The sequence below is a fragment of the Amblyraja radiata genome, chromosome 30 (genome assembly GCF_010909765.2).
Source record: "Amblyraja radiata isolate CabotCenter1 chromosome 30, sAmbRad1.1.pri, whole genome shotgun sequence".
NCBI classification, from domain to species: domain Eukaryota; kingdom Metazoa; phylum Chordata; class Chondrichthyes; order Rajiformes; family Rajidae; genus Amblyraja; species Amblyraja radiata.
This window is the reverse complement of record NC_045985.1, coordinates 23,144,572-23,216,660: the sequence shown is the minus strand read 5'-3', so window position 1 is coordinate 23,216,660 and position 72,089 is coordinate 23,144,572. Positions and strand designations below refer to the sequence as shown.

At 46.1% G+C, this 72,089-nt stretch overlaps 2 protein-coding genes and 2 long non-coding RNA genes across 4 annotated transcripts; all 4 read right to left on the bottom strand.

Annotated features, from left to right (window-relative positions):
• Positions 1-22,875: 22,875 nt before the first annotated feature.
• Positions 22,876-26,494, bottom strand: LOC116990194. Its single transcript, XR_004416463.1, has 3 exons — positions 26,470-26,494; positions 26,262-26,380; positions 22,876-22,929 (listed from the first exon to the last, which is right to left on the bottom strand). It is a non-coding gene; the product is annotated as an uncharacterized LOC116990194 (long non-coding RNA).
• A 23,494-nt stretch (positions 26,495-49,988) lies between these two features.
• LOC116990039 (E3 ubiquitin-protein ligase TRIM39-like) lies at positions 49,989-55,387 on the bottom strand. The gene is made up of 5 exons (XM_033047564.1): positions 55,244-55,387; positions 54,663-54,685; positions 54,449-54,564; positions 50,734-51,243; positions 49,989-50,128 (listed from the first exon to the last, which is right to left on the bottom strand). The coding sequence occupies exons 1-5, from the start codon at positions 55,385-55,387 to the stop codon at positions 49,989-49,991; spliced, it is 933 nt and encodes a 310-aa protein (XP_032903455.1).
• Positions 55,388-55,453: 66 nt separating this feature from the next.
• On the bottom strand, positions 55,454-55,856 carry LOC116990193. Its single transcript, XR_004416462.1, has 3 exons — positions 55,843-55,856; positions 55,658-55,751; positions 55,454-55,478 (listed from the first exon to the last, which is right to left on the bottom strand). It is a non-coding gene; the product is annotated as an uncharacterized LOC116990193 (long non-coding RNA).
• A 7,195-nt stretch (positions 55,857-63,051) lies between these two features.
• LOC116990192 (E3 ubiquitin-protein ligase TRIM39-like) lies at positions 63,052-63,635 on the bottom strand (the record flags this gene model as incomplete). The annotated part of the gene is made up of 1 exon (XM_033047744.1): positions 63,052-63,635. A coding segment is annotated over one exon (540 nt), but the record flags the coding sequence as incomplete, so codon positions are not given.
• Between the last annotated feature and the right edge of the window lie 8,454 nt (positions 63,636-72,089).

The window sequence follows — 72,089 nt, the reverse complement described above, 5'->3', positions numbered from 1 at the left end:
TCATCAGATATGAAGGGCTGGGTTATAAGGAGACGTAGGCAGGGACATTTTTCTTTGGAACCAATCAGAATGCTTTTAAAAATGTTTATAAGATGTATATAATGTGCACAAAGGTGAATAGGAGCAGTATTTTATCCAAGGCAGGAGAGTCTAAACCTCTGACTTTATGATGCTTCCAGCTGATGAGTTTAGTGGTAGATCAAATCTCCAATTTCCCTTCAGTCCACAATAGAATTAATCTTTGCATCTATGTATTGCTTAAAGGTGTATAGGAATGAACTGCAGATGCTGGTTTAAACTCAAGATAGACTCAAAGAGCAGGAGGAACTCTGCGGGACAATCAGCATCTCTGGAGAGAAGGAATGGGTAACGTTTCGATTCGAGACCCTTCTTCAGACTGGTTATGGATAAGGGAAACAAGAGATATAGGCGATGATGTAAAGAGAGGGACTCAAATAGAGAAAGCTATTAGACGGTGTGTGAGGCAGGAGGCAGAGAAGGAAAGCATTCAGACCCAACATGTAGGGGGGAAAGAAGAAAACAATAATAAACCGAGAATAAGAGGTGATGGGGTTCTTAAATGGGTGAGCAAAGAAACAGAGGGGTGTAAACTGCTGGCGGAAGCAATAGGTAGCAAGGTGAAAAGTAAAAGTGGCAGGCAGACAAATCCAGGGCAAAAATCAAAAAGGGCCACTTTTCAACATAATTGTATAAGGGGTAAGAGCATTGTAAAAACAAGCCTGAAGGCTTTGTGTCTCAATGCAAGGAGCATTCGTAATAAGGTGGATGAGTTGAACGTGCAGATAGCTATTAATGATTATGATATAGTCGGGATCTCGGAGACATGGCTCCAGGGTGACCAAGGCTGGGAGCTGAACATCCAGGGATATTCAATATTCAGGAGGGATAGAGAGAAAGGAAAAGGCGGTGGAGTAGCGTTGCTGGTTAGAGAGGAGATTAACGCAGTGGAAAGGAAGGACATTAGCTTGGAGGATGTGGAGTCGGTATGGGTAGAGCTGCGAAACACTAAGGGGCAGAAAACGCTGGTGGGTGTTGTGTACAGGCCACCTAGCAGTAGTAGTGAAGTTGGGGATGGCATCAAACAGGAAATTAGAAATGCGTGCAACAAAGGCAAAACAGTTATAATGGGTGACTTCAATCTACATATAGATTGGGTGAATCAAATTGGCAGGGGTGCTGAGGAAGAGGATTTCTTGGAATGTATGCGGGATAGTTATCTAAACCAACATGTAGAGGAAACAACGACAGAGCAGGCTATTCTAGACTGGGTATTGAGTAATGAGGAAGGGTTAGTTAGCAGTCTTATTGTGCGTGCCCCCTTGGGAAAGAGTGACCATAATATGGTTGAGTTCTTCATTAGGATGGAGAGTGACATTGTTAATTCAGAAACAACGGTTCTGAACTTAAAGAAAGGTAACTTTGAGGGTATGAGACGTGAACTGGCCAAGATTGACTGGCAATTAGTTCTAAAAGGGTTGACGGTGGATATGCAATGGAAGGCATTTAAAGACTGCATGGATGAACTACAAAGATTGTTCATCCCAGTTTGGCAAAAGAATAAATCAGGGAAGGTAGTGCATCCGTGGATAACAAGGGAAATCAGGGATGGTATCAAAGCAAAAGATGATGCGTACAAATTAGCCAGAAAAAGCAGCATACCGGAGGACTGGGAGAAATTCAGAGACCAGCAGAGGAGGACAAAGGGCTTAATTAGGAAAGGAAAAATAGATTATGAAAGAAAACTGGCAGGGAACATAAAAACTGACTGCAAAAGTTTTTATAGATATGTGAAAAGAAAGAGATTAGTTAAAACAAATGTAGGTCCCTTGCAGTCAGAAACGGGTGAGTTGATCATGGGGAACAAGGATATGGCGGACCAATTGAATAACTACTTTGGTTCCGTCTTCACTAAGGAAGACATAAATAATCTGCCGGAAATAGCAGGGGACCGCGGGTCAAAGGAGTTGGAGGAATTGAGTGAAATCCAGGTTAGCCGGGAAGTGGTGTTGGGTAAATTGAATGGATTAAAGGCCGATAAATCCCCAGGGCCAGATAGGCTGCTACCCAGAGTACTTAAGGAAGTAGCTCCAGAAATAGTGGATGCATTAGTAATAATCTTTCAAAACTCTTTAGATTCTGGAGTAGTTCCTGAGGATTGGCGGGTAGCAAACGTAACCCCACTTTTTAAGAAGGGAGGGAGAGAGAAAACGGGGAATTACAGACCAGTTAGTCTAACATCGGTAGTGGGGAAACTGCTAGAGTCAGTTATTAAAGATGGGATAGCAGCACATTTGGAAAGTGGTGAAATCATTGGACAAAGTCAGCATGGATTTACAAAAGGTAAATCATGTCTGACGAATCTTATAGAATTTTTCGAGGATGTAACTAGTAGCGTGGATAGGGGAGAACCAGTGGATGTGGTGTATCTGGACTTCCAGAAGGCTTTCGACAAGGTCCCACATAAGAGATTAGTTTACAAACTTAAAGCACACGGCATTGGGGGTTCAGTATTGATGTGGATAGAGAACTGGCTGGCAAACAGGAAGCAAAGAGTAGGAGTAAACGGGTCCTTTTCACAATGGCAGGCAGTGACTAGTGGGGTACCGCAAGGCTCAGTGCTGGGACCCCAGCTATTTACCATATATATTAATGATCTGGATGAGGGAATTGAAGGCAATATCTCCAAGTTTGCGGATGACACTAAGCTGGGGGGCAGTGTTAGCTGTGAGGTGGATGCTAGGAGACTGCAAGGTGACTTGGATAGGCTGGGTGAGTGGGCAAATGTTTGGCAGATGCAGTATAATGTGGATAAATGTGAGGTTATCCATTTTGGTGGCAAAAACGGGAAAGCAGACTATTATCTAAATGGTGGCCGACTAGGAAAAGGGGAGATGCAGCGAGACCTGGGTGTCATGGTACACCAGTCATTGAAAGTGGGCATGCAGGTGCAGCAGGCAGTGAAGAAAGCGAATGGTATGTTAGCTTTCATAGCAAAAGGATTTGAGTATTTCATAAATCCATGCTGACTTTGTCCAATGAACTCACCACTTTCCAATGTGCTGCTATCCCATCTTTAATAACTGACTCCAGAATTTTCCCCACCACCGATGTTAGACTAACTGGTCTGCAATTCCCCGTTTTCTCTCTCCCTCCCTTTTTAAAAAGTGGGGTTACATTAGCTACCCTCCAGTTCTCAGGAACTACTCCAGAATCTAAAGAGTTTTGAAAAATTATCACTAATGCATCCACTATTTCTGCGGCTACTTCCTTAAGTACTCTGGGATGCAACTTATCCGGCCTTTAATCCATTCAATTTACCTAACACCACTTCCCGGCTAACCTGGATTTCACTCAGTTCCTCCATCTCATTTAACCCCCGGTCCCTTGCTATTTCCGGCAGATTATTTATGTCTTCCTTAGTGAAGACAGAACCAAAGTAATAATTCAATTGGTCTGCCATGTCCTTGTTCCCCATGATCAATTCGCCTGTTTCTGACTGCAAGGGACCTACATTTGTTTTAACTAATCTTTTCCTCTTGACATATCTATAAAAACATTTGCAGTCAGTTTTTATGTTCCCTGCCAGTTTTCTTTCATAATCTATTTTCCCTTTCCTAATTAAGCCTTTTGTCCTCCTCTGCTGGACTGAATTTCTCCCAGTCCTCTGGTAGGCTGCTTGTTCTGGCTAATTTGTAGGCTTCCTCTTTTGTTTTGATACTATCCCTGATTTCCCTTGTTATCCACGGATGCACTACCTTCCCTGATTTATTCTTTTGCCAAACTGGGATGAACACTTGTTGTAGTTCAACCATGCAGCTTTTAAATGCCTTCCATTGCATATCCACCGCCAACCCTTTAAGAATCATTGGCCAGTCTATCTTGGCCAATTCACATCTCATACCCTCAAAGTCACCTTTCTTTAAGTTCAGGACCCTTGTTTCTGAATTAACAATGTCACTATCCATCCTAATGAAGAACTCAACCATATTATGGTCACTCTTGCCCAACATGCAGGTAGATTGGGAAAATCAGGTTGGTGCTGGACCCCACGAAAGGGAGTTGTGGAGTACCTTCGTCATGGATTCCTAAAGCATCTTGTACTGGAGCCTGCTAGGGAGAAGGCAATTCTGGATTTAGTGTTGTGTAATGAACCGGATTTGATAAGGGAACTCGATGTAAAGGAGCCATTAGGAGATAATGACCATAATATGATAAGTTTTAATCTACAATTTGAGAGTGAGAAGGGAATATCGGAAGTGTCAGTATTACAGTTGAACAAAGGGGACCATGGAGCCATGAGGAAGGAGCTGGCCAAAGTTGACTGGCAAGATACCCCAGCAGGGATGACAGTGGAACAACAATGGCAGGTATTTCTGGGAATAATACAGAAGGTGCAGGATCAGTTCATTCCAAAGAGGAAGAAAGATTCCAAGGGGAGTAAGGGGCGACCATGGCTGACAAGGGAAGACCAGGACAGTATAAAAATAAAAGAGAAGTATAACGTAACAAAGATGAGCGGGAAGCCTGAGTGAGGATTGGGAAACTTTTAAAGGGCAACAAAAGATAACTGAAAAGGTAATACAGGGGGGGGGGGGGGGAGATAAGGTACAAAGGTAAGCTAGCCAAGAATGCAGACTGTAACAGGTGAATTTATTATAGGGAACAAGGAAATGGCAGACGGGTTGAACAGGTACTTTGGATCTGTCTTCAAGTTCAAGTTCAAGTGAGTTTATTGTCATGTGTCCCTGTATAAGACAATGAAATTCTTGCTTTGCTTCAGCACACAGAACACAGTAGGCATTTACTACAAAACAGATAAGTGTGTCCATATACCATAATATAAATATATACACACATGAATAAATAAACTGATAAAGTGCAAATAACAGAAAGTGGTTACTAATAATCAGAGTTTTGTCCGAGCCAGGTTTAATAGCCTGATGGCTGTGGGGAAGTAGCTATTCCTGAACCTGGTTGTTGCAGTCTTCAGGCTCCTGTACCTTCTACCTGAAGGAAGACACATACAATCTCCCTGATGCACTAGTGGTCAGAGGACCTAGGGTGACCGAGGAACTGAAGGAAATTCACATTGGGCAGGAAATGGTGTTGGGTAGACTGATGGGACTGAAGGCTGATAAATCACCAGGGCCTGATGGTCTGCATCCCAGGGTACTTAAGGAAGTGGCTCTAGAAATCATGGATGCATTGGTGACCATTTCCCAATGTTCTATACATTCAGGATCAGTTTCTGTGGATTGGCGGGTCGCGAATGTTACCCCATATTTTAAGAAAGACGGGAGAAAGAAATCAGGGAATTATAGACAAGTTAGCCTGACATCAGTGGTGGGGAAGCTGCTGGAGTCAATTATAACAGGTGAAATAGCAGCACATTTGGATAGCAGTAACAGGATCGGTCCGATTCAGCATGGATTTTCCAAGGGGAATTCATGCTTGACTAATCTGGAATTTTATGAGGGTGTAACTAGGAAAATGGACAAGGGAGAGTCAGTAGATGTAGTCTACCTGGACTTTCATAAGCATTTGATAAGGTCCCACATAGGAGATTAGTGGGAAAAATTACAGCACATCATATTGGGGGTAGGGTACTGACATGGATAGAGAAGTGGTTGGCAGACAGGAAACAAAGAGGAGGGATTAACGGGTCCCTTTCAGAATGGCAGACAGTGACTAATGGGGTACCGCAAAGCTCGGTGCTGGGACTGCAGCTATTTACAATATACATTAATGATTAAGATGAAGGGATTCAAAGTAACATGAGCAAATTTGCAGATGACGCAAAGCTGGGTGACAGTGTGAACTGTGAGGAGGATGCCATGAGGATGCAGAGGGACTTGGACAGGTTGGGTTAGTGGGCAGATGCATGGCAGATGCAGTTTAATGTGGATAAATGTGAGGTTATCCACCTTGGTGACAAGAACAGGAAGGCAGATTGTCTGAATGGTATCATTGGGGAAAGATGAAGTACAAAGAGATCTGGGGGTCCTTGTTCATCAGTCACTGAAAGTAAGCACACAGATTCAGCAGGCAGTGAAGTAAGCTAATGGCATGTTGGGCTTCAAAACTAGAGGAGTTGAGTACAGGAGCAAAGAGGTCCTTCTGCAGTTGTACTAGACTGAAGTGAGACCAAACCTGGAGTATTGTGTGCAGTTTTGGTCTCCAAATTTGAGGAAGGACATTCTTGCTATTGAGGGAGTGCAGCTTAGGTTCACAAGGTTAATTCCCGGGATGGCGGGACTGTCATATATTGATAGAATGGAGCAGCTGGGCTTGTATAGTCTGGAATTTAGGATGGAAGGGGATCTTATTGAAACATATAGGATTATTAAGGAATTTGACACACTAGAGGCAGGAAACACGTTCCTGATGTTCGGGGAATCCAGAACCAAGGGCCACAGTTCAAGAATAAGGCATAGGCCATTTAGAGATGAGGAAAAACTTTTTCACCCAGAGTTGTGAATCTGTGGAATGATCTACCTCAGAAGGCAGTGGAGGCTAATTCTCTGGATGCTTTCAAGAGAGGGTTTGATAGAGCTATTAATGATAGCGGAGTCAGGGGATATGGGGAGAAGGCAGGAACGGGGTACTGATTGTGGATGATCAGACATGATCATATTGAATGGCTCGAAGGGCCTACTCCTGCACCATTTGTCTATTATTGTAACATGTCAGAGATAATGGGATGGAACATTTTAAGATCAGCGGCAGATTTAAATGTGTGGGGGTTGGAAATATTGTCTCTACTGTGGGGAGAAGAAAAATAAAACCTGAAATGTATGATGGCCTTTAATAAATTCTACAAGAATAGCAGTAAAAAGAATGTGGAACTCACAGGGTGGCCTGAAGACAATATTGCAGATATATTTAAGTTGAAGTAGGATATATACATGAGGTTTCCTGGAATTTGGGTCATTATTGTCGGATGTGGTGAGTAGATGGAACATTGACCCAGTACTGAATTACTGGTAAATGCAGCATTTATTTCAGAAATTTAACGCACCATTTTGTGACTGTGCACTTTCACTTCGCCAAACTGTAGTGTAACCCCTCACCTTCAGAAATATCACACCGTCCTTGTGGTCTATCTGTCCCTGTAATTTTGATAGGTCCTCCTGAATGGAATTTAAATTCTCTTGAATCTCTTGAAGATTTTTCTCCATTGTTTTTACAATCTTCGCCTCTTCTTCTCGGACATCTCCGAGTAACCGCTGCTCTTTCTCAGTGAGAATCTGGTGCAGTTCAGCAAACTGGGATGTGATCAGTGACTGAAGGTTGTGTGACTCTTCCTGTCAGATGAAAGATGCAAATCAATATAAACCACGTCAAAGCAAAACTGGCAAAGTCTATAGCAATATTGGAAAAATCAAGACACATTCTGGACCACAAATCATTACATACTTTGTATAATACACTCATATTGCCATATCTGAGTTACTGTGTGGAGATATGGGGTAACACCTACAAAACCAACCTACAGCCGTTATACACATTACAAAAAACAGCAATAAGAATTATCAATAACGTTGGATATCTTGAACATACCAATTTATTATTCTTAAAGTCACATACACTGAAGTTCAACGATATGGTTAAATTTAAGACTGCGCAAATCATGTACAAAGCAAGAAATAATTTACTTGCACGAAATATACAAAAACTGTTTATGGAAAGGCAGGGTGGGTATAATTTGAGAGGGGAACATAATTTAAAAAAACTCTTAAACAGAACAACTTTTAAAGGTATGTGCATAGCAATCTGTGGTGTGAATTTGTGGAATGGTCTGGAACAGGAGATAAAACTTAGCACAAGCAGAATTCAGTTTAAAAAGATGTATAAAAACACTTGTTTAAAGGGATATTGGGATGAGGATAGGTGAGTGGGATATTTGTTATACTGATTGTATAGGGAAGGGTGATTATAGAGTGATGGGTTGTATATATGACTAAGATACTGTATAGTATATACGGGATTTCTATTTTTTTATTTTTTGTATGGCTTTGTAAATATTTGATTAGTGTTCAAATGTAACTAATTTGGTGTACATATAGTGGCTGGTGTACATATGGTGTACATATAGCTGCTAAATTTGTATAAGATAATTACAAGCAGTTGAATAAGGGGTGGGAATTAATAAGCTTTGGCTTCTTCCTGCTCCTTTTCGGACACATATGATTTCATTTATTTATTTATAGATATTGTTTATGACGCTATAAATATTCTTGTTTTGTTTTTTTATGCTGTTACTCTGCCGTGTTTCCTCATGACATGGAATGTGACAATCGGCTAATCAATGTCGAGTTCTGGATTGCAGAAATATGCCATTCGGCCCAACATGTCCATGCTGGGCTCTGTACGTATCTACACTAATCCCATTTACATTATTAAATCCATAGCTTTCATTACCTTGGCAATTTAAGTACTCGTCTTGATAATTATGAAATATTATATGAAAGTAACGCACAATCAAATAATTCCCATTTCCCCAGTATAATTCCCTGCAGCCTATTCCATTTCATGTGTCCATTAACCCTCAGTGGACAGAACCAGGTCATCAGCAGTAGCAGACACCAGCACCACTTAGAATGACAGACTTCATAGAGTCATACAGCAAGGTTGATTAGTAGGACTGGGTGTTACAATCCCTAAGATTTTCACTACAATTGACATTCTTGGGTATGACCACCAAGTGAATTTGCTAACAATCAGACACATCTTCAGTTGTGGACCTCAACGTCACTGGGTGTTTCGGCCTTTTATCACAAGACACCCTCAGTCAAGGCAGGCCCACCGCAGGGAGATCAGACCTCACCCCCCCCCCCCCCCCCCCCCCCCACACACAGCCCCCTCTCCCTGCTCCTGACGCCGGTCCCGGGACCCGACCCTTATACACACCCGTAGTGGAACCGGAGCAGATTGTCAGCCAGTTTACATTTTGAGTCTGGAAGAAAGGATAAAGTTTCTCCGTGAATTTGTTCCCAGTGAAGGTGTGGAGATGGGTCTTGGAGTCCGCGTCGCAAAATGAAACTGTCCCGGACTCGTAACTGAAATAAACTCCCACCCTCCCGGGGATGGGACGGGCGGGGAGAGGGGATGGAGGGGAGGTGAATGCTTGAAACCCTTCACCCAGGCACCACCCGATGCTCCAGACTCCAGTCTCCGCGGTCGGTGTGACCCCTCTCTTCCTCTCCACAGACTCTGCGGCAACTCCCACACTCCACCACATATTCCCCGCCACCTCCACCTCCCAGTAATGTCTCCCCGATGTGAATCCCTCTGATCCCAGCACACACAGACTGTATGTAAACCTCTTCCCCGTGTCAGGGAGACTCCTCCAGGTCTGGGTCGATCTCACCCTCTTCCGATCCTCAGACACCTCGAGCCGCGCATGAGCTGTTTCCACATCCAGGGTGACGGAGACTGGGGGGAGAAGCAGAGAATCAGAGAGTCCCCGGGGGTCGGGGGGAGACTCGGGAACAGGCGGGCGGACAACAGAAACCTTGCCTGGGGTTTCACCCACAACCACATCAGGTGGACAATAGACGTATTTCCTGGAGATTTTATCCAGGGAAGGAGAGGGGAATTTTGTGAGGTGGGGGGGGAAATGAAGTGGGCTTTTCAAATATGGAGGCAGATCGGAGCAAGAGGATATTGAGGTGAGTGGTAGTTTGAGGTTGTTAAAGAGGAGGTAGAGGTGTGGGGTGGAGTCACCATGATCATAGTGAATGGGAGGGGGAGACATGAGGGGCCAGACGACCTGCCCCTGTTTCTTTGAGTGGAGGGTGAGAGAGAGGGACGGGTGGCTTGGACCATGGAAAGAAGCAGAGGTTGAATGATCAGGTGTTAGACAGAATAGGTGGAGACTTGTGGTTGTAGGGTCGCTGAAAGAGAGGATTCACGGGTGGATTTGATGGGCGTGTACAACCAAGAACACGCTGATCTCATTGTGAACCAATATATGAACTTCACTCAGGGACTTGACAATGTTGCGCATGTATTCCCTAGGACATTGAGGGAAGTTAGTGTAGAAATAGCAGGGGCTATGGCAGAAATATTTCAAATGTCATTAGAAACGGGAATAGTGCCGGAGGATTGGCGTACTGCGCATGTTGTTCCATTGTTTAAAAAGGGGTCTAAGAGTAAACCTAGCAATTGTTGACGTCAGTGGTGGGCAAATTAATGGAAATAATACTTAGAGATAATATATATAAGCATCTGGATAAACAGGGTCTGATTAGGAACAGTCAACATGGATTTGTGCCTGGAAGGTCATGTTTAACTAATCTTCTTGAATTTTTTGAAGATGTTACTCGGGAAATTGATGAGGGTAAAGCAGTGGATGTTGTGTATATGGACTTCAGTAAGGCCTTTGACAAGGTTCCTCATGGAAGGTTGGTTAAGAAGGTTCAATGGTTGGGTATTATTGGTGGAGTAGCAAGATGGATTCAACAGTGGCTGAATGGGAGATGCCAGAGAGTAATGGTGGATGGTTGTTTGTCAGGTTGGAGGCCAGTGACGAGTGGGGTGCCACAGGGATCTGTGTTGGGTCCACTGTTGTTTGTCATGTACATCAATGATCTGGACGATGGTGTGGTAAATTGGATTAGTAAGTATGCAGATGATACTAAGATAGGTGGGGTTGTGGATAATGAAGTAGAGTTTCAAAGTCTACAGAGAGATTTATGCCAGTTGGAAGAGTGGGCTGAAAGATGGCAGATGGAGTTTAATGCTGATAAGTGTGAGGTGCTACATCTTGGCAGGACAAATCAAAATAGGACGTACATGGTAAATGGTAGGGAATTGAAGAATGTAGGTGAACAGAGGGATCTGGGAATAACTGTGCACAGTTCCCTGAAAGTGGAATCTCATGTAGATAGGGTGGTAAAGAAAGCTTTTGGTGTGCTGGCCTTTATAAATCAGAGCATTGAGTATAGAAGTTGGGATGTAATGTTAAAATTGTACAAGGCATTGGTGAGGCCAATTATGGAGTATGGTGTACAATTTTGGTCGCCTAATTATAGGAAGGATGTCAACAAAATAGAGAGAGTACAGAGGAGATTTACTAGAATGTTGCCTGGGTTTCAGCAACTAAGTTACAGAGAAAGGTTGAACAAGTTAGGGCTTTATTCTTTGGAGCGCAGAAGGTTAAGGGGGGACGATAGAGGTTTTTAAAATGATGAGAGGGATAGACAGAGTTGACGTGGAAAAGCTTTTCCCACTGAGAGTAGGGAAGATTCAAACAAGGGGACATGACTTGAGAATTAAGGGACAGAAGTTTAGGGGTAACATGAGGGGGAACTTCTTTACTCAGAGAGTGGTAGCTGTGTGGAATGAGCTTCTAGTGAAGGTGGTGGAGGCAGGTTCGTTTTTATCATTTAAAAATAAATTGGATAGTTATATGGATGGGAAAGGAATGGAGGGTTATGGTCTGAGCGCAGGTATATGGGACTAGGGGAGATTATGTGTTCGGCACGGACTAGAAGGGTCGAGATGGCCTGTTTCCGTGCTGTAATTGTTATATGGTTATATGGTTATATGTAAGGCTGGTCCAGAAAGTGAAGGCAGGTGGGATCCAAGGCGAGCTGGTGAAATGGATCACAATTGGCTTGGTGGTTGGAGGTAGAAGGTAGCGGTAGAAGGATGATTTTTCTGCTTGGAGGTCTGTGACTGGTGGAGTGCAGCAGAGATCGGTGCTGCAGCAGGGATATCAAATCAAGAGTGCAGGTTTATCTTGAGAACAAGGAATTTTAAAGTGGATCTGAGTAGTAAGTTTTCTTTACACTGAGAATTGTTGATATCTGGAAAATGCTACAGAGGAGGCGGTGGTGAGATCTAATCATTATATTTGAGGCACTTATCTAGGTGAGGTGCAGAAGAATACCAATGTAATGTCGGCAAATCGATTAGTAAAGCTGGGAAATAGGTGAACATGGACATGATAGGCCAAAGGGCCTGACGCCGTAATGTACAACCATGGCTCTCAGCTCCAAGAGCACTGAATGACTGAGTCACCACACCACTGGTGCAGGGAATTCCAAAGGTTCCCCAGTCTCTGCGTGCAGTAATGTCTCCTTATCTCTGTTCTACATGGTGCAGCCCACATTCTGAGAGGGTGCCCGTTCTCCAGACCCCTCAGACAGGGGAAACATCCTCCCTGCATCCAGCCCACTGAGCCCTGTAAGAACTTTGTGTTTCACTGAGATCTTCTCCTATACACCCGAATTCTCAAGTACACAGGCCCAGTCTACTCAATCTCACCCCGCACATCAAACTCATTGTCCCAGGAACAAGTATTGTTAATCTTTGCTGCATTTCCTCTGTGTCAAGTCTGTCTATTTATCGGTCCACAAGAGCATAGGAACACAAAAAAACAGGAGCAGGATTAGGATCCACTCCTCAGGCTTACCCCTCCATTCAATGTGATCATGGCTGATCTAAGCTGCCACCAATTCCTCTTCTGTGTGAGTTCACCATAATCTTAATTTTTAGATCAATCAATTAATTATTTGTAGCCAAGTTGCACATATCCAATAACTCAGCCTTTCACCACCACCTTGGGCACAACATTCCAGATATTCACTGCCCTCTGAGAGATGCAACTTCTACACACCGCATGAGTGGACTCTGTCTCCAGTCTGAAAAACAACCCTCTTCCAACATCCTCTGTCTGCGACCTTCAGGTAAATGTTGTATTCCATCGGCTAGTTCACCCCGGATTCCATGAGATCCAACTTTCCAGAGCGGCCTCTCATGCAGTGTGTAGAAGTTGCATCTCTCAGAGGGCAGTGAATATCTGGAATGTTGTGCCCAAGATGGTGGTGAAAGGCTGAGTGATTGGATATGTGCATAAATAATTGATTGATCGAATATGTAAGACCTCAGTGAAACACAAAGTTCTTACAGGGCTCAGTGGGCTGGATGCAGGGAGGATGTTTTCCCTGTCTGAGGGGTCTGGAGAATGGGCACCCTCTCAGAATGTGGGCTGCACCATGTAGGACAAAGATAAGGAGACATTACTGCACGCAGAGACTGGGGAACCTTTGGAATTCCCTGCACCAGTGGTGTGGTGACTCAGTCATTCAGTGCTCTTGGAGCTGAGAGCCATGGTTGTACATTACAGCGTCAGGCCCTTCGGCCCATCACGTCCATGTTCACCTATTTCCCAGCTTTACTAATCGATGTGCACACATTGCATTGGTATTCTTCTGCACCTCACCTAGATAAATGCCTCAAATATAATGATTAGATCTCACCACCACCTCCTCTGTAGCATGTTCCAGACATCAACCATTCTCAGTGTAAAGAAAACTTACTACTCAGATCCACTTTAAAATTCCTTGTTCTCAAGATAAACCTGCATTCTTGATTTGATATCCCTGCTGCAGCACCGATCTCTGCTGCACTCCACCAGTCACAGACCTCCAAGCAGAAAAATCATCCTTCTACCGCTACCTTCTACCTCCAACCACCAAGCCAATTTTGGATCCATTTCACCAGCTCGCCTTGGATCCCACCTGCCTTCACTTTCTGGACCAGCCTTACATGCGCAACATTGTTAAGTCCCTCAGTGAAGTTCATATATTGGTTCACAATGAGATCAGTGTGTTCTTGGTTGTACACACCCATCAAATCCACCCGTGAATCTGTGGAATTCTCTGCCACAGAAGGTAGTTGAGGCCAGTTCATTGGCTATATTTAAGAGGGAGTTAGATGTGGCCCTTGTGGCTTAAGGGATCAGGGGGTATGGAGAGAAGGCAGGGATGGGATACTGAGTTGGATGATCAGCCATGATCATATCGAATGGCGGTGCAGGATCGAAGGGCCAAATGGCCTACTCCTGCACCTATTTTCTATGTTTCTATGTCATAATTGAGAGGATGGAACTTAATGAAAAGACTGGGCAGGTCGTGGGATTTCATCTGTAGAAGTTTTCAGGAATGATGAGAGGGAATTTAATATTATCGGTGGATTTAAATGTGTGTGGATGAAATAATATCTCAAATTGAAGGGGAGACCAATAATCAAAGTTGAAATGTAACGTGGTCTTCAATAAATACCTAAAGGAATGCAGTCATGAGAACATGGACCTCACTTGCATTGGAGGGACTGAAGCCAACAGCAGAGATAAATTTAAATGCAAGTGGTGATAATTGCTCGGTTCTAAGCTTCCCCCCAGTCTAGTTTCAGTAAAAACACTGAATCAAGCACTTGAATCAATTAATTGTATTCTACCAAAAGCACGTCACAGATCACACACTGTACCTATCCCACCGTGGGTTCGATCCCTGCGTCTATCTGTTCAAGCCCTCTAGGCCTCGCACAGACAGAGGCACTCCAGGATGGTACCTGGTCCTGAGCGCTCTTCCAGAAGATCGGCCCTGAGCCTCGTGACCAGGGACTTTTATATGCCCCGCAAACTCGAGGGGCCGAACCACACGGGGGTTGTCTCTTAATCACCCAATTACAAATATCGATTAACCCCATACATAACAGGCATTTCCCTAACCCAATGATACAACAATTCAATACATTGTATTCACAACGGACTTCAAGATGAAGTCAACTTGGAAACATTTACCCTGATGAACAGAACTCTCAGACAAGGCTCAACACCCCATCCAATCAACACTTAGCAGAGTCAGACTCTGCAACATTATTTACAAGCTATTTACATGGTATATGTCTGGTTTGCAGCCATCCAATCCATTCTATGCATTTAGTACCAGATTGACAGGATTTGCAAGGCTTCCCATTCTTTGCTTGCAAATTGTAGCAAAGTTCCAGACTTCCTGACATCTCTTGCAGCCTGTCCCAGAGAGCAATTCCAATTTGACCAAATCTCCCAGCAAACCCTGAAACTTAACCCCATTTTGAAGTCCTGACTGGTCCAATTTAGCCAGGATTAACAGTGGGGTAAACACATTAGGGCTCATGGAATTTGGGATATAGTTACCGTGTGTGGAGAATAGATAGGAGGGATGATGAGTGGAACAGAAATCTTGACTGGTGTAGAATGGGATGTCATTCTATGGTGAAACAAGGTGCAGAAGCAAGGTGCAGAGCAAATTCACCCAAGGTGACCACCCACTGCTGCTGGGAACCGGATATAAATGATCAATCTGATGTGTGTGCCACAATTTCTAGATTTAAATGTTAATCCCCACAATGTGGTCATGGCTGATCTAGCCCAGGACTGAACTCCTCCTCTTTGCCCGATTTACGTCTATTACAATTACCAGATTTTTCAAAAATGTATCCTCTGTTTTAAAATATGTCTAACATGTAAAACCTCTCAGAGTCTCTAGTTTGGAGAATCCTAGATATTCACTGCCCTCTGTCCATTCGTGGTCCTTGGGATCAGATATAGGATCACCTGTCATTGTTCTAAACTCCACATAATATAAACATCTCTCTACATTCCGGCCAGAGGGTCCTGAGATCCCACAGATTCAGCGGGAGGCCAATTAGTTTCTGAACAACAACAGCTGGAACAGAGGGAACATTTACCAAGTTCCGAATTACTGGTAAATGCAGCATTTATTTCTGAAATGTCACCCACCATTTTGTGACTGCACTTTCACTTCATCAAACTGTAGTGTAACCCCTCACCTTCAGAAACACCACACTGTCTTTTTGATCCATCTGTTGCTGCAACTTTAAAAGTTCCTCCTGAATAGATTTTAAATTCTCTTGAATCTTTCCAAGATTTGTCTCCATTGTATTTAGAATCTTCTTCTCTTCCTCCCGGACATCTGCCAGTGTGCGCTGCTCTTTCTCAGTGAGAATCTGGTGCAGTTCAGCGTACTGGGATGTGATCTTGGACTGAAGGCTGTGTGACTGTTCCTGTGAAATAAGAGGTGAAGAACAATATATAATGTCACTGGTTGTGTTTCCTCACGACTTTAACGGTTACATTTGGCCTGTGCATTTTTTATTTACTTTGGCAATTCAATAGTTTGTCCAAGGTAGACAAAAATGCTGGAGGAACTCAGCATCTATTGAGAGAAGGAATAGGTGACGTTTCGTGTCGAGACCCTTCTTCAGACTTCCAAGGCATATAGACAGTTTGTCTAAAAGCTTCTGATATGTCGTGAGGGTAATGTTATAACCCATCAATCCTCTACCCCAATACAATTCCCTGCTGCCTATTCCTTTTCACGTGCCCATTAATTCCCATTTATCCGTCCACCACCCACTTTCCCAGGGATTATAACAGTCACCGATTGGCCATTGAACCAGCATGTATTGGGGACGTGGAAGGAATCCGACGCGGTCACAGGGAGAAGGCGTGAACCACACGGGCAGCACCCGAGGTCAGGATCGAACTCGCTCACCAGAACTCGGAGACAGCAGCACTACTTGTGTCACTGCGCTGCCCTACTATTACACGCATCACAGGGATCAAATCTACACAAGATCAGGAAATCAAAACTTAAAAGCCTCACCAGAACTCCAGAAATGTTCTGTTTCTGTTGCTGCTCCATTCGCTGGATCTCTGATTGCTTTTTTGTAAGAGACTGGATGGAAGATTTCGTCTGATCCTGGGATTGTGATTGAAAATCAGAGAATAAAAGTGTTAGATTATAAAGATGGAATTAAACAATGATGCGATCAAATTCGGTTTGCATTTACCTTGTATATTTGAACAGCTTCTTTAACCGGCATGAAGCGGTGATCTCTGTGTTCCCGCGCATCTCGACAAATCACACAGATCAGCTTCTTGTCAGTTTCACAAAACAGCTTCAGTTCTTCCTGATGTTCCTCGCACTGAAGTTTACTTTCCTTCTCTGTCCGATTCAGGCTCAGTGTTCGAGCTTTCTCAGACAGTCTCGCCAAGGCCCGATTCACCCTGAGGGTGCGGTCTGTAAACACCTCTCTACATTCCGGGCAGGAGTTTCTCACCCCCCTGTCCCAACTCTGTGTGATGCAGGAGCGGCAGAAGTTGTGCCCACACTCCAATATAACCGGATCGGTGAAGAAATCCAGGCAGATGGGACAAACTGCCTCCTCGGTTAAACTCTCGACCGGGTCTTTCGCAGCCATTTTAACCTCCACTTCCTGGTTCAAAACGCATTCCCATTCGCTGAAACTGCTGACGCCCTGCAGTAATTAATTGGAGCGCCGGAGGCTGAAGTGCATGGGATCAAGAGGTGAATGGATAGGGTGAATGCACAGTCTTTTACCCGGAGTAGTGGAGTCGGGAACTAGAGGACACAGGTTTGTGGTGAGAGGTGCAAGATTTAATCGGAACCTGAGGAACAATATTTTCACACAGAAGGTCGTGGGGAAATGGAACAAGCTGCCAGAGGAGGTAAGTGAGGCTGGACAGCGGCTGCTGCTGAACCCGCGGTCAATGGGGTTTTGGGCGCGAAATGGCCGCGGAACCATCAATGAAAGGGGCGGGGCCCGGCTGAGGGGAGGCGGAGCTCAGCCCCGTCAATCACAGCCCTGACCAGAAAGGCGATGTCATTTGTAATCAGCTTCGGGTAAATTTCATTCCCTTAAACTAAATACATCCGTGTTTCCTATCGTGAATTGTTCATTATATTAGGCTGCACAATAATATTCGTTCTATAGCAAACTCTGTTATTTTATTTAACAATCTCATGTGCAAACTTGAATTCAACTCAATGATTCAATTATACTCTATTGTCACATGTATCAAGGGACGGTGAAATTCTTTGTTTTTGCATGTAATCCGGTAAAATACAGACCTCACCCAGGCAGTACAGAGAGAGTCGCCACGTTTCTGGCGAGGACAAAGTTGCGATAAGTTCAGTGAATTCAACGTTATTTTCCCATCTTGGATTATTTTTTCCAATTTCATTCCCTGCTCCCATTTACACATCCTCAGTAAGACCTATACTGTCCTCGTCCGATCAACATCAACACCAATTCATTCACTCTGGCACAGCGGACTCGTAATTCTTCTAAGTTTGAGACATGCCAAACTTCCTCGGTCTTCTGAGGAAGTAGAGGCGTTTAGATGTAAAGGAGGCCACATCGACAGAACCGAGTGCCATAGACGAGGATAGAGGAGATGCAAGTGAATCTCTGCCTCCCATGAAAGGGCTGTTTGTGTTCCTGAATGGTGGTGAGGGTCGAGGTGTAGGGACAGAGTGGCGCCTCCCCTGGTGGGTTGTAGGGGAAAGCGCCTGGGGATGGGATGATGGGGTGAAAGATGAAGACCAGGGATCTCTACGCTTATTCTCTCTGGAGGGGAGGGAGGTGAGATCTGATGTGCGGATAGTGGTGGAGATACAAGTGAGGGCACCATCAATTGCAGTAGAGTTGAAGCCCTGTTTCCTGAAGAAAGAGGACACCTCCGATGTCTTGGAGTAGAAGACCTCTCGCTGTTCCCCCTCTGTGATCCCGAACCAGTCTGAAGAAAGGTCTCGACCTGAAACGTCACCCATTCCTTCTCTCCAGAGATGCTGCCTGTCCCACTGAGTTACTCCAGCTTTTTGTGTCTATCCCCGGTTTAAACCAGCATCTGCATTTCCTTCCTACACACCTCATCTAGAGCACTGATGCGGCGGAGACGGAGGAACTGAGAGAAGGGGATGGCATCCTCACAGGAGGCTGGGCTGGAGGAGGCACAGACTGGGTAGCTGTTGGAGTCAGTGCGTTTGTGGTCAATGTCCCGATGTCCAAGGAGAAATGGAGCCCACAATGATCCATTGTTGACTGTGGAAGAGATGATAATTATGGGACACGAATAGTAAAACTAGCGGGACGCCTATGGTGGGTAGGGGGAGAAGGAGGGAGAGGGAATGAAAGGGTTACTTGAATTTAGAGAAATCAATATGAATACCGCTGGGTTGCAAGCTGCCCAAGCGAAATATGAGGTGCTGTTCCTCAAATTTGCATGTGGCCTCACTCTGACAGTGGAGGAGGCCCAGGGCAGAAATGTCAGTATGGGAATGGGAATGGGAGTAAAAACGTTTGTAACCGTGAGATTGCGTAGGCCAAGGCGGATGCCCCACGCCAATTATCTCCCACAGACCCCGGTGCTGCCTCCCACCATCACCGACCAGGAGCGGCTCTGGGAACTCGAACGTGACCGGCTGCAGTTCACCCAAGGCAAGTTCACCGTGTGGTGGCTGCACCGTGGTGAGGGAGGGGGGGGTGGTACAGGGAGGGGACTGGAGGGGGGGGGAGGGAGAAGGGGGGGGGAGGGGCGGAGGGGAGACGAGACGGGAGGGGGGGGTGAGGGGAGACGGATGGTGAGAGGGAGTGGGGAGGGGATGGGGATGGGGAGAGAAGGGACGGGCAGAAAGCAGCCTCGAGATCTCACGGTCGAGTTTAGGGTGATCTCCCCCTTCTCATTGTACCCCTCATTACTTCCCCCCACCCACTTCACTCCCCCCCCCCCTCTCTCCCCCCACAGGTGTGCTGTACAACCAGTTCCTGTCGCAGGTGGACTTTGAGTTGCTGCGTGACTATGCGTGGGACCTGGGGGTGCTGGTGTGGGAGAATCCCCCCAAGCGGCTGATGGTGGTCACCCCCACCTGCCACCCCGACGTCAAACGCTTCTGGAAACGGCAGAAACACAACTGACCACCCGGGGAATCTCCCCACATTCACGCCCCTCCCCTCTCCCCCATTCCTGCCCCCCACCCCCACCCCCAAAGCCCAGACTAGAGTAACCCTCCCAGCTTTGTCTCCCCCTCCCGCACATTCAGTCTGAAGAAGGGTCTCAACCCAAACCGTCAGCTGTTCCTTTCTCTTCAGAGACGCTCACAAGTTATAGTAGTAGAATTAGGACATTCGGCCCATCGAGTCCACTCCACCATTCAATCATGGCTGATCTCTGCCTCCTAATCCCATTTTCCTGCCTTCTCCCCATAACCCTTGACACGCGTTCAGGTTGCCTGACCCGCTGAGTTACTCCGGCACTCTGTGTCCTCTCCATGTTCCCCAGAGATGCTGCCTGACCCGCTGAGTTACTCCGGCACTCTGTGTCCTCTCCATGTTCCCCAGAGATGCTGCCTGACCTGCTGAGTTACTCCGGCACACTGTGTCCTCTCCATGTTCCCTAGAGATGCTGCCTGACCCGCTGAGTTTATCGGGCACTTTGTCTCCATCTCCCACCCATATTCCACAAAGATAGACACAAAAAGCTGGAGTAATCAGCGGGACGGGCAGCATCTCTGGAAAGAAGGAATGGGTGACGTTTCGGGTCGAGACCATTCTTCAGACCTGCCTCTCCCGCTGAGTTACTCCGGCACTCTTTGCCCTGTCCATGTTCCCCAGAGATGCTGCCTGGATCCTCCCCTACCCCACACCCAGGTCGCGGGGAGGATTGCTGGGGGTGGGGGGGGGGGGGGGGGTCCACTGGGTCCAGTTCCCAGCACCCCCTCCCCAAGTTGGGCTGGGCAGCGGGAACCGTCCCACCCTCCCGACCACCCGTGATCCTGGGACCGGCGAAGATTCACCACCGACAGACGCGGCCGCTGTTTCTGTGTGTTTTTGCATTTTCTTAATAAAAGGTGGATGAAGGGAAGTCTGTCTCAGTGCACGTTGCCAACGCCAGCCCAGAGAACAGAGAACACGTTGTAAAATAAAACTTCATTCACAGAAGTATTCACGTGTACACACCAGCGCCCAGCGTTCAACACATTCATATTATGCAGGAAGGAACCGCAGATGCTGGTTTAAACCGCAGATACACACACACACACAAAATGCTGGAGTAACTCAGTGGGACAGGCAGTATCGTTTAGTTTAGACATACAGCACGGAAACAGGCCCTTCGGCCCATCGGATCCACACCGACCAGCGATCCCCGCACACTAACACCATCCTACACCCACTAGGGACAATTTGTACATTCATCAAGCCAATTAATCTACAAACCTGCACGACTGTGGAGTGTGGGGGGAAACAGAAGATCTCGGAGAAAACCCACGCAGGTCACGGGGAGAACGTGCAAACCCCGGACAGACAGCGCCCATAGTCGGGATCAAACCCGGGTCTCCGGAGCTGCATTCGCTGTAAGGCAGCAACTCTACCGCTGCGCCACCGTGACCGATTTGTGAAATTCTCTGCCTCAGGCCGATTCACTGGATGCGTTCAAAAGGGAGTTAGATGGAGCCCTTAGTGCTGGTGGAATCAAGGGATATGGGGAGAAGGCAGGAACGGGGAACTGATTGTGGATGAACAGCCATGATCACATTGAATGGCGGTCCTGGCTCGAAGGGCCGAATGGCCTCCACCTGCACTTATTGTCTATTTAGCGATGTATCCCATCTTGTCCCCCTCCCCTAAACCTCTCCTCTTCTCCCTCCCCTCCTTTCTCACCTCTCTTGCCCCCCACACCTCATGCCCTCTCCGCTTCCCCACCCTCCTCCCTTCCCACCCCTCAGCCACCCCCCCCTCACCAGGGAAAGGTTTTGAGGGATAGACACAAAGTGCTGGAGTAACTCAGCGGGTCAGGCAGCATCTCTGGAGAGAAGGAGTGGGTGACGTTTCGGGTGGAGATCCTTCTTCGGACTGAGAGTCGGGGGGAGAGTGAAACGAGAGATATAGACGGTGATGTAGAGAGATATAGAACAATGAATGAAGGATACGCACAAATAGTTTGCATGATACGGTGTTGTGCAATGTGTTGGGAGAATTGAGTAACGGACGAGGTGACGCCAGGTGGCAGCCTGTTTCAACTTCCTCATTCGGGAGGAAGTGGATGTACTTGTGGATACAAGGTGCTGGAGTAACTCAACGCTTTGGGTATCATTCTTGGGGGAAACCAGCTGAGTTACTCACTTTGCACTTTGCGAAATTGCTCGCAATTTGTTTAATTTGACGACACAGAGTGGAAACGAGCCCCTCGGTCCACCAAGTCTACGCCGACCAACAGTCTCCGCACAATAACACCATCCTACACGCACTTCGCGTAACTCAATTCAATCTCCCTCATATATACCAATTTCTAAAACACCTCTATCCATCTATCCGCTATAAATATTATGTCGGATCTTATTTGTAAATACATTTTAGTTGATATCTAATTCAAAAGTAAGATCTTGACCACTGCCGATGTTATTCCGCCCTTCTATCTCCACCTATCCCCAAACTCGCCTTTACGCCGCTGTTGAATTCCGCACCAACACCGCTTGTGTCACGTTGTTACTCGGGGGGAGTTTAGACCAGGGGGAGCCCGGAGCTCAGGACCCGCCGCCCACCCGCGGCGGCTGCTGAACCCGCGGGAAGGGAGATTGTTTCAATCTTTATATTTTCACTAAAGTAATTTCTGTTCCGTTGCCGGACGCGGTTAACGTGTTAAAATGAACGGATCGACAGACAGACAGCTCTGATTTCAGTCGCTGTTTATTTCACTCTTCCCACATTTACATTTTTTTTACACACCCGGAGCGGAACCGGAGCAGATTCTCAGCCAGTTTCCATCCCAAGTCCCGAAGAAAGGATAAAGTTTCTCCGTGAATTTATTCCCAGTGAAGGTGTGGAGATGGGACTTGGTGTCCGCGTCGTAAAATGAAACTGTCCCGGAATCGTAACTAAGATAAACTCCCAGCCTCCCGGGGATGGGAGGGGCGGGGAGACGGGATGGAGGGGAGGTGAGTGCATCAAACTCGTCATCCCAACCTTGCCCGATGCTCCAGACTCCAGTCTCCGGGGTCAGTGTGACGTCTCCCTTCCTCTCCACAGACTCTGCGGCGACTCCCAGACTCCACCACTCACTTCCCGCCACCTCCACCTCCCAGTAATGTCTCCCCGATGTGAATCCCTCCGATCCCAGCACACACAGACTGTCTGTAAACCTCTTCCCGGTGTCAGGGAGACTCCTCCGGGTATCGGTACATCTCACCCTCTTCCGATCCTCAGACACCTCGAGCTCCGCATGTGCTGTTTCCACATCCAGGGTGACGGAGACTGGGGGGAGAAGCAGAGAATCAGAGAGTCCCCGGGGGTCGGGGGGAGGCTCGGGCAGCGCGGCCCCGGGACCGGGGGAGAAGCCGCTCGGCCTCAGGCACAGGCGGGCGGACAACTGAAATCTTGCCAGGGATTTCACCCCAACCACATCCGGTGGACAACAGACATATTTCCCATTGTTTTTATCCAGGGATGGAGAGGTGGAATTTCGTGCGGTGGGGGAGGGCGGACGGGGAGGACGAGTGCGGAGAGTGAGGAGGATTGCGAGATTGCAGTGGGGATGGAGAAATGAAGTGGGCTATTCAGATATGGAGGCAGATTGGAGCAAGAGGATATTGAGGTGAGTGGTAGTTTGAGGTTAGAAACATAGAAAATAGGTGCAGGAGTAGGCCATTCGGCCATTCGAATCTGCACCGCCACTCAAAATGATCATGGCTGATCGTCCAACTCAGTATCCTGTACCTGCCTTCTCTCCATACCCTCTGATCCCGTTAGCCACAAGGGCCACATCTAACTCCCTCTTAAATATAGCCAATGAACTGGCCTCAACTACCTTCTGCGGGAGAGAATTCCAGAGATTCACCACTCTCTGTGTGAAAAAGGTTTTCCTCATCTCGGTCCTAAAAGATTTCCCCCTTATCCTTAAACTGTGACCCCTTGTTCTGGACTTCCCCAACATCGGGAACAATCTTCCTGCATCTAGCCTATCGAACCCCCTAAGCATTTTGTAAGTTTCTGTAAGATCCCCCCTCAATGTTCTAAATTCTAGCGAGTACAAACCGAGTCTATCCAGTCTTTCTTCATATGAAAGTCCTGACATCCCAGGAATTAGGTTGTTAAAGATGAGGTAGAGGTGTGGCGTGGAGTCACCATGATCATAATGAATTGGGGGAGACATGAGGGGCCAGATGACCTGCCCCTGTTTCTATGAGTGGAGGGTTAGGGGCAGGGAGGGGTGGCTTGGACCATGGAAGGAAGCAGAGGTTGAATGATCGGGTGTCAGACAGAATGGGTGGAGACTTGTGGTTGTGGCGTCGCTGAAAGAGGGGATTCACGGGTGGATTTGATGGGTGTGTACAACCAAGAACACACTGATCTCATTGTGAACCAATATATGAACTTCACTGAGGGACTTGACAATGTTCCGCATGTAAGGCTGGTCCAGAAAGTGAAGGCAGGTGGGATCCAAGGCGAGCTGGTGAAATGGATCCAAAATTGGCTTGGTGGTTGGAGGTAGCGGTGGAAGGATGAGTTTTCTGCTTGGAGGTCTGTGACTGGTGGAGTGCACTAGAGATCGGTGCTGCAGCATGGATATCAAATCAAGAGTGCAGGTTTATCTTGAGAGCGAGGAATTTTAAAGTGGATCTGAGTAGTAAGTTTTCTTTACACTGAGAGTCGGTGATATCTGGAACATGCTGGCGAGATCTAATCATTATATTTTAGGCACTTATCTAGGTGAGGTGCAGAAGAATACCAATGTAATTTGGGCAAATCGATTAGTAAAGCTGGGAAATAGGTGGACATGGACATGGACATGATGGGCCGAAGGGCCTGATTCTGTAATGTACAACCATGGCTCTCAGCTCCAAGACAAATGAATGACAGTCTCCACAGCCACCTGTGCAGGGAATACCAAAGGCTCCCCAGTCTCTGCGTGCAGTAATGTCTCCTTATCTCTGTCCTACAAGGTGCATCCCACATTCTGAGAGGGTGCCCGTTCTCCAGGCCCCTCAGACAGGGGAAACATCCTCCCCACATCCAGCCCACTGAGCCCTGTAAGAACTTTGTGTTTCACTGAGATCTCCTCCTATACACCTGAATTCTCGAGTACACAAGCCTAGTCCACACAATCTCACCGCGCACAACTAAATCATTGTCCCAGGAACAAGTATTGTTAATCTTTGCTGCATTTCCTCTGTGTCAAGTCTGTCAATTTATTGTTACACAGGAGCATAGAAACACAAGAAAACAGGAGCAGGATTAGGATCCGCTCCTCCGGCTTGCCCCTCCATTCAATGTGATCATGGCTGATCTAAGCTGGCAGCAATTCCTCTTCTGTGTGAGTTCCCCATAATCTAAAATATTGGATCTATCAAATATTTATTTGTAGCCAAGTTGCACATATCCAATAACTCAGCCTTTCACCACCACCTTGGACCCAACATCCCAGATATTCACTGCGCTCTGAGAGATGCAACTTCTACACACCGCATGAGAGGCCGTTCTGGAAGGTTGGATTTCATAGAATCCGGGGTGAACTAGCCGATGGAATACAACATTTACCTGAAGGTCGCAGACAGAGGATGTTGGTAGAGGGTTGTTTTTCAGACTGGAGACCACTGTTGTTCCTTATTTATATACATGATTGGGTGTGTATGTAGGTTGCACGGTTGGTCAGTTTGCAGCTGGAACTAAAATTGGTGACATTGTGGAGAGTGAAGAAGGTTATCTGAGAGTAAATGGGATCCCTGTGAACTGGGCCAATGGGCTCAGGAACGGCAGGTGGGATTTATTCATGTGAAGGTGAGGTGATGCACTTTGCTGAGACAAACCAGGGCAGGACATACACAGTAAACGGGGAACTTTATAGAACTGAGAGATCTCGGGCTGTAGGCACACAGTGCCATGGAAGATGCAACAGTGACAGGCAGGGTGGTGAAGAATGTGTTTGTCACTCATGCTTTCATAGGTCAGGATATTAAATACAGCGTTTGACACAATACGGTTTTTAGCAAATTAGAGAGGGTGCAAATGGTTTACAATAATTTCATCAGGTCTGAAGGGCTGGGTTATAAGGAGACGTTGGACAGACAGGGACATTTGTCTTTGGAGCCCATCCGGCTATTTTTATAGATGTTTTCACAGATAGGATGAATAGCCTAGTATTTTACCCAAGGTAGGAGAGTCTAAACCCAGAGTGCATCAGTTTAAGGTGAGAGTGGAAACAGTAAAAAGGAGCAGCTTTTTCAGTCAATGCGTAGTGTATGTATGGAACAAACTGACAGAGGAAGTGGACAAGGCAGCGACAATGACGACATTTTACAGTCAGTTGGTCAGAGACATGAATAAGAAAGACTTGCAAGAATATGTGTCAGACTCAGGCAAGTGGGACTAGCTTGGTTGGGCAACTTGGTTGGCATAGTCATGTTGAGTTAAAGGGCCTGTTTCTGTGCGATATCTCTCTCTGATTCTGTGATGCTTTTCTGCAGCTGTGTTTGGTGGAAGATCAAATCTTCAATTTCCCTTGAGTCCAAAATACCATTAATGTTTGCATCTACACATTAACTTAAAGATTCCAGAAACAAGAACAATGCAAAATGTATAAGCTTTACCTTGCTTGATGCCATCAGGTGTTTCTGCCAATACCGTGTTGTACAAAAAAGGATTATCAAATTTTTCAATCAGCAAGTTATCATCTACCACTGACAGTGGTTTGGCTTCATCACGAACCCTGCAAATATTTAACAGCAGGATATCATCTGAGCATTAGAAATATATTCAGCAAAACCTTACAATGCTTCAGTCAAGACAATGTCCTACCTTTGCTTGCGACCAGCTTCCTCCTGAAATAAATAAAACACAAATCTCAATTGACTGAGGGACCAAATTTCTACAACCCTCTGATAATTCCCATTTCCCAACTCTTATTGCCGCTGCCATGCAGACAGAAAGCGGATATTGCCGCAGAGATGTAGAACGATGGGGGAAAGCACAAGGAATGTTCATGGGAATGACGTCATAACTGAGAGGATGGAACTCAATGCAAAGATAGACACAAAAAGCTGGAGTAACTCAGCGGGACAGGAAGCATCTCTGGAGAGAAGGAAGGGGTGACGTTTCGGGTCGACCCTTCTTCAGGCTTCAGACCTCGACCCAAAATGTCACCCATTCTTTTTATCCGGAGATGCTGCCTGTCCCGCTGAATAACTCCAGCTTTTTGTGTCTATTTTCAGCATTTGCAGTTGCTTCTTACACAGAACTGAATGCAAAGACTGGGCAGGTTGTATGATTTTATGTGGAGAAAATGTCAGGAATGATAGGATAGGATTTAAGGTTATCAGTGGATTTAAATGGGTGGGGGTGAAATAATATCTCTACTTGTGGGGAGACCAAAAATCAAAGCTGGAATGTAACATGGTATTCAACAAGTACTGAAAATAATGCAGTTGGAAACATGGACCTCACTTGCATTGGAGGGACTGAAGCCAACAGCTGAGATACATTTAAGGACAAGCGGGATAAACACGTGACGTCCTGGAATTTGGGGTATTGTTACCGGGTGTGGGGAGTAGATGGGAGGGATGATGAGTGGAGCAGAAAACTTGACTGGATAGGATGGGCCAAATGGCCTGTCTATGGTGTAGAATGGGATGTCATTCTATGGTGAAACAAGATGGACAAAACAAAAAGAGCGAATTCCCCCAAGGTGACCACCCACTGCTGATGGGAACCGGATATAGATGATCAATCTGATGTGTGCGCCACATTCTAGATTTCAATGTTAATCCCCATGGCTGATCTAGCCCAGGACTAAACTCCTCCTCTTAGCCCCATTCTCTTCAATTACAATCCCCCGAATTTTCAAAAATGTATCTTCCTCTGGTTTAAATACGTATCACAGGTTAAACCTCTCAGAGTCTCTTGGTTGGAGAATTCCCGATATTCACTGCCCTCTGCCCATTCCTGGTCCCTGGGATCAGATATAGGATCACCTGTCATTGTTCTGAACACTACAGAATACAAACAACTCTCTACATTCCCGCCAGACAGTCCTGGGATCCCATAGATACAGCGGGAGGCCAATTAGTTTGGGGAAAAACAACAGCTGGAATAGATTAAACATTTACTCAGTTCTCAATTACTGGTAAATGCAGCATTTATTTCTGAAATTTCACCCACCATTTTGTGACTGTGCACTTTCACTTCACCAAACTGTAGTGTATCCCCTCACCTTCAGAAACACCACACTGTCTTTTTGATCCATCTGTTGCTGCAACTTTAAGAGTTCCTCCTGAATGGATTTTAAATTATCTTGAATCTTTCCAAGATTTGTCTCCATTGGATTTAGAATCTTCTTCTCTTCCTCCCGGATATCTGCCAGTGTGCGCTGCTCTTTCTCAGTGAGAATCTGGTACAGTTCAGCAAACTGGGATGTGATCTTTGACTGAAGGTTGTGTGATTGTTCCTGTGAAATAAAAGATGAAGATCAATATATAATGTCACTGGTTGTGTTTCCGCGCGACTTTAACGGTGACATTTGGCCAGTGCATTTTTTATTTGCTTTGGCAATTCAAGTTTGTCAAAGGTTGACAAAAATGCTGGAGGAACTCGGCGGGTGAGTCAGCATCTATTAAGAGAAGGAATAGGCGAGGTTTCGGCTCGAGACCCTTCTTCAGACTTCAGAAATGTCGTGAGGGTAATGTTATAGGGAGGTTTCACGGCAGTCGGGTCACGACCCATGACCCATATTGTTGCTACGCTACGCCAAGTGGAGTACACGCGATGAACTGCAGTTGGCACTTACCATTGTTTCCAGCGTAGCGGGCCGGTTAAAACCCGCTGAAATTGTCAATTTTTGCGCTGTAAATAATTATGGAAATCGGGATAAGCGTGAGAGACATTTAGCCTACTTCAGAATTCCAAAAGTGAGGAGAAATGACGGTAGATAGAAGCGAGAGCTGAAGGGACAACAACAGCCAGAGTGATTGGCGAACATTGACCGTTTGCTCACTGCATTTCATCAACTAAGGCATTATTTGTGTTTTTTCTTGAATCCTTTTGCACCTAAAAAGTTTCAGAAGTGATAAATCTGGCTGTAAAATTTTAAAATCGCCCATGTTTCTCAAGTGGGTTTTTACATACACAAAGGAAACGCCCCCGAAGCAAAATTTACAGCCAGATTTATCACTTCTGAGACTTTTTAGATAACAAAGGAATCAAGAAAAAACACAAGTAATGCCTTACTGTTGATGAAATGCAGTGAGCAAACGCGATAATTCCCAATATTTTCAATTCCGATATCTGCACGGCCAATGTTCACCAAGCACTTTAGCTGTTGTTGTCCCTTCAGTTCTCGCTTCTTCTTACTTTCATTTCGCTTCACTTTTGGAATTCTGAAGTTGGGTACGTGTCTCTCACACTTACCCCGACTTCCACTTTTTTACAGCGCAAACATTCAACATTTTGGCGGTTTTAACAGGTAAGAAAGTACGCGTTTCTTGCATTAATAACATATACCGTAAGTTACGGATGTCCTCCAGATGGATTGAGCGGCTCCGTGCGTCAAGCCCTATGACCCAGTGACCTTACGTGCAACCCCCCCTATAACATATCAATCCTCTACCCCAATACAATTCCCTGCTGCCTATTCCTTTTCACGTGCCCATTAATGCCCATTTATCCGTCCACCACCCACTTTCCCAGGGATTATAACACTCACCGATTGACCATTGAACCAGCGTGTATTGGGGACGTGGAAGGAATCCGACGTGGTCACAGGGAGAAGGCGTGAACCACACGGGCAGCACCCGAGGTCAGGATCGAACCCGCTCACCAGAACTAGGAGACAGCAGCACTACTTGTGTCACTGCGCTGTCCTATTATTACACGCATCACAGGGATCAAATCTACACAAGATCAGGAAATCGAAACTGGAAACTCTCACCAGAACTCCAGAAATCTTCTGTTTCTGTTGCTGCTCCATTCGCTGGATCCCTGATTGCTTTTTTGTGAGAGACTGGATGGAAGATTTCGTCTGATCCTGGGATTGTGATTGAAAATCAGAGAATAAAAGTGTTAGATTATAAAGATGGAATTCAACAATGATGCGATCAAAATCGGTTTGCTTTTACCTTGTAGGTTTCAACAGCTTCTTTAACCGGCATGAAGTTGTGAGACTTGTGTTCCCGCCCAGCTGCACAAATCACACAGATCAGCTTCTTGTCAGTTTCACAAAACAGCTTCAGTTCTTCCTGATGTTCCTCGCACTGAAGTTTACTTTCCTTCTCTGTCCGATTCAGGCTCAGTGTTCGAGCTTTCTCAGACAGTCTCGCCAAGGCCCGACTAACCCTGAGGGTGCGGTCTGTAAACTGCTCTCTACATTCCCGGCAAGATTTTCTCCCCTCCCTGTCCCAACTCTGGGTGATACAGGAGCGGCAGAAGTTGTGCCCGCACTCCAGTGACACCGGATCGGTGAAGAAATCCAGGCAGATGGGACAAACTGCCTCCTCGGTCCAACCTTCGACCTGCTCTTTCGAAGCCATTTTAACATTTGATTTTAACCATCCACTTCCTGGTTTAAAACGCATTCCCATTCGCTGAAACTGCTGACACTGCGCACGCAGCCGTCTCGGGGAATGAATGTAATTCTGCTGCAAGTGTTCAGTGTGAAGATGCAGAAACATGGAACTGCAGATGCTGCTTCACAACAAAAAGGCACAAAGTGCTGGATTAACTCAGCGGGTCAAGTAGCACCTCTGGAGAACATGGACAGGTGATGTTTCGGGTCTGGACCCTTCTTCAGACTGATTGTAGGGGCGGTGGGTGGGAGATGGAAGAACGATGGAAGGAACGGGGCAGGACAAAGCCTGGCTGGTAATAGGTTGACACAGTTGAGGTGGAGAGGGGGGAGTTGATCGGCAGACGGTTGGACAAAGTCCAGAGATGAAAGACAGAAAGTGTGTGACAAAATGATCAGGACTTGCGAATTGTGTCCTGATCTTCAAACACTCTTCTCCTCAGACGGCCAAAGGTTGTGCAGGTGCACTGAAGGCGCTGGTGAATTTCACCATCAATGTCTGCCTTCCTCTGGGAAGAGGAGCGCCGGCCACAGGACCCGAGGGTCACCATCGTTACGACCATTTTAAAGGAAGGAGACAAATCCACCCGCGGAAACTATGGAGGGTTCTTCTCCCGCTCTCGACCGCAGGGAGGGGTCAGTTACACATTAAACTGTCCTGAATATAGATGAAAGCGGAGAGTAGCGATTGGGACAATATAAGGCAGGATAAAGAGCTGGGAAAACTGCAGAGTATATTCACGAAGATGGTGCCAGGATTTGAGGGCCAGAGCGAAAGGGAGAGGTTGGGCAGGGAATATTTATTAATTGGAGCGCCGGAGGCTGAAGTGCATGGGATCAAGAGGTGAATGGATAGAGTGAATGAACAGTCTTTTACCCGGAGTAGTGGAGTCGAGAAGTAGAGGACACAGGTTTGTGGTGACAGGTGCAAGATTTAATCGGAACCTGAGGAACAATATTTTCACACAGAAGGTCGTGGGGAAATGGAACAAACTGCCAGAGGAGGTAAGTCAGGCTGGACAGCAACGTGTGGGTGGGATTTAAGACCCGGGGGAGCCCGGAGCTGTGGAACAAACAATGAAAGGGGAGGGGCCCGGCTGAGGGGAGGCGGAGCTCAGCCCCGTGAATCACAGCCCTGACCAGAAAGCCGATGTCATTTGTAATCAGCTTCGGGTAAATTTCATTTCCTTAAACTAAATAAATCCGTGTTTCCTATCGTGAATTGTTCATTATATTAGGCTGCACAATAACATCACTTCTGCAGCAAACACTGTAATGAAGAAGTACCGAAACGTCACCCATTCCTTCTCTCCAGAGATGCTGCCTGTCCCGCTGAGTTATTCCAGCATTGTGTGTTTATGTCTGTCTTCGGTTTAAACCAGCATCTGCAATTCCTTTCTACACACTATAATTCTATTTAACAGTCTCATGGTCAAACTTGAATTCACTCAACGACTCAATTATACTCTATTGTCACATGTACCTAGGCGCGGTGAAATGCTTTGTTTTTGCATGCAATCCGGTAAAATACAGACCTCACCTGGGCGGTACAGAGAGAGTGGCCACGTTTCTGGCGCCGACTAGCTTGCGAGAAGTTCATGGAACAGTCTATATTTCCCCGCAGCGGTGAACCAGGCCCCGCCGCACCAGGCAACAGGCGCCCCCGCGCCGGGTCCCCCTTCGTTCTCGGCTGCCCCTCGCCGGATTGCTCTCGGCTTGGAATGATTCAGGGCTATTTTCCCAGCGTGGAAAAGTCAATGACGGGACGACATATATTTTAACACAGTAGGGGGATCTTTCAAGGAGATGTGCGGGGCATGTTTTATTACGCAGGGTGGTGGGTGCCTGGAACGCGCTGCTGGAGTGGTGGCCGATGCACATACGGAGGAGACATTGCAGTCTGATGTGGGCTGAAGGAAATGTCCTGGTTCTATGTGGCCGTCAACAAAACCGACAGGTTCATTAGAGCTCCTATTCTCAGCTCCTTACCCACAACCATTAGATTCTTGAACCGACCTGCACTGCCCGCGTTTGGCCCATATCCCTCTAACCTGTCCTATGCAAGTACCTGTCTAAATGCTTCTAAAACGTTGCAATAGAACCGGCCTCAACTACCTCCTCCTGGGAAAAACTGCAGAGTAGATTTACGAAGATGGTGCCAGGATTTGGGGGCCAGAGCGAAAGGGAGAGGTTGGGCAGGGAAGGATTTATTAAATTAATCTATTGAACATTGGAAAATGATCACCAATGCGTCCACTATTTCTAGAGCCACCTCCACGAGGACCCTAGGATGCAGACCATCAAGCCCAGGGGATTTATCATCCTTCAGTCCCACTACTATTTCTCGCCTAATGAAAATGTCTTTCAGTTCCTCTACCCCCTTAGATCCTCTGTCCTCCAGTACATCTGGGAGATTGTTTGTGTCTTCCTTAGTGAACACAGATCCGAAGTACCTATTGCGGACGATGCATCATGTGCGGACGACTCAACCATCATAGGATTCATCACCAACAACCAAGAAACTGAATACCGTGCACAGGTCAACCAAGCAGTGACCTGGTGCACAGACCATGATCTCTTACTCAACTCATCAAAAACAAAATAACTCATCATCGACCCAAGACGCCAGCCATCCCCCAAAACTCCTGTGCTCATTAAAGGTGAATCCATCTCCATCACTGATACATTCAGACTCCTTGGAACCCACATCAGCAACAACCTCAAATGGAGGACATACGCAGACCACATCTATGGAAAAGCCCAGCAAAGACTTTTCCATCTCCGACAGCTCAGGAAATTCAGAGTAAGGTCTCATCTCATGCTCCGCTTCTATACAGCCATCATCGAAAGCATCCTCACTTCATCCATCACAGTCTGGTTCGGCAGTCTCGACTCACTCTCGCGGAAGAAATTACAGCGCATCATCAACAGAGCATCCAAAATTATTGGCTTACCCCTACCATCCCTTGAATCACTTTACGACAAACGGACACTACACAGAGCCCGCAAGATCATCTCTGATCCTACTCACCCTGCACACTATGCCTTTCAGCTACTGCCCTCTGGGAGGCGTTACAGAACAATTGCCTCCAAAACAAACCGCTTCAAAAACAGTTTCATTCCCACTGCAATTAACATTTTAAACTCTGTACGGTGAGGAATAAGAATAAGCATGACCCTTATGTATCATGTAATGTGTCTGTCTGTATGTATATCTATGTTATATGTTTAATGTTTGATGAAATGTTGGAACCTGTACCGAGCTGTACTGATAACAAATTCCACCAGCCTGGCTGTGTGGTCATTAGAATACAATAGAATACAATACAATACAACTCTTCTGCCATTTCTTTGTTGCCCATAATAATTTCACCCGTGTCTGCCTTCAAGGGACCCACATTTGACTTTGCTACTATTTTTCCCTTAACATATCTAAAGACGCTTTTACTGTCCTTCTTTATATTCCGGGCCAGCTTCCCTTCGTACTTCATCTTTACAGCCCGTATTGCCCGTTTTGTTTCCTTCTGTTGTCCTATGAAAGTTTCCCAATCCTCTGGCTTCCGGCTACTCTTTGCTGTGTTATACATCTTTTCTTTTAGTTTTATTCTATCCCTAACTCCTCTTGTCAGCCACGGTTGCCTCCTACTCCCCTTAGATTCTTTCTTCCTTTTTGGAATGAAACGATCCTGCGTTTTCCGGATTATGCCCAGAAATTCCTGCCATTGCTGTTCCACCATCATTCCTGCTAGGATCCCTTTCCAGACTACCTTGGCCAGCTCCCCTCTCATGCCTTCATAGCCCCCTTCTTATACTTCTTCTCCTTCTTCTCTTTATTTTTATACTGTCCTTGACTTCCCTTGTCAGTCCATTGCTCCCCTTCGAATCTCTCTTCCCGTTTGGAACAGAGCTTTTAAGGCATATATTCGTGGACAAATTATTTCATACTCCACGGGATCTAAAAAAACAACTAAAAATGAAACACGTATATTGCCTGATGAGATTAAAGAAATCGATTAAAAATATTCAATAGCTCCTAGTCTAGAGCTCTATAAGAATAGAGTTGAACTTCAACTGAGAAATGAGTTGTTATTAGTATCACCGATTGAGAATCAGCTACTTAAAACCAAAAGTCAATTTTATATACATGGCGATAAATCTGGCAAATTACTGGCCAATCAGTCAAAAGCTGTGTCAGCCAAACGTCAGATTATTAAAGTGAGTAAACGGGATGGTACATTGACTGTAGACCATGATTAAATTAATAAACCCTTTCAGGAATTTTATACCTCCCTATACCATTCAGAATTTCCTACTGATTCCAATATAATGCATGATTTTTTAAACGTAGAAATTAGGTGCATTTGAGCATGCACCGCCATTCAATATGATCATGGCTGATCATCCAACTCAGTATCCTGTACCTGCCTTCTCTCCATACCCCCTGATCCCTTTAGCCACAAGGGCCACATCTAACTCCCTCTTAAATATAGCCAATGAACTGGCCTCAACCACCTTCTGTAGCAGAGAATTCCAGAGATTTACCACTCTCTGTGTGAAAAATGTTCTTCTCATCTCGGTCCTGAACGATTTCCCCCTTATCCTTAAACTGTGACCTCTTGTTCTGGACTTCCCCAACATCGGGAACAATCTTCCTGCATCTAGCCTGTCCAACCTCTTAAGACTTTTGTAAGTTTCTATAAGATCCCCCCTCAATCTTCTAAATTTTAGCGAGTACAAGCCGAATGGCCTACTCCTGCACCTATTTTCTATGTTTCTATGTTTCTATGATTGGAAAATATTTTACTGCAAATTATTTCTGAAGATCAGACAGGTTTTATTAAAAATCGTTACTCATACTTTAATGTTAGGAGATTAATGAATATTGTATATACAGCGTGAAATAAAACTCTAGAATGTGTCATTTCACTTGATGCTGAGAATGCATTTGATAGATTATAATGGGAATACTTATTCAATACACTTGAAAAAATTAAGATTGGTCCAAAATGTATCTCTTTGATCAAGCTGATATATCATATACCTCAAGCTTCTGTACTTACCAATAATCAGAAATCCCCTTTTTTCGGGCTCTTTCAAGGTAATAGACGAGCTGTCCTTTATTGTTTGATATCACTTTGGAACCTTTGGCCACCGCTATTAGGGAATCCCCTAATATTTTTGGTATTGTTGGTGAGAATAAGACGCATAAGCTATCTCTCTATGCAGATGATCTGTTATTATTCATCTCTAACCCGGAAAAATCTATTCCTGCAACAGTAGCACCACTTAATCAATTTAGTAGTTTTTCTGGTTATAAACTAAATCTAAGTAAGAGTGAGCTTTTTCCATTAAACAATCAAATTTCGAATTATGGACAGTTTCCATTTAGATTGACTACCGACTGTTCTACTTATTTAGGCATTAAGATTACCAAGAAACACAAGGATCTATTTAAAGCCAATTTTATGCCCCTAATTGACCACAGTAGACAACAGTTTACTAAATGGTCACCAATGTCCTTATCTCTAATCGGCCGAATCAATGCTATTAAAATGTTTATCTTACATAAATGCTTGTATTTATTTCAGACGATACCAATTTTTATTGCTAAATCTTTTTTGACTCAAAAGTTTCTTCATAGATATGGCAGAATAAAAATCCCAGACTAAGTAAAAAATACTTACAGAAATCAAAAAAAGATGGCGGTTTGGCACTGCCGAACCTCAGATTTTACGATTGGGCAGTTAATGCTCGCTATTTATCCATTTGGACAAAAGATTTAGAAGCTACCCAATGCCCAGGATGGATAAATCTTGAACGTGATTCTATGCAAGGGCTATCATTGGCTTCTATTCTAGGGGCCTCGTTACCTTTTACAATTACGAGATTGAATAAGTTTACGATTAACCCAATAATAAGACATACATTCCGAATATGGTTTCAATTTCGTAAGTTTTTTGGATTGAATAATTTTATCTTATCGAGTCCTATCATATCTATTTTTTTCTTCCTACCTAGTACTGATCAAGCCTTTCTGTTATGGAAGAGGAAGGGATTATCAGTTTTTCGTGACTTGTATTTGGATGGCTGTTTCATGTCTTTCGAACAACTCTCCAATAAATATCATCTACCTCACTCACATTTCTTTAGATATTTACAAATTAGCCATTTTTTGAAGGCTACTCTACCCACTTTTTCGTTACCACATCAAACCGAAATCTTGTAAAAAAATTTACATTTGAACACTTATCAGAAAGGTTTAATAACGACTATTTATGAGTTGATTTTGAAATTACAAATAGATACATTGGATAAAATTAAGAATGACTGGGAAAGAGAACTTCAAATTTCTCTGGGAAAGAGAACTTCAAATTTCTGTACCTATAGAGAAATGGGAGATGATTCTTCAATTAGTTAATACCTCTTCAATGTGTGCAAGACACGCTCTGATACAATTCAAGGTGGTTCACAGCGCTCATATGTCAAAGGATAAGTTAGCTTGTTTTTATGGTGATATAAATCCTATCTGTGACAGATGTAACTCTGAAGTGGCCTCACTGACTCACATGTTTTGGCCTTGCCCAACTTTGGAAAAACATTGGAAATAAATTTTTGACACTATTTCTGTAGTTTTAGGTACAACCTCAACCTATTACTGCAATATTTGGGCAACCAATGTTAGATTCTACTTATCTGTTCCATTCTGCCCATCGGCTGATTGCTTTTCCTACATTAATTGCCAGAAGATCTATGTTATTTAATGGGAAAGAATCTAATCCTCCTAGCACGTTTCATTGGTACTCTGAAACGATATCATGTTTAAATTTAGAAAAAACATTAGGAGTGACATTGTTGAACCCTTGGTTAAATTTGATAGGACTTGGGGAAGCTTTATTCAACATTTTCACACAATATAAACTGTTCCCTCTCCAACCGTTATAATAGTTATTTTACCTTTATACGGTGGGATGGACTTGACGACAAACAGGGACTTCAATTGTTGAAATTCTTTGTAGCCCAGATTTTGTTTTGCGTTTAGGGGTTTTTGTTTTTCTCTTTTAATTCTTTTTATCTTTTTTTTTTATATATACAAGTTCTCTTTTAAACACTTAACCATATTTACATGGAGACTGGGAGGTCTATACCCAATGTGTATTTTGACACTGGACTCATACTTGGGTTATACCTGTTATTAATGTAATCCTGATCCCTATGTATCAATATCACTGTTGTGTTTATCATTATTGGGTTTTTTTGTGTTGTTTAGTTTTAGTTTTTGAAAATAATTAATGAACAGATTTAAAAAGGAACATAGCCGTGCTGTCCTCCACTTCTGTAGGCTGCGTCCGGTTCACGTGCTCGGCCTCCTGGAGCAGCGCCTGGTCCAGCCGGGCCCTAGTCTGCTGCGGGGCCTCCAGCGGCCCACCCCCCCCGTCAAGGCCTTTTAGCCCCTTCTGCAGCCGGTCTGCGCACCGGCCCTCCCTCCCCTCCAGGCGGGTTCCAGTTAGCGGTACCCTGTACCTCTAGTCCAGAGGTCGGCAACCTTGTTCTGCATAGGGGCCAGGACGCATGTCTGTGAGCAGATGGCGGGCCACATGTAATCACGTGTACACATGGTTCCTGCCCTGGATGGCAGGCATCAAATCACATGTGCAAAGAAGGTGACCCACGGGGCCCTCCAGCACTTTGTCCCTTTATCCAGAACCCATCCCCCCCCCCCGCCTGCAGATGCACCCTAACTCACAACACAAGAAGATAAGACACAAAAAGGTGGAGTAACTCAGTGGGTCAGGCAGCATCTCTGAAGAAACAGAATAGAAACATAGAGAATAGGTGCGACACATTCCCCTACCCTGCCACAAAGTCACAGAGTGAGTCTAGAAGTGTGAGGGGGGACCTCATTGAAACATACCGAACAGTGAAAGGCTCGGATAGAGTGGATGTGGAGAGGATGTTACTTAGAAAATAGGTGCAGAAGTAGGCCATTCGGCTCTTCGAGCCAGCACCACCATTCAACATGATCATGGCTGATCATCCAGAATCAGTACCCCGTTCCTGCTTTTCCCCCCATATCCCTTGATTCCGTTAGCCCTAAGAGCTAAATCTAACTCTCTCTTGAAAACATCTAGTGAATTGGCCTCCACTGCCTTCTGTGCCAGAGAATTCCATCGATTCACAACTCTCTGGGTGAAATTATTTTTCCTCATCTCAGTCCTAAATGGCCTACCCCTTATTAATAAACTGTGACCTCTGGTTCTGCCCCCCCCCCCCCCCCCCCCCCCCCCCCAAACTTGGCGAATATTTTTCCTGTATCTAGCCTGTCCAACCCCTTAAGAATTTTATATGTTTCTATAAGATTCTATCAGAATGGGTGACTTTTCGGGTCGAGACTCTTGTTCAGACAAGGACGAGGTGGGACAGATGGAGCGTGGTAGTTCCCGTTTGGAAGGTTTTTGGTGAATTATTTAATCCCGATCGGCCTGGTTTCTGTCTCCAGCCAGCACGTAAACAGGCCATTCGGCCCATCAGGCAACTGCCAGCCATTAACCCACAAACCTGCATGCCTTTGAAGTGTGGGAGGAAACCCATGCAGTCACAGAGAGGACGTGCAAACTCCAAACAGACAGAGATACAGCGTGGAAACAGAACCTTCAGTCCACGCCGACCATTGAACACACTAGTTATCCCACTTTCTCATCCACTCCCTACACACTAGGGGACAATTTATTAGTTTCCACTAGTGGGAGAGTCTAGGACTAGAAGTCATAGCCTCAGAATTAAAGGACATTCTTTTAGGAAGGAGATGAGGAGAAATTTCATTAGTCAGAGGGTGGTCTGTGTAGTTAATCTGTAGAATCCGCCTGTGGAATTCTTTGCCACAGCAGGCCGTGGAGGCCATGTCAATGGATATACTTAAGGCAGAGATACAGTGCCCTCCATAATGTTTGGGACAAAGACACATCATTTATTTATTTGCCTCTGTACTTCACAATCTGAGATTTGTAATTGAAAAAAAATCACATGTGGTTAAAGTGCACATTGTCAGTATTATTTAAGGTTATTTTTATACATTTTGGTTTCACCATGTAGAAATTACAGCTGTGTTTTTACATAGTCCCCCCCATTTCAGGGCACCATAATGTTTGGGACACGTGGCTTCACAGGTGTTTGTAATTGCTCAGGTGTGTTTAAATGACTCCTTAATGCAGGTATAATAGAGCTCTCAGCACCTAGTCTTTCCTCCAGTCTTTCCATCACCTTCAGAAACTTTTATTGCTGTTTATCAACATGAAGAACAAAGTTGTGCCAATAAAAGTCAAAGAAGCCATTATGGGACTGAGAAACAAGAATAAAACTGTTAGAGACATCAGCCAAACCTTAGGCTTACAAATCAACTGTTTGGAACATCATTAAGAAGAAAGAGAGCACTGGTGAGCTTACTAATCGCAAAGGGACTGGCAGGCCAAGGAAGACCTCCACAGCTGATGACAGAAGAATTCTCTCTATAGTAAAGAAAAATCCCCAAACACCTGTCTGACAGATCAGAAACACTCTTCAGGAGTCAGGTGTGATTTGTCAATGACCGCTGTCCGCAGAAGACTTCATGAACAGAAATAGAGGCTACACTGCAAGATGCAAACCACTGGTTAACCGCAAAAATCAGTTTGCCAAGAAGTACTTAAAAGAGCAACCACAGTTCTGGAAAAAGGTCTTGTGAACAGATGAGACGAAGATTAACTTCTATCGGAGTTATATTGAGGCAAGAGCAAAGCATGGAGGAGAGAAGGAACTGCCCAAGATCCAAAGCATACCACCTCATCTGTGAAACACGGTAGTGGGGGTGTTATGGCCTGGGCATGTATGGCTGCTGAAGGTACTGGCTCACTTATCCTCATTGATGAAACAACTACTGATGGTAGTAATTTAATGAATTCGGAAATGTATCGACACATCCTATCTGCTCAAGTTCAAACAAATGCCTCAAATTTCATTGGCCGGCGTTTCATTCTACCACAAGACAATGATCCTAAACATACTGTTAAAGCAACAAAGGAGTTTTTCAAAGCTAAAAAATGGTCAATTCCTGAGTGGCCAAGTCAATCACCCGATCTGAACCTAATTGAGCATGCTTTTTATACGCTGAAGAGAAAACTGAAGGGGACTAGCCCCAAAAACATGCATAAGCTAAAGATGGCTGCAATACAGGCCTGGCAGAGCTTCACCAGAGAAGACACCCAGCAACTGGTGATGTCCATGAATCACAGACTTCAAGCAGTCATTGCATGCAAAGGATATGCAACAAAATACTAAACATGACTACTTTCATTGACATGACATTGCTGTGTCCCAAACATTATGGTTCCCCGAAATGGGGGGGGGGGGGGGGGGCTTTGTATGAACTCTCCTGTAATATCTACATGGTAAAACCAAAATGTATAAAAATGGCCTTTATTATAATCTGACAATGTGCACTTTAACCACATGTGATTTTTTTCTATTACAAATCTCAAATTGTGGAGTACAGAGGCGAATAAATAAATGATGGGTCTTTGTCCCAAACATTATGGAGGGCACTGTAGATAGATTATTGATTAGTACGGGTGTCAGAGGTTATGGGGAGAAGGCAGGAGAATGGGGTTAGTAGGGAGAGATAGATCAGCCACAATGGAATGGCGGGCTGGACTTGATGGGCCGAATGGCCTTCTACTCCTATCACTTATGATTTTTACCCCAAAGGGGACGATCCCCTTTCCCTCTCCTCTCCCGGTGCACTAACACCATCCGACACAACACATCACCTACACACAATTTGTAGCTTTTACCGAAGCCAATTAACCTGCAAATCTGCACGTCTTTGGAGTGTGGGAGGAAACCCACCGCAGGCAGGTCACATGGGAAGGAACGTACAAAGTCCACACAGACAGTACAGTACAGTACACCGGCCCCCGGCGCTTCATTCAATGTCCCCCCACGCTACCTCCAGTGTTGAGCAAGACCAATTTTATTTCAATACATCCGATCTGTGGCGGGGGGGGGGGGGGGGGGTGAAGAGACTCCCACATGCGTGACTGTGTTGAGGGAAGGGTGGAGGACACAAGGGGGGGGGGGGGGTGGGAGGGGAGGTGGAGGACGGTACAAAGACAGTCCACACCGTGCCACCTGTCTCGGGCCCTACGGGGACAGATGTCTACCCTACGCCCCCTCCTTTCCCCGACCTTCCATGGGTCTCGATCACGCGCTCCCCAGCGACTAATATTTGCCCCCCTCCACTCCCCCGAATTCTCCTCCAACTCTCTCTCCTCCCCTCTCTAACCTCCCACCCTCTCTCTCTCCCACCCCCCTCCTCAGTCCTCCCCCTCCTCAGTCTTGCCCATTCTCCCTCTCCGCTCCTTCCACTCTCCCCCTCCCCCTCCAATCCTCTCATTCTCTCCTCTCCTCTTAACTCTTTTCTCCCCTCTCTCTCGCCCCCTCCATTCACGAATTAGCTGCGGGATTATCGTGCAAATCTGTGGCTTCGCCCGTGCGTCCGTAATTTTGGTGTAATGCTTTTATTCACGTTTGTTGTGCCATGTCTAGCCCTGGTTTTGTAATTTGTTTAATTTGGTTTAGAGATACAGCGCGGATACAGGCCATTCGGCCCACTGAGACCGTACCGACCAGCGTTCCCCGCACATCAACACTATCCTACACACACTATGGACAATTTACATTTATACCAAGCCAATTAACCTACAGAACTGTACGTCTCTGGAGCGTTGGAGGAAACCGAAGATGTCGGAGAAAACCCATGTAGGAATGTACAAACCTCGCACAGACAAGCACCCGTAGTCAGGATTGAACCCGGGTCTCTGGCGCCGTAAGGCAGGTGATCTAACGCCAGTTTAGTTAGTTTAGATTATTGTCACGTGTACCGAGGTACAGTGAAAATCCTTTGTTGCATGCTAACCAGTCAGCAGAAAGACAACACATGATTACAATCGATCCATTTACAGTGTACAGATACATGATAAGGGAATAACGTTTAGTGCAAGGTATAGCCAGCAAAGTTCGATCAAGGGTCATCAAAGAGGTAGATGGTAGATCAGCACTGCTCTCTGGTTGTGGTAGGATGATTCAGTTGCCTGATAACAGCTGGGAAGAAACTGTTCCTGAATCTGGTGGTGTATGTCTTCACTCTTTTCGCACTACGTCACAATGCCACCCTAAAGATGCTTTATAAAGATATTTTATTTTTGCTCCAGTAAAATTATTATCATTATATTTATTTTATTTAACAATTTTTTTTTTAGAAGTAAAGTACATTACATTAATACAAGCCAAATATAACTTATTACATTTCTTGTACCACTTCATTTTTTAAGCTTTCAAAAGAGAAAAAAGTAAAGAAAGTGAGAAAGAGTCGTGATTGTGTGAAAAAGTGATCAAGAAAAAAGACCCATTACGCGAAGAGTTAGAGAAAAAAGTTAAGAAATAGGCCGTAGAAAAGAAAAAATGAAACAAAAGCTTTATTAAGAAGACAGAGCAGAAAGGGATATACCAACTTCGTATTTTTCATCCCCCCTTACCAGAACCTGAAACAATTTCTTTTCAGAGTTCTGTTGCACCTTATACTTGTAGTAAGTTGATAAATGCAGACCACGTCTTTTGGAAGTGGTCTGATTTGCCTGCAAGAAGGAGTCTCATATCTTCCAGGTGTAATGTTTCGAACATATTTGAAATCCACATATTTATTGTTGGTATAGGGGCGTTTTTCCAGAATTTAAGTATAAGTTTTTTCTCGTAATTAACCCGTAATTAAATAGATTCTTTTGAAACAGTTAGTTCAGGGCTGCCTTCCATTGTTCCAAAAATAATCAATTCTGCTTTTGGTATCAATTTTATTTTAAATAATTTTGTGAAGATTTCAAAAATGTCAGTCCAAAATTTTTATACAAAAAACAAATGAGTGCGTACAGTTTTGGTCTCCTAATCTGAGAAAAAACATTCTTGCCATAGTGGCAGTACAGAGAAGGTTCACCAGACTGATTCCTGGGATGGCAGGACTTTCATATGGAGAAAGACTGGATAGACTCGGCTTGTACACGCAGAAATTTAGAAGATTGAGGGGGGGTCTAATAGAAACTTACAAAATTCTTAAGGCGTTGGACAGGCTAGATGCAGGAAGATTATTCCCGATGTTGGGGAAGTCCAGAACTAGGGATCACAGTTTAAGGATAAGAGGAAATTCCAAAGGTTTTCCAGTCTCTGCATGCAGTAATGTCTCCTTATCTCTGTCCTACATGGTCCAGCCCAAATTCTGAGAGGGTGCCGTTCTACAGACCCCACAGACAGGGGACACATCCTCCCTGCATCCAGTCCACTGAGCCCTGTAAGAACTTTGTATTTCACTGAGATCTCCTCCTTTCCACCTGAACTCTCGAGTACACAGGCCTAGTCTACTCAATCTCACCCCGCACAGCAAACTCATTGTCCCAGGAACAAGTATTGTTAATCGTTGCTGCATTTCCTCTGTGTCAAGTCTGTCAATTTATCAGTACACAGGATCATAGGAACACAAGAAAACAGGAGCAGGATTAGGATCCGCTCCTCAGGCTTGCCCCTCCATTCAATGTGATCATGGCTGATCTAAGCTGCCACCAATTCCTCTTCTGTGCGAGTTCCCCATAATCTTAAATATTCGATCAATCAAATATTTATTTGTAGCCAAGTTGCACATATCCAACAACTCAGCCTTTTACCACCACCTTGGGCACAACATCCCAGATATTCACTGCCCTCTGAGAGATGCAACTTCTACACACCGCATGAGAGGCCGCTCTGGAAGGTTGGATCTCATGGAATCCGGGGTGAACTAGCCGATGGAATACAACATTTACCTGAAGGTCGCAGACAGAGGATGTTGGTAGAGGGGTGTTTTTCACAGAGTCCACTGTTGTTCCTTATTTATATACATCATTGGGTGTGTGTGTAGGTTGCACGGTTAGTCAGTTTGCAGATAGAACTAAAATTGGTGACATTGTGGAGAGTGAAGAAGGTTATCTGAGAGTAAATGGGATCCTTGTGAACTGGGCCAATGGGCTCAGGAACGGTAGGTGGGATTTATTCATATGAAGGTGTGATGATGCACTTTGCTGAGACAAACCAGGGCAGGAAATACAAAGTAAACGGGGAACTTTATAGAACTGAGAGATCGCGGGCTGCAGGTACACAGTACCATGGAAGATGCAACAGTGACAGGCAGTGTGGTGAAGAATGTGTTTGTCACCCATGCTTTCATAGGTCAGGATATTAAATACAGCATTTGACACAATAAGGTTGTTAGCAAATTAGAGAGGGTGCAAAAGATTTACAATAATTTCATCAGATCTGAATGGCTGGGTTAGAAGGAGACGTTGGACAGGCAGGGACATTTTTCTTTGGAGCCCATCAGAATGCTTTTAAAAATGTTTATAAGATGTATATAATGTGCACAAATCAGGTGAATAGGAGCAGTATTTTATCCAAGGCAGAAGAGTCTAAACCTCTGACTTTATGATGCTTCCCAGCTGATGAGTTTAGAGGTAGATCAAATCTCCAATTTCCCTTCAGTCCACAAATGAATTAATCTTTGCATCTATGTATTGCTTAAAGATGTATAGGAATGAACTGCAGATGCTGGTTTAAACTCAAGATAGACTCAAAGAGCTGGAGGAACTCAACGGGACAGGCAGCATCTCTGGAGAGGAGGAATGGGTAACGTTTCGATTTGAGACCCTTCTTCAGGCTGGTTATGGATAAGGGAAACAAGAGATATAGGCGATGATGTAAAGAGTTAAAGAACAATGAATGGAAGATATGTAAAAAATAACGATGAAGTTAGAGAAATCAACATTTCATACCACTGGGCTGTAAGCTGCCCAAGCCAAATATGAAATGCTGTTCCTCCAATTTGCGTTTAACCTCACTCTGACAATGAAGGAGAGCTAGGACAGAAAGGTCTGTGTGGGAATGGGAAGGAGAATTAAAGTGTTCAGCAACCAAGAGATCAGGTAGGTTCAGGCAGACTGAGCAAAGGTGTTCAGCGAAACGATCGCCCAGTCTGCGTTTGGTTTCATCAATGTATACGATTCCACATCTTGAACAATGGATACAGTAGATGAGGTTGGAGGAGGTGCAAGTGAACCTCTGCCTAACCTGAAGGGACTGTTGGGGTTCCTGGACAGTCGAGGGAGGAGTTATAGGGACCAGTGTTGCATCTTCTGCGGTTGCATGGGAACGTACCTGGGGAGAGGGTGGTTTAGGTGGGAAGGGATGAGTTAACCAAGGAGTTGTGGAGGGAACGGTCTCTGTGGAAGGTAGAAAGGGATGGCGATGGGAAGATGTGGCTAGTGGTGGGATCCCATTGGAGGTGGCGGAAATTTTGGAGGATTAGTTGTATGTGGCAGCTGATCGGGTGAAAGGTAAGGACAAGGGGGACTCTGTCTATGTTGTGACTAGGGGGAGGGGGAGCAAGGGCAGAGCTGGGGGATACCGAGGAGACACAAGTGTGGGCCTCATCTATGATGGGAGAGGGGAACCCCCATTTGTAATAGACGTCTATCGATAGTCTATTTCCTGTGATGGAGACTGTGAGATCAAGAAAGGGGAGGGAGCTGTTGCAGATGGTCCAAGTAAATTTGATTGCAGGATGGAAATTGGTGGTGAAGTTGATGAAGTCCATGAGTTCTGCATGGGTGCAGGAGGTAGCACCGATGCAGTCATCAGTGTAATAGAGATAGAGTTCGGGGATAGGGCCTTGGAGGATTCCAAGGAGAAGTTATTAAGAGTGAGAACCAGCTCCGGTGGGCGGAGTAGTGTTAGTAGAGGGAAATTGGATGGTTCTGCGGTCGAGGAAGAAACGGAGAGGGCTTTAAGTCCTTCCTGGTGGGAGATGGAGGTGTAGAGTGACTGAACGACCATTGTAAAGATGATGGGGTGGGGGCTCGGAATGTGGAAGTCATTAAAGTGACGAATGGCATGGGAGGTCTCTCGGACATAGGTCGGTACAGATCGGACCTGGGGGGAATAGGATGGAGTCGAGGTACGTGGAAATCATTTCAGTGGGACAGGAGGAGGCAGAAACAATGGGTCTGCTAGGGCAGTTGTGTTTATGAATTTTGGGGAGAAGGTAAAACCGGGCTGTGCGAGGCTGGGAAATAAGGTGTCAGGTGTACGGCTTAAAGTTGTCAGAAACAAGAATAATGGAAAAGGTACAAAACTTTACCTCGCTTGAAGTCATCAGATGTTTCTTTGAGTGTCGTGTTGAACGAAACAGGGCAATGAAACTTTTCAATCGGTAAGACTTTATCCACCACTGGTTTGGCTTCATCACAAACCCTGGAAATATTGAACAGTTGGTTATAAACTAAGCAGTAGAAATGTTTTGAGTTGTTCCACAAAACACTTACAATGTTTCCATCAAGACAATGTCCTACCTTAGCTTGCGACCAGCTTTCTCCTGAAAAAAATAAAACACAAATCTCAATTGATTGAGATGGACCGTCCTCATCCCGACAGCGGGAATTTCACCAAATTTCTACAACCCTCTGAAAATTCCCATTTCCCAACTCTTATCGCCACTGTCATGCAGACAGAAAGCGGATATTGTCGCAGAGATGTAGAACGATGGGGGAAAGCACAAGGAACGTTCATGAGAATGACGCCATAACTGAGGGAATGGAACTTAATGAAAAGACTGGGCAGGTCGTGGGATTTCATCTGGAGAGGATGTCAGGATGGATGAGAGGAAATTTAATATTAGTGGGGATGAAATAATATCTCAAATCGAAAAGGAGACCAATAATCAAAGCTGAAATGTAACTGGTCTTCAATTATTATCGAAAGGAATGCAGTCATGACAACATGGACCTCACTTGCATTAGAGGGACTGAAGCCAACAGCAGAGATAAATTTAAATGCAAGCGGGATAAACACATTAGGGCTCCTGTAATTTGGGTTATTGTTACCAGGTGTGGAGAGTAGATGGGAGGGATGATGAGTGGAACAGAAATCTTGACTGGATAGGATGGGCCAAATGGCCTATCTATGATGTCATTCTATGGTGAAACAAAGTGGCCAAACAAACAGAGCAAATTCCCCCAAGGTGACCACCCACTGCTGATGGGAACCGGATATAGATGATCAATCTGATGTGTGCGCCACGTTCTAGATTTCAATGTTAATCCACACAATGTGGTCATGGCTGATCTAGCCCAGGACTGAACTCCTCCTCTTAGCCCCATTCTCATAGATTACAATTCCCCGTTTTTTTTAAATGTATCTTCCTCTGGTTTAAAATATGTCCAACATGTAAAACCTCTCAGAGTCTCTTGGTTGGAGAATCCCAGATATTCACTGCCCTCTGTCCATTCGTGGTCCTTGGGATCAGATATAGGATCACCTGTCATTGTTCTAAACTCCACATAATACAAACACCTCTCTACATTCCAGCCAGACAGTCCTGAGATCCCATAGATTCAGCGGGAGGCCAATTAGTTTCTGAACAACAACAGCTGGAACAGAGGGAACATTTACTCAGTTCTGAATTACTGGTAAATGCAGCATTTATTTCTGAAATGTCACCCACCATTTTGTGACTGCACACTTTCACTTCACCAAACTGTCGTACAGGGTAGGACCTGAGGTTATCAGATATTTTTTTGAATGCCGTGTAGAACGAAGCAGGGCAATGAAACTTTTCAATCGGCAAGGCTTCATCTACCACCGACAGTCGTTTGGCTTCATCACGAACCCTGGAAATATTTAACAGCTGGTTATAAACTGAGCATTAGAAATGTTTTGAGTTGTTCCTCAAAAGCTTACAATGTTTCCATCAGACAATGTCCTACCTTCGCTTGCGACCAGCTTCCCCCTGAAAGAAATAAAACACAAATCTCAATTGACTGAGATGGACCGTCCTCATCCCGACAGCGGGAATTTCACCAAATTTCTACAACCCTCTGATAATTCCCATTTCCCAACTCTTATCGCCACTGTCATGCAGACAGAAAGCGGATATTGTCACAGAGATGTAGAACGATGGGGGAAAGCACAAGGAATATTCATGAGAATTACGTCATAACTGAGAGGATGGAACTTAATGAAAAGACTGGGCAGGTCGTGGGACTTCATCTGGAGAAGATGTCAGGAATGATAAGATGGAATTTAAGTTTATCGGTGGATTTAAATGGGTGGGGTTGAAATAAAATCTCAAATCGAAGGCGAGACCAAGAATCAAAGCTGAAATGTAACTGGTCTTCAATTATTACCTAAAGGAATGCAGTCATGAGAACATGGAACACACTTGCATTGGAGGGACTGAAGCCAACAGCAGAGATAAATATAAGTGCAAGCGGGATAAACACATTAGGGCTCCTGGAATTTGGGGTATTGTTACCGGGTGTGGAGAATGGATAGGAGGGATGATGAGTGGAGCAGACATCTTGACTGGATAGGATGGGCCGAATGGCCTGTCTATGGTGTAGAATGGGATGTCATTCTATGGTGAAACAAGGTGCACAAAACACACAGAGCAAATTCCCCCAAGGTGACCACCCACTGCTGATGGGAACCGGATATAAATGATCAATCTGATGTGTGCGCCACGTTCTAGATTTCAATGTTAATCCCACAAGAGAGAGGGGGGGGGGGGGGAAGTGGGGAGAGAGGGGGTGGATGCCTTGTGCCTATCAAACCCTCCACTCCCCCCAGTTAGGCAATTAAGGGACTATTTGGGGAGTCTGGTGGGACCAAGGCAATGGGTGATTTTTTATTTCCAAAGCTGTAATTGGCCATCTAAACCTGGTTTTAACTGGTATCTTTAATATCTAGGCTAGCCTAGATGGGCCCAAGGATCCATTTAGGGTGTCTGGTAGACCCAAGGCAGCAGATAATTGTTCATTTTTAGGTCATAGGTCAGTGGATAGGGTCATTTTATATCCCCCCCCCATGGTGTGATAGATCATTTAAACTTGGTTTTAGCCTAAGGGTTTTGGCCCGAAACGTTGCCTATTTCCTTCGCTCCATAGATGCTGCTGCACCTGCTGAGTTTCTCCAGCATTTTTGTGTACCTTCGATTTTCCAGCATCTGCACAGTTCCATCTTAAAAACTTCATAACCACTTACAAAAATTGTAGGTTTGTAGATTAATACAACATACACTTAATACCCTGATGTTGAATTTGGATAATTCGCATCACCAGTAACATTCACAAGAACTGAATAGAAAGATTGTGTTTATTTGAATAATGTGTTTGGTGCTTCTAATGCTGCAATTGAAATAAACCCAAATCGCTTTGCACTGTATAGCATGTTTTTAAACTCCTTTTGTGTGTTCCTGTCTACAAATTGACTCCTGCTTTTCAGTTGCCATTCATGGCTGCTCTTCAAAGAGACTTATGCCCCTGTCCCACTTAGGAAACCTGAACGGAAACCTCTGGAGACTTTGCGCCCCACCCAAGGTTTCCGTGCGGTTCCCGGAGGTTTTTTTCAGTCTCCCTACCTGCAAACTCGGGCAACCACCTGCAACCTCCGGGAACCGCACGGAAACGTTGGATGGGGCGCAAAGTCGCCAGAGGTTTCCGTTCAGGTTTCCTAAGTGGGACAGGGGCATTACGCATGTAAAGCACTGTGGGGTCTCCTAAAAGAGACGCAAGGTTATTTTGTAAATGTAAGCGTGTTGTTGTTGTACTCACTCGATCTTGTGGGGAATATTGCATTTCTGATGCATGAAAAGGGGTCGAGGTTAGACGAGGTAGCCGATGGTGTCCGCGGGCTTGGAATGGACTTTGTTCACTCTTGTTTTCTCTGACAGAGATAGAGACGGCGAGAAAGCGAAGGGAAGAGTCGGGGCTCGAGCAGAGGAACATGAGAGCTGGTTGGAAACTGGCAGTGAGGGAGATGAAGCGGTAAAGTGGCGAACGAGAGCAGGAAGCAGCAGCGATTCAGACATGATGGACCTGGGAGAGAGGTGGCGACTGAAACAAGGAATGATATGCGTATCCTACAGAGACAGGCAGAGCCTGAGCACAACAGGTTCCCACCTGGAACCGGGAATTCGGTTTGAACCCATTCTTCCAAAGCTCCGTTCCGAAGAAAACAAATCTGTTGTGTGGAGAGCAAATGTTGCAAACACACTTAAAATCTCTGAATCTACGGACTTTAGGGCCCGGGTGAGCCCGGAGCTCAGGACCCGCAGCTGCTGCTGAACCCGCGGGAAGGGCGATTGTTTCAATCTCTATGTTTTCACAAAAGTATTTCTGTTCCGTTGACAGATGCAGTTAACGGGTTAAAATGAACGGATCGACAGACAGCTCTGATTTCAGTTGCTGTTTATTTTACTTTTCCCACATTTACATTCCCTCTGGTTTTATTTCCACGTTTACTGGGGTTTTCACGACACGTAATTTAGGGAAGAAATGGGATCCGTTCTTCACCGACTTGTTGTCCACCGGGTTTCTGCCCCACAGCCCCCGAGCCCCGCTCCTGACTCCAGCAGATTCTCAGCCAGTTATTATGCCAAGTTGCAAAGAAAGGATAAAGTTTCTCCGTGAATTTAATCTTATTGAAGGTGTGGAGATGGGACTTGGTGTCCGCGTCACAAAATGAAACCGTCCCAGACTCGTAACTGACATAAACTCCCAGCCTCCCGGGGATGAGACGGGCGGGGAGAGGGGATGGAGGGGAGGTGAATGTAACAAACATGTCAACCTGCCGCCCGATGCTCCAGACCCCAGTCTCCGGGGTCAGTTTGACCCCTCTCTTCCTCTCCACAGACTCTGTGGCGACTCCCAGACTCCAGTACCGATTCCCCGCCACCTCCACCTCCCAATAATGTCTCCCCGATGTGAATCCTTCCGATCCCAGCACACACGGACTGGATGTAAACCTCTTCCCAGTGTCAGGGAGACACCTCTGGGTCCGGATCCGTCTCACCCTCTTCCGATCCTCAAACACTTCGAGCTCCGGATGCGCTGTTTCCACATCCAGGGTGACGGAGACTGGGGGGAGAAGAAGAGAGTCAGAGTCCCCAGGGGTCGGGAGGGGGGGGGGGGGGAGACTCGGGCAGTGCGGTCCCGGAAGAAGCCGCTCGGCCTCAGGCACAGACGGGCGGACAACTGAACCCTTCACCCACAACAACATCGGATGGACACACACATTTTCCCCGGAGTTTCTCATGCGGGCAGGAGAGCGGAAATTCTGCGAGTTATCGGGAAGGGGAGGGGGCGAGGCATGCGGACGGGGAGAACAAACGCGGAAAGTCAGGATGAACGGGACATTGCGGGTGAAAATGGAGAAATGAAGCGGGTATTCCAATATCTTGCCAGTTGCTGTGGAGGGAGAGGCAGATTGGCAGATGAGGAGACTGGTGTGAGTGGTAAATACAGATGGTTAATGAGGATGTAGAGATAGACAATAGGCGTAGGAGTAGGCCATTCGGCCCTTTGAGCCAGCACCGCCATTCAATGTGATCATGGCTGATCATCCCCAAACAGTACCCCGTTCCTGCCTTCTCCCAATATCCACCGACTCCGCTATTTTTAAGAGCCCTATCTAGCCAGTGAACCTGCCTCCACCGCCCTCCGAGGCAGAACATTCCACAGACTCACCACTCTCTAAGAGATAAAGTGTTTCCTCATCTCCGTTCTAAATGCCTTACTCCTTATTCTTAAACTGTGGCCTCTGGTTCTGGACCCCCCCCCCCCCCCCCAACATCGGGAACATGTTTCCTGCCTCTAGCGTGTCCAAGCCCTTAACAATCTTATACGTTTCAATGAGATCCCTTCTCATCCATCTAAACTCCAGAGTGTACAACCCAGCTGCTCCATTCTCTCAGCATATGACAGCCCCACCATCCCGGGAATTAACCTTGTAAACCTACGCTGCACTCCCTCAATAGCAAGAATGTCCTTCCTCAAATTAGGGGACCAAAACTGCACACAATACTCTAGTTGTGGTCTCACTAGGGCCCTGTACAACTGCAGAAGGACCTCTTTGCTCCTATATTCGATTCCTTTTGTTATAAAGGCCAACAAGCCATTCGCTTTCTTCACTGCCTGCTGTACCTGCATGCTTACTTTCATAGACTGATGTACAAGGACCCCCAGATCCCGTTGTACTTCCCCTTTTCCCAACTTGACGCCATTTAGATAGTAATCTGCCTTCCTGTTTTTGCTACCAAAGTTGATAACCTCACATTTATCCGCATTGAACTTCATCAGCCATGCATCTGCCCACTCCCCCAACCTGTCCAAGTCACCCTGAATTCTCATAGCATCCTCCTCACAGTTCACACTGCCACCCAGCTTTGTGTCATCTGCAAAGTTGCTAATGTTATTTTGAATCCTTTCATCCAAGTCATTGATGTACATTGTTCCTTTCTGCCAACCACTTCTCTATCCATGTCAGCACTCTACCCCCAATACCATGTGCCCTAATTTTGCCCACTAATCTCCTATGTGCGACCTTATCAAATGCTTTCTGGAAGTCCAGGTACACTACATCCACTGGCTCTCCCTTGTCCATTTTCCTAGTTACATCTTCAAAATATTCCAGAAGATTAGTCAAGCATGATTTCCCCTTCGTAAATCCATACTGACTCGGACTGATCCTGTTACTGCTATCCAAATGTTCAGCTATCTCATCTTTTATAATTGACTCCAGCATCTTCCCCACCACCGATATCAGGCTAACGTCTATAATTCCCTGTTTTCTCTCTCCCGCCTTTCTTAAGAAGTGGGATAACATTAGCTACCCTCCAATCCGCAGGAACTGATCCTGAATCTATAGAACATTGGAAAATTATCACCAATGCATCCACGATTTCTAGAGTCACTTCCTTAAGTACCCTGGGATTCAGACCATCAGGCCCTGGGGATTTATCAGCCTTCAGTCCCATCTGTCTATCCAACACCATTTCCTGCCTAATGAGGACTTCCTTCAGTTCCTCTGTCACCCCAGATCCTATGGCCACTACTATATCAGGGAGATTGTTTGTGTCCTCCTTAGTGAAGACAGATGTGTGGTGGAGTTGCCGTGATCATACTGAACGGGAGGGGACTGGACAGGGGAGGCAATCTACTGCTATTTACTTGCTTTCTTTAGTGTAGGGTGGTTTGATGCGTCTGTACAACCAAGAACACTATAATCTCATTGTGAAGCAATATATGAACTTCACTGAGGGACTTGACAATGTTTTGCATGCAAGGCTGGTCCAGAAAGCAAAGGCAGGTGGGATCAAAGACAAGTTGGTAAAATGGACCCACAATTGGTTTAGTGGTTGGAAGAAGAAGGTGGAGGTTGAAGGATGATTTTTCTGCCTGGAGGGTCTGTGACTGCTGGAGTGCAGCAGAGATCGGTGCTGCAACCATTGCTGTTTATTTTATGTTTTCATGGCTTGGATGTGAATGTAGGAGGTGTGACTACTAAGATTGTGGAGAACGGGTAATGTTGTGAATAGCAAGAAAGTCTGTCAAAGTCTGCAGCAGGATATAGGCTAGATCATCGAAACCTTACTGTCATGCAGGAATATCAATACTGGAGGACGCACAAAAAGTTAATACCTGGAATATTTTGCCAGAGGATGTGGTGGAATCAGATGTAACCAGTACATCTAAGAGACATTGCGATTTAGCAAACGAGGTGTAGAATAATACGGCTCTAATGTGGGCAAATAGGATTTATGTGGCTAGGAAAAAAGGTGGACATGGACGTGATGGGCTGAAGGGCCTGATTCTGTAATGTACAACCATGGCTCTCTGGCTCCAAGAGCATTGAATGACTGATTATGCACAGCCAACAGTGCAGTGAATTCTAAAGGTTGCCTAGTCTCAGCATGCAGTAATGTCTCCTTGTCTCTGTCCTAAATGGAGCAGCTCACATTCTGAGAGGGTTTCCGCTGGCTCCAAGCCCCCTCAGACAGGGGAAACATCTTCCCTGCATCCAGCCCACTGAGCCCTGTAAGTACTATGTGTGTTTCACTGAGATCTCCTCTAATACACCTGAACTCTCAAGTACGCAGGCCTAGTCTACGCAATTTCACCCAGCACAGCAAACCTATTCTCCAGGATTTGTTCAAGTGCAAACAAACTTCACTCTCTGGTTCTGTGATACTTCCCCAGAGTCCATTAATACCATTAATCTTCACATATAAGTATTGCATAAAGATGTTTTAAAAAAGAACAATGGAAAAGGTATTAGTTTTACCTTGTTTGATATCAGATGCTTCGCTCAATTCTATTTTGTAGTGTAAGTTGCAATCATACTTTTCAATGAGAAAAGCCCCATATACCACCAACATTGGTTTGGTTTCATCACTAACCCTGCAAATATTTAACAGCTGATTAGAAACTGGGCATTAGATGTTTTTTTGAGCTGTACTATAAAAACATACATTGTTTCAGTCAAAAGCATGTCCTACCTCCTCTTGCGACCAGCTTCCTCCTGAAATAAATAAAACACAAATCTCAATAGACTGAGATGGATCGTCATGATCCCGACGACGGGTATTTCACCAAATTGCTGCCAAAAAAACCCTCTGATAATTCCCATTTCCCAACTCTTTGCCGCTGTCACACAGACAGAACTTGGATATTGTCGTAGAGACATCGAACACGGGGGAAAGCATTAGGAATGTCGTTGAAAATAACTGCGAGTACGCAACTTACGAGTAAGTCTGGAGAAGATGTCAGAGATAATGGGATGGAACATTTTAAGGTCAGCGGCGGATATAATGGATGGGGATTGGAAATATTATCACTACTTGTGGGGAGGAGAAAAATAAAACCTGAAATGTATGATGGACTTTAACAAATTCCACAGGAAATGCAGTAAACAGAAACTGGAACTCACAGGGAGGCCTGGTTATTGCAGATAAATTTAAGTTGGTGGGATAAATACAAGAGGATTCCTGGGATTTGGGGTATTATTGTCACATGTGGCGAGTAGATGTTTTGTGACTGTACTCTTTCACTTCACCAAACTGTAGTGTAACCCCCTCACCTTCAGAAATATCACGCCGTTCTTGTGGTCTGTCTGTTCCTGTAGCTTTGAGAGTTCCTCCTGAATTGATTTTAAATTATCTTGTATCCCTTGAAGATTTTTCTCCATTGATTTTAAAAATCTTCTCCTCTTCTTCCCGGACATCACCGTGTAAACGCTGCTCTTTATCAGTGAGAATCTGGTGCAGGTCAGCAAACTGGGATGTGATCTGTGACTGAAGGTTGTGTGACTCTTCCTGCCAGATGAAAGATGAGAATCAATATATTATATCACTCGAGTATAGACCTTGGCTGCGCAACCTCCGCCAACAGTTCTGGCTCTCGACTACTGAGCTTTATAGAGGTGTAAATTATTGCACACATCACAGGGTTGAAATCTACTCAAAAACATTAAATCGATAGTACAAAGCCTCACCTGAACTCCAGAAATGCTCTTTCTGTTCCTGCTCAATTTTCTGGATCTCTGATTTCTTTTCTGTGAGAGATTCGAAAGAAGATTTCACCTGTTCCTGGGGTTGGGTTTCAGATCAGATAATAAAACATGTCAGACAATGAAGAAAAGATTAGACAATGATGTGATCAAAAGTGATTTGGTTTTACCTTGTAGAATTCAACTTCTATCAGCATTAAGCTGTGAGATCTGTGCTGCTGCCCAGTTGCACAAATCAAACAAATCAGTTTCTTGTCAGTTTTGCAAAACAGTTTCAGTTCTTCCTGATGTTTCTCGCACTGAAGTTTGCTTTTCTTCGCTTTGAGATTCATGCTCAGTGTTCGAGCTTTCTCAGACAGTCTAACCAAGGCCCGATTCACCCTGAGGGTGCGGTTTGCAGATTCCTCTCTACATTCCGGGCAGGAGTTTCTCCCCTCCCTGTCCCAACTCTGTGTGATGCAGGAGCGGCAGAAGTTGTGTCCGCAGTCCAGCGCCACCGGATCGGTGAAGAAATCTTTGCAGATGGGACAAACTACCTCCTCGGTCCAACTCCCGGCCGGGCGTTTCGCAGTCGTTTTATTAACTCCCGCACTTTCTTTGCTTTCTGGTTTTAAATGTTTTCACTCCACGTGTAGTTGCAGAACCCCTGCAGTACCGCGAGTGTCCACTGCGCTCGCTGCCGTCCCGGGCAGTGAATGTAACTTGTTTAAGAAGGAACTGCAGATGCTGGAAAATCGAAGGTGGACTTAATGCTGGAGAAACTCAGCGGGTGCAGCAGCATCTATGCAGCGAAGGAAATGGGCAACGTTTCAGGCCGAAACCCTTCTTCAGACTGATGGGGGGCGGGGAGAAGAAAGGAAAAAGGAGGAGGAGGAGATAGGAAAGGGAGGAGACAGCAAGGGTTAACAATATTGTGAGAATTCAATGTTTACACCACCAGGATGCAGACTCCCCAAGCGGAATATGAGGTGCTGTTCCTCCAATTTCCGATGTTGCTCACTCTGGCCATGGAGGATGCCCAGGACACAGCAAAGATCTTATAGGATCTTTGGGACACAGGGCCGCTATAGGATCTTTGGGACACAGGGACGCTATAGGGAGGTTTCACGGCAGTCGGGTCACGACCCATGACCCGTACTGTTGCTACGCTACTCCAAATGGATTACACGCGATGAACTGCAGGTAGGCGCTTACCATTGTTTCCAGCGTAGCGGCCCGTTAAAACCCGCTGAAATTGTCAATTTTTGCGCTGTAAATAATTATGGAAATCGGGATAAGCGTGGAGACATTTAGCCTACTTCAGAATTCCAAAAGTGAGGAGAAATGACGGTAGATAGAAGCGAGAGCTGAAGGGACAACAACAGCCAAAGTGCTTAGCGAACCCCCACACCCATCCACATTAACGGGACGGAGGTGGAACGTGTTTCCAGCTTCAGGGTCCTGGGGGTCAACATCTCCGATGACCTCTCTTGGACCCACAATACCTCAACTCTGGTCAAGAAGGCTCACCAGCGTTCTTCTTCCTGAGGAGACTGAAGAAGGTCCATCTGTCTCCTCAGATTCTGGTGAACTTCTACCGCTGCACCATCGAGAGCATCCTTACCAACTCTATCACAGTATGGTATGGCAATTACTCTGTCCCCGGCCGGAAAGCACTGCAGAGGGTGGTGAAAATTGCCCAACGCATCACCGGTTCCTCACTCCCTTCCATTGGGTCTGTCCAAAGCAAGCGTTGTCTGCGAAGGGCGCTCAGCTTCGCCAAGGACTGCTCTCACCCCAACCACAGACTGTTTACCCTCCTACCATCCGGGAGGCGCTACAGGTCTCTCCGTTGCCGGACCAGCAGGTCCAGGAACAGCTTCTTCCCTGCGGCTGTCACACTGCTCAACACTGGACCTCGGTGATTGCCAATCACCCCTCCCCCCCCCCCCCCCGACACTCCTCCCACCAGGAAAAAAATACTATGACTGTATGCACGTAAATATATTTATTTATTGCTCATATTTATGTCGTTATTCTAGGGAGATGCTAACTGCATTTCGTTGTCTCTGTACTGTACACTGCACAATGACAATAAAGTTGAATCTGAATCTGAGTCGGATCTGAACATTGGCCGTTTGCTCACTGCATTTCATCAACTAAGGCATTATTTGTGTTTTTTCTTGATTCCTTCGGCATCTAAAAAGTTTCATAAGTGATAAATCTGGCTGTAAATGTTTTAAATCGTCCATGGTTCTCAAGTGGGTTTTTACATACAAAATGAAAACGCATCAGAAGAAAAATTTACAGCCAGATTTATCACTTCTGAGACTTTTTAGATGCCAAAGGAATCAAGAGAAAACACAAATGATGCCATACTGTTGATGAAATGCAGTGAGCAAACGCGATAATTCCCAATGTTTTCAATTCTGATATCTGCACGGCCAATGTTTACCAAGCACTTTAGCTATTGTTGTCCCTTCAGCTCGCGCTTCTCTTTACCTTCATTTCGCTTCACGTTTGGAATTGTGAAGTTGGGTACATGTCTCTCATACTTACCCCGACTTCCACAATTTTTTTGAGCGCAAAATTTCAACATTTTGGCGGTTTTTAACAGGTAGGAAAGTACGCGTTTCTTGCATTAATAACATATACCGGAAGTTACGGATGTCCTCCAGATGGATTGAGCGGCTCTGTGCGTCAAGCCCTATGACCCAGTGATCTTACTTGCAACCTCCCTGTTGTCACATGTATCAAGGGACAGTGAGATTCTTTGTTTTTCCATGTAAGCCGGTAAAATACAGACCTCACCCAGGCAGTACAGAGAGAGTCGCCACGTTTCTGGCGCCGACAAAGTTGCGATAAATTCAGTGAATTCAACGTTATTTTCCTCTCTTGGATTATTTTTTCCAAATTCATTTCCAGCTCCCATTTACACATCCTCAGTAAGGCCTATACTGTCCTCGTCCGATCAACATCAACACCAATTCATTCACTCTGGCACAGCGCACTCGTAATTCTTCAAAGTTTGAGTCATGCCAAACTTCCTCGATCTTCTGAGGAAGTAGAGGCGTTTAGATGTAGAGGAGGCCACATCGAGAGAACCGAGTGCCATAGACGAGGAAGGAGGAGATGCAAGTGAATCTCTGCCTCCCATGAAAGGGCTGTTTGTGTTCCTGATTGGTGGTGAGGGTCGAGGTGTAGGGACAGAGTGGCGCCTCCTCTGGTGGGTTGTAGGGGAAAGCGCCTGGGGATGGGATGATGGGGTGAAAGATGAAGACCAGGGATCTCTACGCTTATTCTCTCTGGAGGGGAGGGAGGTGAGATCTGATGTGCGGATAGTGGTGGAGATACAAGTGAGGGCACCATCAATAGCAGTAGAGTTGAAGCCCTGTTTCCTGAAGAAAGAGGACACCTCCGATGTCTTGGAGTAGAAGACCTCTCACTGTTCCCCCTCTGTGATCCTGAACCACTCTGAAGAAAGGTCTCGACCTGAAACGTCACCCATTCCTTCTCTCCAGGGATGCTGCCTGTTCCACTGAGTTACTCCAGCTTTTTGTGTCCATCCCCGGTTTAAACCAGCATCTACATTTCCTTCCTACACACCTCATCTGGAGCACTGATGCGGCGGAGACGGAGGAACTGAGAGAAGGTCTCGGCCCGAAACGTCGCCTATTTCCTTCGCTCCATAGATGCTGCTGCACCCGCTGAGTTTCCCCAGCAATTTTGTGTACCTTCGATATTCCAGCATCTGCAGTTCCCTTTTGAAAACTGAGAGAAGGGGATGTCATCCTCACAGGAGGCTGGGCTGGAGGAGGCACAGACTGGGTAGCTGTTGGAGTCAGTGCGTTTGTGGTCAATGTCCCGATGTCCAAGGAAAAATGGAGCCCACAATGATCCATTGTTGACTGTGGAAGAGATGATGATTATGGGACACGAATAGTAAAACTAGCGGGATGCCTATGGTGGGCAGGGGGAGAAGGAGGGAGAGGGAATGAAAGGGTTACTTGAATTTAGAGACATCAATATGAATACCGCTGGGTTGCAAGCTGCCCAAGCGAAATATGAGGTGCCGTTCCTCAAATTTGCATGTGGCCTCACTCTGACAGTGGAGGAGGCCCAGGGCAGAAATGTCAGTATGGGAATGGGAAGGGGAGTAAAAACGTTTGTAACCGTGAGATTGCGTAGGCCAAGGCGGATGCCCTACGACAATTGTCTCCCACAGACCCCGGTGCTGCCTCCCACCATCACCGACCAGGAGCGGCTCTGGGAACTCGAACGTGACCGGCTACAGTTCACCCAAGGCAAGTCCACCGTGTGGTGGCTGCACCGGGGAGAGGTTGGGGGGGACGGGGAGAGGGAGGGGACTGTGGGTGGGAGAAGGGGGGGGGGAAGGGTTGGGAGACGGGAGTCGGGAGGGGAGACGGGTGGTGAGAGGGAGTGGTGATGAGATGGGGATGGGGAGAGAAGGGACAGGGAAAAAGCAGCCTCGAGATCTCACGGTCGAGTTTAGGGTGATCTCCCCCTTCTCATTGTACCCCTCCTTACTTCCACCCACCCACTTCTCTCCACCACCCACTTCTCCTTCCCCCCACATGTGTGCTGTATAACCAGTTCCTGTCGCAGGTGGACTTTGAGTTGCTGCGTGACTATGCGCGGGACCTGGGGGTGCTGGTGTGGGAGAATCCCCCCAATCGGCTGATGGTGGTCACCCCCACTGGCCACCCCGACGTCAAACGCTTCTGGAAACGGCAGAAACACAACTGACCACCCGGTGAATCTCCCCACATTCACGCCTCCTCCCCTCTCCCCCATTCCTGCCCCCACCCCCCCCAAAGCCCAGACTGGAGTAACCCTCCCAGCTTTGTCTCCCCCTCCCGCACATTCAGTCAGAAGAAGGATCTCGACCCAAACCGTCAGCTGTTCCTTTCTCTTCAGAGACGTTCACAAGTTATAGGAGGAGAATTGGTCATTCGGCCCGTCGAGTCCACTCCACCATTCAATCATGGCTGATCTCTGCTTCCTAATCCCATTTTCCTGCCTTCTCCCCATAACCCTTGACACGCGTTAAGGTTGCCTGACCCGCTGAGTTACTCCAGCACTCTGTGTCCTCTCCATGTTCCCCAGAGATGCTGCCTGACCCGCTGAGTTACTCCGGCACTTTGTCTCCATCTCCCACCCATATTCCACAAAGATAGCCACAAAAAGTTGTAGTAACACAGCGGGACGGGCAGCATCTCTGGAGAGAAGGAATGGGTGACGTTTCGGGTCGAGACCCTTCTTCAGACCTGCCTCTCCCGCTGAGTTACTCCGGCACTCTGTGCCCTGTCCATGTTCCCCAAAGATGCCACCTGGATCCTCCCCTGCCCCCTACCCAGGTCACGGGGAGGATTGTTGGGGGTGGGGGGTCACTGGGTCCAGTCCCCAAGTTGGGCTGGGCAGCGGGAACTGTCCCACCCTCCCGACCACGCGTGATCCTGGGACCGGCGAAGATTCACCACTGACAGAGGCGGCCGCTGTTTCTGTGTGTTTTTGCATTTTCTTAATAAAAGGTGGATGAAGAGAAGTCTGTCTCAGTGCACGTTGCCAACGCCAGCCCAGAGAGCAGAGAACACGTTGTAAAATAAAACTTCATTCACAGAAGTATTCACGTGTACACACCAGCGCCCAGCGTTCAACACATTCATCTTATGCAGGAAGGAACCGCAGATGCTGGTTTAAACCGCAGATACACACACACACAAAATGCTGGAGTAACTCAGTGGGACAGGCAGTATCGTTTAGTTTAGAGATACAGCACGGAAACAGGCCCTTCGGCCCACCGGATCCACACCGACCAGCGATCACCGTAGACTAACACCATCCTACACCCACTAGGGACAATTTGTACATTCACTAAGCCAATTAACCTACAAAACTGCACGTCTGTGGAGTGTGGGAGGAAACCGAAGATCCCGGAGAAAACCCACGCCGGTCAGGGGGGGAACGTGCAAACTCCGTACAGACAGCGCCCGTAGTCGGGATCGAACCCGGGTCTCCGGCGCTGCATTCGCTGTAAGGCAGCAACTCTACCGCTGCGCCACCGTGACCGATTTGTGGAATTCTCTGCCTCAGGCGGCAGTGGAGGCCAATTCACTGGATGCGTTCACAAGAGAGTTAGATAGAGCTCTTAGTGCTGGTGGAATCAAGGGATATGGGGAGAAGGCAGGAACAGGAAACTGATTGTGGATAATCAGCCATGATCACATTGAATGGCGGTCCTGGCTCGAAGGGCCGAATGGCCTCCTCCTGCACCTATTGTCTATTTATCGATGTATCCCATCTTGTCCCCCTCCCCTAAACCTCTCCTCTTCTCCCTCCCCTCCTTTCTCACCTCCCTTTCCCCCCACCTCCGCTTCCCCACCCTCCTCCCTTCCCACCCCTCAGCCATTCCCCCCCCCCGCTCCCCCCCCCCCCCCCCCCCCCTCACAAAGGAAAGGTTTCGAGGGATAGACACAAAGTGCTGGAGTAACTCAGCGGGTCAGGCAGCATCTCTGGAGAGAAGGAGTGGGTGGGGTTTCGGGTGGATATCCTTCTTCAGACTGAGAGTCGGGGGGAGAGGGAAACGAGAGATATAGACGGTGATGTAGAGAGATATAGAACAATGAATGAAGGATACGCACAAATAGTTTGCATGATACGGTGTTGTGCAATGTGTTGGGAGAATTGAGTAACGGACGAGGTGACGCCAGGTGGCAGCCTGTTTGAACTTCCTCATTCGGGAGGAAGTGGATGTACTTGTGGATACAAAGTGCTGGAGTAACTCAACGCTTTGTGTATCATTCTTGGGGGAAACCAGCTGAGTTACTCACTTTGCACTTTGCGAAATTGCTCGCAATTTGTTTAATTTGACGAGTGGAAACGAGCCGCTCGGTCCACCAACGTCCACTACGCCGACCAACAATCTCCGCACACTAACACCGTCCTACACGCACTTCGCGTAACTCAATTCAACCTCCCTCATATATACCAATTTCTAAAACACCTCTATCCATCTATCCGCAATAAATATTATGTCGGATCTTATTTGTAGATACATTTTGGTTTATATCTATATCAAAAGTAAGATCTTGACCACTTCCGATGTTATTCTGCCCTTCTATCTGCACCTATCCCCAAACTCGTCTTTACGCCGCTGTTGAATTCCGCATCAACACCGCTTGTGTCACGTTGTTACTCGGGGGGAGTTTAGGACTCGGGGAGCCCGGAGCTCAGGACCCGCCGCCCACCCGCGGCTGCTGCTGAACCCGCGGGAAGGGAGATTGTTTCAATCTTTATATTTTCACTAAAGTAATTTCTGTTCCGTTGCTGGACGCGGTTAACGCGTTAAAATGAACGGATCGACAGGCAGACAGCTCTGATTTCAGTTGCTGTTTATTTCACTCTTCCCACATTTACATTTTTTTTACACACCCGGAGCGGAACCGGAGCAGATTCTCAGCCACTGGTTTTCATACCCAGTCCAGAAGAAAGGATAAAGTTTCTCCGTGAATTTATTCCCAGTGAAGGTGTGGAGATGGGACTTGGTGTCCGCGTCGTAAAATGAAACTGTCCCGGACTCGTAACTGAGATAAATTCCCACCCTCCCGGGGATGGAACGGACGGGGAGACGGGATGGAGGGGAGGTGGATGCTTCAAACTCGTCATCCCACCGCCAGATGCTCCAGACTCCAGTCTCCGGGGTCAGTGTGACCGGTCTCTTCCTCTCCACAGACTCTGCGGCGACTCCCAGACTCCACCACTGACCCCCCGCCACCTCCACCTCCCAGTAATGTCTCCCCGATGTGAATCCCTCCGATCCCAGCACACACCACCTGCCTGTAAACCTCTTCCCGGTGTCAGGGAGACTCCTCCAGGTCTCGGTCCGTCTCACCCTCTTCCGATCCTCAGACACCTCGAGCTGCGGATGCGCTGTTTCCACATCCAGGGTGACGGAGACTGGGGGGAGAAGCAGAGAATCAGAGAGTCCCCGGGGGTCGGGGGGAGACTCGGGCAGCGCGGCCCCGGGACCGGGGGAGAAGCCGCTCGGCCTCAGGCACAGGCGGGCGGACAACTGAAACCTTGCCCGGGGTTTCACCCACAACCACATGTGGAGAGGGGAATTTCGTGAGGTGGGGGAGGGTGGACGGGGAGGACGAGTGCCGAGAGTGAGGAGAATTGCGAGATTGCGGTGGGGATGGAGAAATGAAGCGGGCTATTCAGATATGGAGGCAGATCGGAGCAAGAGGATATTGAGGTGAGTGGTAGTTTGAGGTTGTTAAAGAGGAGGTAGAGATGTGGGGTGGAGTCACCATGGTCATAGTGAATGGGAGGGGGTGACAGGAGGGACCAGAAGGGCCCCTGTTTCTTTGAGTGGAGGGTGAGAGAGGGAGGGGTGGCTTGGACCATGGAAGGAAGCAGAGGTTGAATGATCAGGTGTTGGACAGAATGGGTGGAGACTTGTGGTTGTAGGGTCGCTGAAAGAGAGGGGATTCACGGGTGGATTTGATGGGTGTGTACAACCAAGAACACACTGATGCCATTGTGAACCAATATATGAACTTCACTGAGGGACTTGACAATGTTCCGCATGTATGGCTGGTCAAGAAAGTGAAGGCAGGTGGGATCCAAGGCGAGCTGGTGAAATGGATCCAAAATTGGCTTGGTGGTTGGAGGTAGAAGGTAGCGGTAGAAGGATGAGTTTTCTGCTTGGAGGTCTGTGACTGGTGGAGTGCAGCAGAGATCGGTGCTGCAGCAGGGATATCAAATCAAGAGTGCAGGTTTATCTTGAGAGCAAGGAATTTTAAAGTTGATCTGAGTAGTAAGTTTCCTTTACATTGAGAGTGGGTGATATCTGGAACATGCTACAGAGGAGGTGGTGGTGAGATCTAATCATAATATGTGAGGCACTTATCTATGTGAGGTGCAGAAGAATACCAATGTAATGTGGTCAAATCGATTTGTAAAGCTGGGAAATGGGTGGACATGGACATGATGGGCCGAAGGGCCTCATTCTGTAATGTACAACCATGGCTCTCAGCTCCAAGAGCACTGAATGACTGAGTGTCCACAGCCACCTGTGCAGGGAATTCCAAAGGTTCCCCAGTCTCTGCGTGCAGTAATGTCTCCTTATCTCTGTCCTACATGGTGCAGCCCACATTCTGAGAGGGTGCCCGTTCTCCACACCCCTCAGACAGGGGAAACATCCTCCCCCGATCCAGCACACTGAGCCCTGTAAGAACTTTGTGTTTCACTGAGATCTCCTCCTATACACCCGAACACTCGAGTACACAGGCCTAGTCTACTCAATCTCACCGCGCACGGCAAACTCATTGTCCCAGGAACAAGTATTGTTAATCTTTGCTTCAATTCCTCTGTGTCAAGTCTGTAAATTTATCGGTCCACAGGAGCATAGGAACACAAGAAAACAGGAGCAGGATTAGGATCCGCTCCTCAGGCTTGCCCCTCCATTCAATGTGATCATGGCTGATCTAAGCTGGCACCAATTCCTCTTCTGTGCGAGTTCCCCATAATCTTAAATATTGGATCAATCAAATATTTATTTGTAGCCAAGTTGCACATATCCAATAACTCAGCCTTTTACCACCACCTTGGACACAACATTCCAGATATTCACTGCCCTCTGAGAGATGCAACTTCTACACACCGCATGAGAGGCCACTCTGGAAGGTTGGATCTCATGGAATCCGGGGTGAACTAGCCGACGACAACATTTACCTGAAGGTCGCAGACAGAGGATGTTTGTTGAGGGTTGTTTTTCAGACTGGAGACAGAGTCCACTGTTGTTCCTTATTTATATATACGATTGGGTGTGTATGTAGGTTGCACGGTTAGTCAGTTTGCAGATGGAACTAAAATTGGTGACATTGTGGAGAGTGAAGAAGGTTATCTGAGAGTAAATGGGATCCCTGTGAACTGGGCAAATGGGCTCAGGAACGGCAGGTGAGATTTATTCATGTGAAGGTGAGGTGATGCACTTTGCTGAGACAAACCAGGGCAGGACATACACAGTAAACTGGAAACTTTATAGAACTGAGAGATCGCAGGCTGCAGGTACACAGTGCCATGGAAGATGCAACAGGGACAGGCAGGGTGGTGAAGAATGTGTTTGTCACTCATGCTTTCATAGGTCAGGATATTAAATACAGCTTTTGACACAATAAGATAGTTAGCAAATTAGAGAGGGTGCAAAAGGATTTATGATAATTTCATCAGGTCTGAAGGGCTGGGATATAAGGAGACGTTGGACAGGCAGGGACATTTGTCTTTGGACAAGATTTATATAAGGTGCACAGATAGGGTGAATAGCCACAGTATTTCACCCAAAGCAGGAGTATGAACGTCTGACTCTGTGATGCTTCCCAGCTGATGGGTTTAATGGTATCTCCAATTTCCCTTCAGTCCACAATACTATTAATGTTTGCATCTACGTATTGCTTAAAGATATCAGAAAAAAGAATAATGGAAAAGGTACAAGCTTTACCTTGCTTGAAGTCATCAGATGTTTCTTTGAATGTCGTGTTGAACGAAACAGGGCAATGAAACTTTTCAATCGGCAAGGCTTCATCTACCACCGTCAGTGGTTTGGCTTCATCACGATACCTGGAAATATTGAACAGCTGGTTATAAACTGAGCACTAGAAATGTTTTAAGGTGTTCCACAAAACACTTACACTGTTTCCGTCAAGACAATGTCCTACCTTCGCTTGCGACCAGCTTCCTCCTGAAAGAAATAAAACACAAATCTCAATTGACTGAGATGAACCGTCCTCATCCCGACAGCGGGAATTTCACCAAATTTCTACAACCCTCTGATAATTCCCATTTCCCAACTCTTATCACCACTGTCATGCAGAGAGAAAGCGGATATTGTCGTAGAGATGTAGAACGATGGGGAAAAGCACAAGGAACGTTCATGAGAATGACGTCTCCTAATCTGAGGAAAGACATTCTTGCCATAGAAGGAGTACAGAGAAAGTTCACCAGACTGATTCCTGGGATGGCAGGACTTTCATATGAAGAAAGACTGGATAGACTCGGCTTGTACTCGCTAGAATTTAGAAGATTGAGGGGGGATCTTATAGAAACTTACAAAATTCTTAAGTGGTTGGACAGGCTAGATGCAGGAAGATTATTCCCGATGTTGGGGAAGTTCAGAACTAGAGGTCACAGTTTAAGGATAAGAGGGAAGTCTTTTGGGACCGAGATGAGAAAATCATTTTTTACACAGACGGTGGCGAATCTGTGGAATTCTCTGCCACAGAAGGTAGTTGAGGCCAGTTCATTGGCTATATTTAAGAGGGAGTTAGACGTGGCCCTTGTGGCTAAAGGTATCAGGGGGTATGGAGAGAAGGCAGGGATGGGATACTGAGTTGGATGATCAGCCATGATCATATTGAATGGCGGTGCAGGCTCGAAGGGCCAAATGGTCTACTCCTGCACCTATTTTCTATGTTTCTATGTCATAACTGAGAGGATGGAACTTAATGAAAAGACTGGGCAGGTGATGGGATTTCATCTGTAGAAGTTTTCAGGAATGATGAGAGGGAATTTAATATTATCGGTGGATTTAAATGTGTTGGGATGAAATAATATCTCAAATCGAAGGGGAGGCCAATAATCAAAGTTGAAATGTAACGTGGTCTTCAATAAATACCGACAGGAATGTAGTCATGAGAACATGGACCTCACTTGCATTGGAGGGACTGAAGCCAACAGCAGAGATAAATTTAAATGCAAGCGGTGATAATTGCTCGGTTCTAAGCTTCCCCCCAGTCTAGTTTCAGTAAAAACACTGAATCAAGCACTTGAATCAATTAATTGTATTCTACCAAAAGCACGTCACAGTTCACACACTGTACATATCCCACCGTGGGTTCGATCCCTGCGTCTATCTGTTCAAACCCTCTAGGCCTCGCACAGACAGAGGCACACCAGGATGGTACCTGGACCTGAGCGCTCTTCCAGAAGATGGGCCCTGAGCCTTGTGACCAGGGACTTTTATATGCCCCGCAAACTCGAGGGCCGAACCACACGGGGGTTGTCTCTTAATCACCCAATTACAAATATCGATTAACCCCATACATAACAGGCATTTCCCTAACCCAATGATACAACAATTCAATACATTGTATTCACAACGGACCTCAAGATGAAATCAACTTGGAAACATTTACCCTGATTAACAGATCTCTCAGACAAGGCCCGACACCCCATCCAATCAACACTTAGCAGAGTCAGACTCTGCAACATTATTTACAAGTTATTTACAAGGTATATGTCTGGTTTGCAGCCATCCAATCCATTCTATGCATTTAGTGCCAGATTGACAGGATTTGCAAGGCTTCCCATTCTTTGCTTGCAAATTGTATCTAAGTTCCAGACTTCCTGGCATCTCTCGCAGCCTGTCCCAGAGAGCAATTCCAATTTGACCAAATCTCCCAGTAAACCCTGAAACCTAACCCCATTTTGAAGTCCTGGCTGGTCCAATTTAGCCAGGATTAACAGTGGGGTAAACACATTAGGGCTCATGGAATTTGGGGTATTGTTACCGGGTGTGGAGAATAGATAGGAGGGATGATGAGTGGAGCAGAACTCGTGACTGGATAGGATGGGCCAAATGGCCTGTCCATGGTGTAGAATGGGATGTCATTCCATGGTGAAACAAAGTGCACAAAACAAACAGAGCAAATTCCCCCAAGTGACCACCCACTGCTGATGGGAACCGGATATAGATGATCAATCTGATGTGTGCGCCACATTCTATATTTCAATGTTAATCCCCACAATGTGGTCATGGCTGATCTAGCCCAGGACTGAACTTCTCCTCTTTGCCTCATTTCCTCTATTACAATTACCAAATTTAAAAAAAATGTATCCTCCTCTGGTTTAAAATGTGTCCAACATGTAAAACTTCTCAGAGTCTCTTGGTAGGAGACTCCCAGATATTCACCGCCCTCTGTCCATTCGTGGTCCTTTGGATCAGATATAGGATCACCTGTCATTGTTCTAAACTCCACATAATACAAACACCTCACTACATTCCGGCCAGACAGTCCTGAGATCCCACAGATTCAGCGGGAGGCCAATTAGTTTCTGAACAACAACAGCTGGAACAGACGGAACATTTTCTCAGTTCCGAATTACTGGTAAATGCAGCATTTATTTCTGAAATGTCACCCACCATTTTGTGACTGCACTTCCACTTCACCAAACTGTAGTGTAACCCCTCACCTTCAGAAACACCACACTGTCTTTTTGATCCATCTGTTGCTGCAACTTTAAGAGTTCCTCCTGAATGGAATTAAAATTTGCTTGAATCTTTCCAAGATTTGTATCCATTGTATTTAGAATCTTCTTCTCTTCCTCTCGGATATCTGCCAGTGTGCGCTGCTCTTTCTCAGTGAGAATCTGGTGCAGTTCAGCATACTGGGATGTGATCTTGGACTGAAGGTCGTGTGACTGTTCCTGTGAAATAAAAGGTGAAGGACAACATACAATGTCACTGGCTGTGTTTCCTCACGACTTTAACGGTGACATTTGGCCTGTACCCGTTTTATGTGCTTTGGCAATTCAATAGTTTGTCTAATGTAAGGCAAAGGCAAATTTATTTGTATAGCACCATTCGTACAAACAGCAATTCAAGGTGCTTTATAGGAAATAAAAAATAAAATAGTCAATAATTAAAAATTGCAAAATAAGCAATGCGACAAATGTATGAATAATAAAACAACGTCAATGAAACAATAAAACGATTTTAAAAAGCACATAAAAGGGTTAAAATTAGACGGTTAAGATTACCTGCATGTCGGGTTATGGAAAAGCTATAGTAAACAACAGTGTTTTTAGGCCTGATTTAAATGCGCTTACAGTCTGTGCACACCTCAGGTATTGTAGCCATTATACATTATAATTACATTAGATTGTACATTAATGTAGACAAAAATGCTGGAGGAATGTACAACAGGGAGAAGGCGTGAACCACACGGGCAGCACCCGAGGTCAGGATCGAACCCGCTCACCAGAACTAGGAGACAGCAGCACTACTTGTGTCACTGCGCTGCCCTATTATCACACGCACCGCAGGGATCAAATCTACACAAGATCAGGAAATCGAAACTTAAAAGCCTCACCAGAACTCCAGAAATCTTCTGTTTCTGTTGCTGCTCCATTCGCTGGATCCCTAATTTCTTTTTTGTGAGAGACTGGATGGAAGATTTCGTCTGATACTGGGATTGTGATTCAAAATCAGAGAATAAAAGTGTTAGAATATAAAGATGGATTTAAACAATGATGCGATCAAAATCGGTTTGCTTTTACCTTGTAGGTTTCAACAGCTTCTTTAACCGGCATGAAGTTGTGAGACTTGTGTTCCCGCCCAGCTGCACAAATCACACAGATCAGCTTCTTGTCAGTTTCACAAAACAGCTTCAGTTCTTCCTGATGTTCCTCGCACTGAAGTTTACTTTCCTTCTCTGTCCGATTCAGGCTCAGTGTTCGAGCTTTCTCAGACAGTCTCGCCAAGGCCCGATTCACCCTGAGGGTGCGGTCTGTAAACACCTCTCTACATTCCGGGCAGGAGTTTCTCACCTCCCTGTCCCAACTCTGTGTGATACAGGAGCGGCAGAAGTTGTGCCCGCACTCCAGTATAACTGGATCGGTGAAGAAATCCAGACAGATGGGACAAACTATCTCCTCGGTTAAACTCTCGACCGGGTCTTTCGCAGCCATTTTAACCTCCATTTCCTGGTTCAAAACGCATTCCCATTCGCTGAAACTGCTGATGCCCTTCAGCAATTAATTGGAGCGCCGGAGGCTGAAGTGCATGGGATCAAGAGGTGAATGGATAGGGTGAATGCACAGTCTTTTACCCGGAGTAGTGGAGTCGGGAACTAGAGGACACAGGTTTGTGGTGAGAGGTGCAAGATTTAATCGGAACCTGAGGAACAATATTTTCACACAGAAGGTCGTGGGGAAATGGAACAAGCTGCCAGAGGAGGTAAGTGATCAAAAGGGAACTGCAGATGCTGGAATATCAAAGGTACACAAAGTTGCTGGGGAAACTCAGCGGGTGCAGCAGCATCTATGGAGCGAAGGAAATAGGCGACGTTTCGGGCCGAAACCCTTCTTCAGAGGAGGTAAGTGAGTCTGGACAACAACGTGTGGGCGGGGTTTAGGACCCGGGGGAGCCCGGAGCTGTGGAACGATCAATGAAAGGGGCGGGGCCCGGCTGAGGGGAGGCGGAGCTCAGCCGCGTCAATCACAGCCCTGACCAGAAAGCCGATGTCATTTGTAATCAGCTTCGGGTAAATTTCATTCCCTGAAACTAAAGTTTTCCAGTTAAATGGGTGATTGGAACGTGAGTCTGACCATAAAATGCCAACAAAAAAACAGAAAGCGTTGTCGGCATTCAGCGGGTCGGGCAGTGTACAGTATCTGGAAAGGGAAGGGTTAATATTTCTGAGGTAATATGGAGAAGCAGATTGAACCGCTGCCTCACGGGGCCAGAGACCCGGGTTCGATCCTGACCATGTTCACTGTTCGGAACGTGCACATTCTCCCTGTGACCGCGTCGGTTTCCTCCGGGTGCTCCGGTTTTCTCCCACATTCAAAGGACATGCGGGTTTGTAGGGTAATTGGCCCTCTGTAAATTGCCCCAAGTATGTTGGGAGTGAACGGGAAGGTGGGATAACAGAGACCAAGTGATCGATGGTCCATGTGGACTCGGTCGGCCGAAGGGCCTACTTCCATGCTGTATCTCTAAAGTAAAGTAAGCTCCACTCTGGTCAGAAAATCAACCTTGCACTGCCGCTCAACAGAGAAAACAAGTCGTCATCAATACTGCACAGGGGCAGGCCCTTCAACACACAATGTCTAGCTTATGGAAGGACCATTCAGGAGCCTGATAACAGAGGGGAGGAGGCTGTTTCTGAGACTGGTAGTGCGCGCTTTCAAGATTCCGTACCTTCTGCCCGACAAGAACAGTGAGAAGCAGGAATGGCCACGGGGTGGGACAAGTATTTGATTATGTTGGCTGCTTTTCCATGATGTGGGATGATCTTAGAAGAGATGTAAAAAAATCATGAGAGGAACACATCGGGTAGTCGCACAGAGCTCAGAGGAGGGGAATCATGTACCAGAGGACATAGGTGTAAGGTGAGGGTGGAAAGGTTTAATAGGAACCTGAAGGGTAACTTTGTTCACACAATGGGTGGTGGGTGTATGGAATGAGCTGCTGGAGGAGGTAGATGAGCCAAGTACCATCGTAACGTTTCTGCCCTCACCGCAACAATGGACTGTTTACCCTCCTACCATCCGGGAGGCGCTACATGTCTCTCCAGGACATGGATCTACCAACAGGTCCAGGAACCCCTTCTTCCCTGTGGCTGTCACTCTGCTC

What these genes read in the sequence shown, in the direction of transcription:
- LOC116990039 (XM_033047564.1), bottom strand. Translation starts at nt 55,387, where the DNA reads ATGTCCGGGAAGAAGAGGAGAAGATTTTTAAAATCAATGGAGAAAAAT. An exon ending in AGCATCTGATATCAAACAAG is followed by an intron (nt 51,244 to 54,448) that starts GTAAAACTAATA and finishes TTCTCCCCCCAG; the next exon opens with TCTCCGTCACCCTGGATGTG. An exon ending in CTGGCTGAGAATCTGCTGGA is followed by an intron (nt 50,129 to 50,733) that starts GTCAGGAGCGGG and finishes CCTCACTGCCAG; the next exon opens with TTTCCAACCAGCTCTCATGT.